The sequence below is a fragment of the Vulpes vulpes genome, unplaced genomic scaffold, assembly GCF_048418805.1.
Source record: "Vulpes vulpes isolate BD-2025 unplaced genomic scaffold, VulVul3 u000000762, whole genome shotgun sequence".
In the NCBI taxonomy this organism is placed as follows: domain Eukaryota; kingdom Metazoa; phylum Chordata; class Mammalia; order Carnivora; family Canidae; genus Vulpes; species Vulpes vulpes.
Window position 1 is genome coordinate 1 of NW_027325806.1, and position 72089 is coordinate 72089.

General features: G+C 35.3%; 2 long non-coding RNA genes and 1 pseudogene across 2 annotated transcripts; 2 read left to right on the forward strand and 1 right to left on the reverse strand.

Moving 5' to 3' along the window:
* Positions 1-622: 622 nt before the first annotated feature.
* On the forward strand, positions 623-24014 carry LOC140597491 (uncharacterized). Its single transcript, XR_011999310.1, has 3 exons — positions 623-3261; positions 6666-6866; positions 23972-24014. It is a non-coding gene; the product is annotated as an uncharacterized lncRNA (long non-coding RNA).
* Positions 24015-24207: 193 nt separating this feature from the next.
* Positions 24208-26093, forward strand: LOC140597492 (uncharacterized). Its single transcript, XR_011999311.1, has 2 exons — positions 24208-24487; positions 25323-26093. It is a non-coding gene; the product is annotated as an uncharacterized lncRNA (long non-coding RNA).
* Positions 26094-48990: 22897 nt separating this feature from the next.
* LOC140597493 (procathepsin L pseudogene) lies at positions 48991-50503 on the reverse strand (annotated as a pseudogene).
* Positions 50504-72089: the final 21586 nt, after the last annotated feature.

A 72089-nucleotide genomic window follows, 5' to 3' on the forward strand; every position in this document is an offset into this window, starting at 1 on the left:
CCAAAACAGAGATCCCAGAAATAGATCTCCATAAATACAGTCAACTGATCTTTGACAAAGGAGAAAAGGTAATACAATAAAGATAGTCTCTGCAAAAAATGATGCTGAAAAATTGGGCAATCATCTGCAAAAACATGGGCCTAGACACAAATCTTGTACCCTTTACAAAAAATAACTCACCTACATGTGAAAAAGAACAGTATAAAACTCCATGAAGAGAGTATATGAGAAAACCTAGATTACCTTGGCTATCATAAGGTCTTTTTACCACACCACCAAAGGCAAGATCCATGAAAAAAAAAAAGATAAGCTGAATTTCATTAAATTTAAAAGCTTTTGCTCAATGAAAATCAATATCCAGAGAATTAGAAGATAAGCCACAGAATGGGTAATATTTTTTTCCAAAAAATGCACCTGATAAAAAACCATTATCCAAAATATACAAAGAACTCTTTTTTATTTACAAGATTTATTTATTTATTTTAGAAAGAAAGAGAGTGAAAGAAGATGCATGGGAAGCATGAGTGGGGGTAGGAGCAAAGGAAGAGAATCCTCAAGAAGACTCCTTGCTGAGCTCAGACCCTGAGGTGGGGCTCAGTGTGGGGAAGGAATGCCAGGCTCCCATTCTACCTCACTACCTATGTGATTATGACTTGAGCCAAACCAAGAATTGGTCACTTAATCGACTGAGCATTCAGGGGCCCCTTAAATATGCCAAGAAGTCTTAAAACTCAATAATAGGAAAACAAACAGCTCGATTTTAAAATAAGCCAAAGATAGGTTAGGGGCACTTGGGTGACTCAGTTGGTTAAGCATCTGACTCTTGATTTTGGCGTGGGTCATAATCTGGGGTCCTGGAATCAAGCCTCCCATTTGGCTCCATGCACAGTGGGGAATCTGCTTAAGGATTCTCACTCTCCCTCTTTCTTTGTCCCTCCCCCTGCTTGCACATTCTCTTTATGTAAAATAAAAATAAATAAATCTTTAAAAATAATGATAATAATAAATAAAAATAAGCCAAAGACCTTAACTGATACTTTACCAAAGATAATACACAAATGGCAGATACACGTATTAAAAAATGCTTCACAATATATGTTATCAGGTAAGTGAAAATGAAAATAACAGGGAGATACCTGCACACACTTACTAGAATGGCCAAAATCCAGAACACTGACAACACCAGGTCCTAGTAAGGATAGGAAGCAAGAGGAAATTTCACACACTATTGGTGAGGATCAAAAGTGGAACAGGCACTTGGAAGACAATTTCAAAGTTTCTCGCAAAACTAAACATACTCTTAATATATAATCTAGCCACATTCTCCTTGGTATTTACTCAAATAAATAGAAAATCGTGCCCACACAAAAACTGGCACATGTATGTTTATAGCAGCTTCAGTTTAATTTGCCAAAAGTTGGAAAAAACCAACATGGCCTTGAGTAGAAGAGTGAATGAGTGAATGGATGAATGAATGAATGAATAAATATTTATCTAGCACTAAAAATAAATGAGCTATCAAGCCACAAAAAGACAATGAAGAACTTTCAGTACTAGTATATTAGCATATATATTAACATTTTAGTAAGAAATAGAAACAAATAGAGAAGGCTACATGATTCCAAATATGTGACATTCTGGAAAAGATAAAACTCTGGAGACAATAAAAGTATCTGTAGTCAGCTGGGGTCGGGGTGGTTGGAAAAATGAATAGGTAGAGCACAGAGGATTTTTAGAACAGCGAAAATACTCTGTATGATATAATAATGATGTATGTATGTCATTATATATTCATTCAAACCCATAGGATGAATAACACCAAGAGTGAACCCTAAGGTGAACTATAGACTTTAGGTGATTATGATGTGTCAAAGTAGCTTACCGTTTTGGTAGAAAAAAAAAAAGTAGGCTGATTGTTGATAATGGGATAATGTGTGTGGGATATAGGGGGAGAGATGGGATCTCTCCCTCCCTCTCAGTCTTGTTGGCAACCTAAGCTACTCTAAAATAGTAAAACCTTAAAAAAAAATCCAGTACCCTTTAGCTTTCACCACCTTATGATCCCAGCTACCTTCCAAGCCATAAGCAATCAGTCATTTATTTTATGTTTCTATACCTTTGCCTATTCTGGATTTGTAGTGAATCTTCAAGATTGCTAATACTGTGGCTGCACTGGCTCATATGATTTTTATTTTGGTTATAGGACACATTTCGGCAAGAAATCATCAAGGAACTTCGAAGAACAAGATTTATAACTCACACGTCCTGGAGGGAATATGGCATGCCAAAGGCACAGAGTAAAGGCAAGGTAGAGAGAAGGGGGTGAGAGACATAGAAGATGGAGAGAGAAAGGGACGGACAGAGAGACAGACAACCCTGAACTTGGGGTTCTGCCTTTATTAGGGTTCAAGTGTGGAGTGTTTATAGAGTTTCATGCGTTCACTTTTCACCAGCTAATTTAAAGCATAAGAGCAGGAATTAGGGTTGGGGATGTAAAAGCAGGGTCCCTCAAGCTGTCAAGTATCTCAGTTAACTAAGGCTTTTTTGCGAAAGGAAACTTCATGGCGGGGGTGGCCTAATTCCATGCCTGGTTGTTTTGCTAGTAGTTGGGTCACAGAACTAATAATATATTTATTCAAGATGACTGTCTTTTAATAAAAATTTCCTGGCCATAAAAAAAACCTAATGTCAACCGCTCATACAACACCACCATCAACAACAAAAAGCTTCATGTCAGGCACTTATATTACACAGAGAATCTACATTATCACATTTGCTTGTTTTATGTATCTCCTCGCACTCTTGCTAGAGACAAAGGAGAACTCCCCAGGATAGAACAGCTTCACTCTGTCTTCCCAGCAGGAATTCCAAAATTTCTGTGGACAAGTGCTTGATATATTTGCCTGTTAGTGAATGTAGTAATCCTGCCTTTGATCTACCATGCATTTTCTGCATGAATTTATGGAGAGATGAAAGCTGATGCCCTGTCATTTTAGACCATTGAGCTCCGGACTCAAAGGAACCACATTTGAACATATGAAGAAACTATGTGACATTACCTGAGGGTTTGTGATGAACTGGATATTCCCTATTTGCTCATCCCAGACTTACCTTCCCCCCATCCCAATCCTGCTGTGTCGCAGAGGCTGACCTCCATGGACTTCATCAATCTGGTTGTCTTGCCTCTGCTGCTAGTTGTGATCAGCCCATGGAATGCACACATCGGACGCTAGAGGAAGATGAAAGAGAGATACATATCAGGTTTCTTATTTCTCTGTGTTTCTCTCTGCTCGTTTGAGGGTTTGTGTGTTTTTTATTGTTGGTGGTGGTGTTTTTGTATTGTTTTGTTTTTAAACATGTGTATTTCTCTACTACTGTCCACAGCTTCTGGTCATGCATTACACAACTGTACTTCTAAGAGCGTTCTGATAGCCGTTCCCTTCTTTATCCCTTCACGTCTAAGGGGTAAAAGACGCATTGATTGCTTGCTGCTGCTTCATGTTCAGGGCAGGCGCTTCACCGTTCTTTACATTTCCCTTAATCATCCCAACTCCTGTATAAATACCACCTTGTGTAACTCTCTCTCATTAGACTTTTTCCAGTTACCTCTTGAGTGTGCCTGTTTTATGCTAGTAGTTTGAAAAATACATGAGATTCTCATTGGGTACAATTACTGGATAGAGATTTGCTTCTGTTTGGCAGAATGTGTGGGAAGAAATAAGCAAAGGACTATTTGGTTCTATTTGGTTTAACCATTGTACAGAAAGTAATTTTGCATTTTCCATGTACTTTGAAATGTTTCTCAACCTACTTCTTTAGTGTTGGGTTGGTGGGCATGTTCTTGATTCCAGCCAACAGATTATAATAAGAGGTGCCATGTATCATTTGTAAGCAGAGGCAGTTCAGAACTGTAGTAAATTCTCCATGCTTTATTTTCCTCTAACTTAGCCGCAGCTAAGGCCAGATTTTCTCAGGATAAAGAAGACTTGCCCTCCCAATACCAGCTCTCCAAATTTTCTGACGTAAAACCATGAATACGTTAGACTAAGTAATGAAAATTTTGACATATGAGTACTACCTTGCATGTTTTATAGTAAAGATACATCTGCACAATAATAAAGTCCATTTGTAAAGTGTTTCTCTGTTACATCATTTGTAACAGCAGAAGACTAGAAACTATTAAAGCTTCCACAAATAAAAACAAGTTAAATAAACTGCGGTTTAAACACACAGATACAGAAAAATTGCAGGCTATAATGCTACGTTACCTGAAGAACACTCTCTATGGATTGTCAACTTTTTGTAAGAGGAAGAAATATAAGTACATATTCCTGTTTGCTTTATTTGTGTGAAGAAAAAGTAATATAATAACAAAAACATAGTAATGTAGTGGTCTCAAGATGAGTGAGGATTGGGTGGAAGTAACAATTCTAAATGTACAGCTTCTCAATTAGTTTGAAACATTTTTGAACCATTGAATGTAATGATTTATTTAACAAATGACAATTGAATATTTTTATCTCTAACATCAGAAAAATAAAAATGAGTAAGAGCAATGCACTATACATTCTCAAAAAAATGAATCAATGGAACACCAAAGAAGGCCTCAGAAGAAATGCAAGTGAAGCAAATATTCAGCTGTTGACACCTGTAGGTAGAGGATCAATTTGTTTCAATAATGATGCTGGAGAGATTAAATTCCTACTGCAAAATGTAGATAATGTATGTGTCTCAAAATATATTTTAAAATAAGATATTACTCAAAGATATATTTTGAAGAATTATAATATGCACAAATTATTTTTGAAGGGTGTGAATATATATGTGTATATATATCCATATATAAAGATTAGCTTAAATAAATATAAGATTTCTGCATGTCAAAAATCATAAAATTTCAAAACAAAAGACTTAGGCAAAAAAAATGTGAGAGAATATAATTTTCCAAAAAATAGTGAAATAAAAATCTGATATCCTTAAACAAAAAAGAGATAAAATGGTCATTTGAAAAAATAGTAATAGAGAAACTGAAAAAAGCTGTTATGCCTAGAAACTTTCAAAGGAGGAAATACAAGTAATCAATAATTGCATTTATGTAGTCCAATGTTAATTGTGATCAACTGATAACCAGATATCGTTCACTAGGCTGTCATAACTGAAAATGATTTTTTAATGCACAATAATTTACAGTTGTTCCGGGAATATATGTGGTAAGGTGCTTGTAGACATATCAATAGGTGAATAGGCAACTTAGCAACACACGTCAAAAGCCCTAAGAATATGAGAAAATATAGATGTTTCCCCAATTGGGGCTATTGCAAGTAATAATTCGTTGAGCAAAATGTCAGCTATTTTCTCTAATTTTAGGTTACATACTACTCAATATAGAGTTATTTTTTTAGTATGTGTATAAACAATGACTATAACTTTTCCATATATTTATGGCTGCATGTTTTATTCTATGAAATGCTTTCTTGTGTTGATCTCATGACTGGAAGTGTTTTCATTTGATGAAAATAATTATTAGGAGCAAACAGTTTTTAACCTGATAGTTTCTTTTCCATTAGCTTTGCGAACAAGAATTAATACAAGAACACTTCTCCAAAAATGATCTCTCATTCAACAACTATCAATGAGCATCTACCATATATCAGATCAGGTATGGTGTTAGGTGCTAGGAATAAGGCAGCAAACTGTAAAAACAAGACAAACAAGTAAAAAAATAATCCTGCCTGTATACAGTAACTAATATTCTAGTGCATTTTGAAGCACTGAAAAGATGATAGTTTCTGTAACCAGATATGTGAAAATAATCAAAATAAAAAGATACCTTCACATGTTCCTACCACTTGCTCTTTTTTAAATAATCACATACAGCTAATTGCCTTCCCTGTCCCTTTCCAACACAGTTCTTTTTCTTTATGATAATAATAAAATATTCATTAAATAATTAATTCGGAGAGACAATATTAAGGTAAAAGATTTTCAAGTTCTCAAACTCATCATTGATACATATCCTCCAATATTCATTTATATTTTGTCTATAGTTCTACATTAAAATATTTCACTTGCCTGGGGAAACATTTAACAATATTTATAACAAAGAAAACCTACCCTTGGAGAGTGGAAGCAATGCTGAATTGTTTCCTACTATTCATTAAAGCTCAATTATAAAAAAAAAAATATTTATGGAATTAATCTGTTTTCTTTCTCCTCTTCTTCCCCATTTTTCTCCTCTCCCTTTCCTCCTTCTTCCCCCTTTTTTCCTCCTCCTCCTTTCCCTCCTTCTTTCCCGTGACTCTAAAGTGATGTGCTATATCAGATTTTGTATATATTTGTGCTTATGTTTGAGTATAAATATATATCTTCTGATATATTATACATATATAATCTACATATATAGCTACATTATACATATATATTATGACTACTCTAATATTTAGTAAGTTTTTAAGTGATTATTTTTATAATGAGACTTTTGAATAAAATATTTAGGCTCCCCTTTGTATTCATTATGAGAAAAAAATCTTGCATTCTCTTCCTCCCTCATACCTTCCTCTGCTCCGTCACTTAATATTATCTTCCTTTTGTGTTTATCTTTGTATGAAATCTATGCTTTTGTCCCTGAATTTATCATTTTATTTTTTAAATTTATTTATTCATAGGGACACAGAGAGAGAGAGAGAGGCACAGACACAGGCAGAGGAAGAAGCAGGCTCCACGCAGGGAGCCAGACGTGGGACTCGATTCCAGGTCTCCAGGATCACACTCCGAGCTGCAGGCTGCACTAAACCGCTGTGCCATCGGGGCTGCCCGAATTTGTCATTTTAAAAGATGTCCTTTGGCTGCAAGCTATTGTGCATAAGGTAATAAGGAGAATTATTTTAATATCCAAATTATTTTGTTTTCCTTTATTCATTTGATATTATCAGAATATCCAATATTTATATTCTATCCTATTATTCCTATTCCTGCCTTGGTTTTTATGGTTTCAATTTTTAGTTGAATATATTAAATTCATTCCACTGGAGGATCCCTGGGTGACTCAGCGGTTTAGCGCCTGCCTTCCGCCCAGGGCACTATCCTGCAGTTCCTTATCAGGCTCCCTGCACGGAGCCTGCTTCTCCCTCTGTCTCTCTCTCTGTGTCTCTCATGAATAAATAAATAAATAAAATCTCTAAAAATAAGTAAATAAATAAATTCTCCCTAATAGTCTTTTGCCAGGATCTTTCCATTCACTTCTTACCTAACTATAGCCTTTCTTCCAGAAAGGCTTGTATGAAAAATGTATCCTGCTATTTTACGGTAAAAACTGTTTTGTCTATATACTTTATACTTGGAAGATGACTTTGCTGGATATAAGATCCTTGTATCATATTTTCTTTCCTTGAGTCTCTTTGCAAGTGTTGATCTTCTATCAATGAATATTGCAGCCAAAGTGATTACCTGGACCTTCATTTTCAATTTATCTGTCTTGTTTCCTTTCCTTTATAAGTGACATACTCTTTTTCACCAAGAAGCCAAATGGATCTTTCCTAATAAACTCAACGGAACATTTGTTTATTTCATTTTCTCCTTCACATATTCAGTTTTGCACATGTTATATATTTGGTTCCTGTCTTTTCTTTACTACTTGTTCACTACTTATTTGAATTTAGTTTCCTTTTGTTAATTTTTCTCATTTCACTTTTCTATGTATCCTACTGTTCTGTTTCTTTTCTTCCTATTTATCTTCCTCTTTACTGGCCATTCTTTCCTGTGTGCTTAGTGTTTTTTTTTTTTTTTTGTAAAAGTTGTGATTACATATTTAATATTTTTGTGTTAATGTTGGGAGTGTTGGATTCAAATTTTATCTGCTTTAATGTCTCGGTTTTCTTCCATGTTTTTTCTCTGTTGGGAAGTTTTCCTATTACCCCTTTTCTTTTTTTTTTTTTATTACCCCTTTTCTTAAAGTAACATTATATGGATGCTTTATCTATTCCCCTTTGTTGGTTTTGTTGTTGTTTCTTTCTGTGAGGTTTTTTTTTTTTTTTTTTTTTTTTTTGGTTTGCTTTTTGGCCTATTTTTGTTGAGTTGGATTTTCAGAGAAGAAATTAGCAGGGGATAGCAATGACCGCATTCTTAAGTACTGGTTCTTAACAACTTTTGTCTAATTTCTCTGTAGATGTTTGCCTTTTATTTATTGATATTATTTGATTACTGATATTAAGAGCCCTTTATTTACTAGAAATTATTTTGTTACATGCATAGTGTTATTTAAATGAGCATAGAAGTCCATGTAGTATTATTTTATAAATCTTTATAAATCCTCATTCACTTTATGTATAACCTTTTGTCATTGATGGTTCTATTAGGATAACATAAACCTCTTTAAATATTGCAAGCAATTTAGAGTTTAGCACAGCAAATTAAGTGCTTACAAATCTGTTGAAAGGACTGAGAAGTAAAAGGTCAGGGCATACCACCAATAGATCTCAGGTTTGTTGATAGCTTTGGGGGAATTATGAAGTTCCTATTTCCAACCCTGCTCAAAAGGTACGGGAAGTCACTGCTGTTGGTTGCTGCAGGGCAGGCTGTAACACTGAAGAGAATGATTCTTAATGGCCAGCAGACACTAAAAATTCTCACATTCACCATATCCATGCTTTTGCTTTCTGCTGCAAAAGGAAGAATAGAACTGTTTCACTTCTGCCTTCCAGATCTAACAGTCACTCATATTATTATAATCTAAACCAAAGCCCTGCCACAAAGCACCCTGGGAAATTTGTGTTCTAGACATGCTTCTAAGCTATAGGAGAGAGCACGGAAGGTGGTGAGAATGGTTCTGAGTACCAACAATCCTTTTCCTCAGTGCCAGTACACAGCCTTCTATTCAAGCTTATCTCCCAAACAATGGCAACAAGATCATGTGACTGACAAAGATGATGTGCAAGTGACAATGTGTTTGCTCTTTTCCTGAAATCCTCATCATATGTTATACTATATATAGCATTAGATAGTCTTTATTTCTTTTCTAGTGTAATCACAAACCCCCTTCTATAACCTGTAAAGACTGATTAATAAGTCATTCCCTCAACCCTTTATAAAAATTGTGCAGAAAAAAAGAAAGTCTTCACTTTTTAAATTCATATTATTTACTTGTTTATTTATTTATTGTATACTCCATACCCAGTATGGAGCTTGAACTCACAATCCTGAGATCAAGAATCGCAAGTTCTACTGACCAATGTAGTCATGGCGTGCTGAGAAAAGAAAAGCTTTAAAAAAGGCAACTGATAAGATACAGAACAATGAAGACAATATGATTATTTGTCTAGTCTTTGTTTAACAACTGGTATTTAGTTGCTATTTAAAACTTGTTTCTTTCACTTTCCACGCTATGTTCCATTTATACTCAGTCAGTGCCTCAAAAGTTTGTGATACTCTGCTTAGTAAGGTGATTCAAACTTTGACTCCTTAAATATCATGCTATGTTTGATATTTGATTGCTGTGGCCTTGAGAACCCATGAGTTGGACAAACATAATCCTCTCTGCTTCTACTGTGTAGCAGAAATTATATTGCACCTTACTATTAAGATTGTAACTACAAACAGTTGGCCTTTACCTATTAATTTGGTTGCATTAGAAACTCAGTAAGAGTAAGGTTTTTTTTCTTTGTTTTGTTTTTAATTTCGAGTTCATTGAAACCATCACTGTGCCCTTGTAAAACAATTCCGCCTTTGGAAACGAACACCTGTAAACCATCAAAGCAGTAAATTATAGGGAGGGGAGACAAAATCATTTTTGAGGGTGTTCTGAGGGATTATAATGAAAGGAGTCATTCTCACTTTCAACCATTGAGTTTCCAATCTGTTTTCTAAGACAGAAAAAAACATTTGTGGTCATAAATAAAAAAAAATTTAGAACATTTCTTCAATTCTACCAGGTATTTTCTATAAGCCATTCCACTATATAACTGGACCAACTGCTTCTGGGTAATGAGGCACCCAACAAGGTGAGTGATTCCCTTGGGTATGAGTCCTTTGCTTTACTCTTTTGTTGTAAAGTGAATGCCTTGGTCAGAAGCAACATTGTATGGGATGATAATTGTAGCAAATAATGTATTCTATAAATCAGTGGGTAAGACTGAGGGCAGGAAAATTAGAGACACAGAATGGAAATGCTTATCTATAGTAAGTGATAATATCAATGGGGGGAAGGATTACTACTCTTTGATTCAAAAGGGTAAACATTCATTAAACTGCCACCAGAGCTTACTTCCACCCTTCCCTCTGGGGCTAGTGTTTGAGGTTTTTCTGACTCCAAGATACTTGGCAATAAAATCAAAGTGTAAGCCAATCTTCAATATGAGATCAAATGATGCTAACTTACATACACACATTTATAGTTGTATTACCAAAAAGATCCCTGGAAAAATGATAGGAGCTGATAGATTTTTTTAATATATATATATATATATATATATATATATATATATATATATACACACACACATATATACATATACATATACATACACACACACAAGGGAAAATAGAGGTTCTATAATGCAATGTGAAAGATGTTAGTTTTTCTGATCCTGCTATGGTAATAGCTGAAATTAATCTCTCAACAGCTGAGAAATTTGGCAGAGGTATTTGGAGGCTGAGAATGTCCCTATGAGAAGAAGAAATTTTTAAAAATATAAGAGGAATAATCAAGAATAGAGAATTCCTGTTCACCTTTCCAGCTGTCACAAAGTGGTGGCTCATATTTTTAAAAATGATATAAAGAAAATTCCCCAGGGAAGGAATCAAGCCAACAGCTTTAAAGAGTAAAATAGCTGCAGAAATCTTTAAAGGAGTACATAGACTGAGAAAGTCAGGGTGAGGACATGGAAGCAGTAATCCAAATGGAAATAACAGGTCTGTAAAGATAGGATGGTGAGAGAAGAGAAAAACAGACAAGAACAAAGACACTTCCTACAGACATCTGAGGTTGTGCAGAGATAGAGTATGGAGAGTAAAAGGAAAAAAAAAGTTGCAGTTTAAGTTGGCACTAAAGAAAAACAATGGTGATACTTGTGCTCCCTAAATGATGGTAGCAATATTTATAAAGGAACTTCAGAAATAGGAAAGAAGGAGTCTGAGCTGATGCAAGGTGGCAACAAAATAATAAGCACTTGCTTATTTATTGGAAATGATCAGCTCAAGAACTAAGTTCAAGGAAGTAAGTACTCTAAAGAAATGTTTTACATATTTAAGCACATCTTACATATGATTTACTACACTATTTAAAAATAGTAATTGCAAACAGAATCTCGCCTTGGTAATTTTTGAAAATTGAAAGACTAAAAGTTGTAGACAATGAAACTGGACCTTGATTTCAAGAATTTTCTAAGCATAGCATAAAACATATGATAGGCACAACGGTAGCAAGGAGAAAAGCTATTGGGTTGAGGAATTTGAAGAGATACCATGCTTTAAGAGGAAAGTGGGAAGAATATTAATTTTATTTCTATGAAGCAAATGTTTGATTAGGAAAACAACAACACAAACAGTTTCTGTTTAAGACCATCTGTCTGAACACTGATGAAATATGTGAAGACATTTCCCAGCAACCCCATCAGCAGCCCATACGCAGTGGTGGGGGATTGTGTGTGAAGGGTGTATAGTGCAAGGTGCCAGAGAAATGAGACAAGCCTGCTTTTATAGCTTCTGTCTGTATATATGGCCTGGAGACTTTTTTACAAGGAGATTCTCAGGTACTTCCAGGAAAGTAAAATACACAAGTGAAACTGGGACTCTAATATACACTCAAAAATGAATTTTATTTAATGCAGCTGACATTGCTTTTTACAGGAGGAGCACAGGTTGTAGACAGATACGAAGAGAGTTCTCTAGAGAACAGTAGGAAGTACAATTAAACAGATCAAAGTAGCAAAACCATAAATGTGCTACCAGATGCAAAAGTGGCACTGTGGAATGTGACCATGCAGAGAGACTGACTCAAGGAGAACTACTGGCTTGCACTCTTTAGAGAGGACTGTGGTGCAAAACAAAACGTGGAGAAGAAAAGCAAATGAAATGAAGGCAAAATCCACTATTAGAAAGTAGAGCAAGGCTGAACAAAGAGCTTCCAGGGATCATTTTTGTGTGTGTGTCTTAGTTCTATGTGGTCTCCTCACAAGCAGGTTACTCACGCTACTTCAAGTTCCATTGCACACACAGGAGCAGCTTAACGGAGGGTTACGTACCTGTTTACAGGAGAACAATTACAGTTTATTGTTGTATTTTCCTGTGTCAAAGTGAACTGGAACATTACTTTGGGGAACAAATTTCACATTTCACTAACTCATGTGAAAGCATGAGCAGATAGGAATGCTTTCCGGAAGATAAATTTTTGAAGGAAGAAAAAGGGAAATCTTGAAAAGGATATGGTGAAGTACAGTATATGACAGCATAGGAGTATAAAAAGCCACTTAAAAAAGCAAAACCAAGAAAGTATCCTACTTAGAAATAACAAAGGAAATCTCTCTGTATAAAACAGAAATTGATGAGCTTGAGGATGAAGATATTAAAAACAGTTTTCAAACATCTAAGGGAAGTAGTAGAACAGAGTCAAAATAAAGTGGTCTTTTTGGAAAGAAAAGAAACTTCTGGTTAAAATATATATAATGTTCTGCCTGAGGGAACCAGGAGTGGAGGAGACCAGGGAACACACTATGAAGTGCTTGAGAATCAGACGGCTCAAGTAATGAAAATAAATAATCGTAATGATGTCACATACACAAACATGCATACATGATAACCTGCTTACATGATATTTTACGTGAGTTGTTTGATGTTTTTAATAATCCTTCAGTCTAGTTATCTTAATTCCCATGTTGCAGGTGAAAACACTGAGTTTCAAAGAGATCTATCAAGATTTCCATGAAAAAATAGTTATTAATCTCCCTTATCATCACTTTTGCCTATGGACTCCTTATTTATGGAAGTGGATTCCTATATTTAGAATGAAATATAAAAGCTTGGGTTTTTATTTGGCATGTCTTTTTTTAACATTTCTTTCTAAAAATTCTTATTGTATTTTATGTAATTATTGGTCTGCATTTGAAGATAAATCAGGAAATAAAACTTTCTTTACCACCACTAGGTAGAAAAATACTGTGCTAGAAGACAAAATCATTCACTAGAAGGGCTGACCAGAGAAATTATAACATAAAAATAAAAAATAATAATTAGAAGAGTATTAAGGGAAAAGTGGTAAAAACTGCAGTGAATTCAATTTATGATAATAGATGTTACTTTTTAACATGTTTGTTGGTGTAAAACACATAGGTATCATATACACAGAACTTCTTAACATAGAGGGAATCCCACCTTATAAATAGGCTTCGATTTTCCACCTTACACCATTCTGGCATTGTGTTAAACACTATGAGAGACATGGAGTGATAGAAGAATTTTGTATTCAGGAGTGAATAAAGGGAGAGGGTGGTATGCACAGATCAGGCAATATAACTATAATTAACCCTGAACATTTACTTTTCATTAAATTATTCCATTAGTTTTGTATTCATTCATTCACTCAACAAAGAATTTATATATTTATCTATATAATTATCTATAGCCACTAAGGAAACCAGTATGGACTTTCCATAATAAGTTAAAAATAGAACTATCATATGATCCTGCAATCCTACTTTGGGGTACATATCCAAAGGAAATGAAAATAGCATTATTTACAACAGGCAAGATATGGAAATAATATGTGTCACTTAATGGACAAATGGATTAAAAAAAGATGTGATATATATATAAACACATGATGAAATATTATTCTGCCATGGGAAAGAAGGAAATTCTGGCATTGAAGACAATATGGATCTTGAGGGCTTATGCTAACTGAAATAAGCCAGACAGAAAAAAACAAATACTGCATGATATTATGTATGTGTGAAATCTAAAAAGAAAAACAAACAAAAAATCCAAAACACAGAAACACAAAACTCATAGAAACAGATAGTAGAAAAGCAGTTGCCAGAGATGGATCCATCTCTGGTAAGAGGGAAAAGAGGGAGAACTTAGTTAAAGGGTACAAACTTTCAGCTACAAGATAAAAGAAGTCTGAGGATCTAATGTGAAACATGGTAACTATAGACAACAACACTGTTACATAATTGAAAATTGCTAAGACATTAGAATTTAAATATTCTCACCAAAAACAAAACAAAACAAAACTATCATACCTCAGGGATAAATTATTAACATTTTTGTGGGCTTCATTCCAGGTTTAATTTTGTATATATACATATATGCATATGCACACATGTGTATATCTTGTTATATATATATATAATTTAAGGACCCTTTGTCATCTTATAGATCATGAACAGTTTCTTAATCATTTAGTAGTCTTCTATAATGCCATTTTAATAGCTATATATTTTTCCAGTACATGTGTGTATATGTGTACATGTGTACTATTAATTTAATAATTTCTCTGTGTTGGGTATTTACATCACTGTCAACATTTCACTACTATAAAAATGTTGTATTAAGCATACTTGAGGTGAACGTGAACATATCTGTAAATTCTTCTTGTGAGGAGTCCCTAGAAGTCTAATTGTTACATATGATATTTTGCACAGTTTTCTGATTTCTAATATACATTGGTATTTATATTCCTAAATCACACTACAGAAAAATTTGAACTTTTTTTCAAACCAGCTGTTAAACATGAGTGTCAATTTCTTCACGCTCTTGTGAACAATGGGCACAATTAAAACTGTTTTAAACAACAACAAAACAAAATTTAAAAACTAAGGGAGAGTTTGCCCATTTACACTTTTCTTTTCTTTTTTTTTTCTTCCATTTACACTTTTCAAACAAATTCCTACTGGCACATATATCTTTTTCTTTATATATAGTACATAAATCTCTATAGTATATCTCTATTCTCTCTCTCTCTCTTTTAAATATTTTATTTATGTATTTATGAGACACACACACAGAGAGAGAGAGGCAGAGACACAGGCAGAGGGAGAAGCAGGCTCCAGGCAGGGAGCCTGACATCGACTCCCTCCCGGGTCTCCAGGATCACACCCTGGGCTGAAGGAGGCACTAAACCGCTGAGCCACCCAGGCTGCCCTCTATTTTTATCTTTGTCTCTGTATATTTAATATGTATTCTTATATAACTATTCCTCATTGATGAACCACCTAAGCTCCTTACTCTGAAGTCCTAGGCATATATATAGGTTCCTGTGTTCCACATATTGGTTTCTGGGCTTTCAGTGACTCCGGGTCAGCAAAATTTTCTACAATTGTCTGGTGAATTAAGTGGAAGGTATTTCATGAAAGAAAGGTGTGGGATGAAGATGAGAGTGGAAAGGAAGGCTGGTGGAAAAATCTTAGAAGGTGCAAAATTTGGAAGCCACAGGGTTTGTGGCTGCTAGGGAGACTTTAAGTGGAAAAAAAGGTTTATTTGGAGAATAAACCTCTGCAGAGAAGTGGTTCTGATGGAAGCAAAATTGCTAATTCACTCCTGAGCAGAACTCCCCAGACTCAGAGTTAACTAAAGAAAGAAAGAAAAAAAGTTCTACATCTGCTTGCATAAAATTATTTATAACTCAAAGTAGTGTTTGGAATTTCACCAAGAAAAAAATTATTATGGTTAGCGTGTACCCAATTTTCCAATACAAATAAACAGAAAGGGTTTGAGGTTATTAATCAATCATGTGTTGATACAGGTAAGTTTATGCTTATTGTTTTTTCCCCCTCACAAACATAAACTAAGTTACTCTGCAAAAAGAAAAATTGTGATTTGCTCTGAGTTTGCTTCTTGGAATGTGGATTACAGAGATATGTATTCTAATTATTCCCAGTGTAGGGATCTGAGGAAATTTACTGGACACTGGGAAGGAAAGCACCAGCATTGTAAGAAAATTGGAGAGTGATATTGTCGTTTCCAGAATTAACATGTCTTATTTCAAAACTGCCCTTAAATTTGTTGGTATGGGGAAAAAAAAAGAGAGAGAGAGAAAACAGCATCTTCTCTGAGGTTCTAGATACCTGGTCCTGTCACTCAAAATACAGGTAATTATAATTATAATTTGAGAAAGTTAAATGACCTGGACTTCCTGGTAAGGCCTGTTTATCATTTGTAATAAGCATTCTATGGAAAGACGTCGTCCAATATTATATCAATGGATTTTTTTGTCTATTCCTGCTATTTCAAACAGCAGTTCTAATTCTTAATGGTGTTACAGAGAAAACAAAAGTCCCTTCCCATAAACAAGAAATTTTCAACCTGATTTTTAAGCGGACTGCTAATTGGAATATAAAGCATATTAAAATATGATGGGGACTCCAAGTGCCAGGAAAGACCAAAAGGGGGGCAAACTATGGGTTTATACATCAAATCTCAGGACACATCTTCAGCAAAAATCAAGGTCTCTGTGTATTTATGTGTGGTTTGAACAAGAAGACATCATACTAATTCAGAGCATAACTTTTTACTGGACGAAGACAAGTAATTTCTTTTTCAGTCATTAACCAAATAATAAATTATTTAAATAGGAGGTATTTAGATCCTGTTCACAGGTATGTATGTAGAGACTACCTATTTGAAAACAAGCCCTTTTTTGTGGGTTGAAAATCCTTTCAACCCACAAAAATAAGCCAATCTCAATATTCTAACTACTCTTTTGTCTTTTATGCTAGCTGTTTTGAGATATATTTCATTAAGGGGAGGATTTTTCTCAAATGGGTAAAATGAGTGAATAATGTTGGAAAGCAAGGGCAAAAGTAGCAATTATTTGAAAAAATGGCCTGTAGGGTGAATTAAATAGTTATATATATATAATAAAATGATCAATGATTTTTTGGAAAGAAAATTTTTCATTTTCTGATGTATGATTCTCTGTAATCTCTATTCCTAAAAGACTACACCTATAAATGGGGCTTCTGTGCCAGCAGCCAAACACTTTAGATTTCTTTTTTTTTTTTTTTTAAACTACAGGTCACAATCCAGAGTGTAAGTGTGAATGTGTGTGTGTGTGTGTGTGTGTGTGAGAGAGAGAGAGAGAGAGAGAGAGAGAGATGACAGAGACAGAAACAGAGATAGAGAAAGAGAGAGAGAGAGAGAGAGAGAGAGAGAGAGAGTGAGGTGAGAAGGGGTGGAAGGAGAAAGAGAAAATATTTTGTTGCATTCCCCTATACAATGCAGTGCATCTTTGTTCTTTATTTGATTGCTATTTTATTTTCCTCCTCTCCAGTACCACATCGCTTTTTGTTTCTTTTTTTCCTCTGGGTATCTATATGTCGGCATATCTAACAACACTTCTTCACATTTGAAAGATGAGAAAATTACTAAATCCGCAAGTCCTTATATCTCATATAGCATCTGGCTTATATGGTATCTAGCAAATGAACCTAAACACCTTTAAGAGCTTAATAGTCTCTTTTTCTCCTAAATTTTAAAATTATTTCACAGTAAAACATTTTGGTATTTGGGAATGCATTTTAAGCTTCCCGTTGAAAATCACTGAATGTATATCCATCACCTCTGTATAACAAACTAAGCCAGAATGTTTTATAATTACTATTAAAATGGAAATCCCTAAGAACTAAAAATTTGAGATTTCCTTCTGTAAAACTGATTAATTAAAATTTTGATCCTGAGTTTTCCTGATTTAATTTTTTCATAAATAGACAAATAGATATTTATATGGTCTGCCAACTTCAGCTTCAGTATCTAGGGGGAAAAAGTTGTCAGACAGGCATGTAATAATCATATTGGTCAATCTAGCTTGATTGCTTTCTTCCAGCAATGGGCAGTTGTAATTTCCTATCACATTTATAGTCAGTATATTTGAGAAAGGGCAAAATAGGTTAATGAAATCATTATAATTTCATTCAAATGATATATATTTTAAAAGCTCAATTAAAGAAACAGATACCAGGGCACCACATTTTATTTTGCCTTATGGAGACCACTTTGCTGTAGTACCTTTAAAAGATACTGAAAAAAAACACATTTACCAGTGCTGAAATGAATGTGAAGTCATTATCATTACTAAACATATCCATAAAGTAAATTTATTGTGAAAAGAGATGATGTGGTTTTTTTTTGAAATTCATTTGTTCTTTCATCTATCCAATGCATGTTTTATCAAATTCTTCTCCTTTTAAGATGGCATAACTGGTTTTAAAAGAGTACTCAGAAGTTAGACTAAGCCGGAATTTAACATCATTGCTTATTATTTGTTTGTTTTTAAGCAAGGTAATAAGTTTCTTTAATGATAAGTTTCTTTGTAAGATGGACATATTGATGTTACTATCCTCATTGTAATAAGGGAAAGAAATAAATATAAAATTACAGCGACTGATATACAAGATGTTAATAAATTTTATTATCATTTTTATTGTTATTATTATGTTGCAGCCTTTAGAGCTGTGGAACAGGTAGAGTTGAATAGTATATTCCCTTCCCCTCAGCTTACTGGTGTCCAGGTAAGAAAGCAGAGAGATAATATTAATATGGTAATATTGTGTCAAGATATGACCTAAACACACTTTATCTAAATTAACTCACTTATATTGTCAATGATTGTATGAGGTGAAATTTGTGGGTGTCCCCATTGTACAGACAAAGAAATAGTATCTCCAAGTTATACAGCTAGTTAAAGCTGAGTTGGGGGGCAACTGAGTGGCTAGGGGTGCCTGAGTGGCTCAGTTGGTTAAGCGTCTGCCTTCAGCCCAGGTCATGATCTCAGGGTTGGGATGGAACCCTGCATTAGTCTCCTTGTCCAGCAGGGAGTCTGCTTCTCCCTCTCTCTCTCCTTCTGCCTCTGCCTACCACTCCTCCTGCTTGTGCTCTCTCTCTCTCTCTCTCTCTCTGTCAAATAATTAAATAAATAAATAAATAAAGTCTTTAAAAAATGCTGAGTTGGTATATGAATCTAGGCAGTCTGGATTCAGAGTCATTGTCTTTGTGTTTGTTTAATCCTTAACATTATAACTGTATGCTTCCTAATTCATACTACCTATGAACCCTTGATTCTTTGGATTAGAACAATACCTAGAAAAATCTGAGATACTTCAGAATCTTTCTATCAGTACTCTATTCATGGCTATGAAATCTCAGGTAATAACCATAATTTCTTCCCATAAAAGAAAGAGAAATGGCTGTCCCCAACCACATTCAGTGTTTTTCTTCTAGTTATAACTCAGCCATCAGGATATCGGTCTCTGCACACAAAATAACCCAAATTTCCAGAGTGAAAAGGAATTTCTCCATATTTTACAATTATTCTAACATCCCTTGCCCAAGATAAGCAAAATCCATAAGGGCATTCGGCCATGACCTTTCCCCCAAACACTACTGCTCCTTCTGGCACAAATAATCCATGTTCTTCACCCAAGTCATTTATTGCACATTTGCTCTGGACCCAGCAGCAGGAAGATAATGAGAGAAATTCAACGCTACTATCCCCACCTTCTGGAAGCTTACAACCTTTTTAAACAAATATGCAACCATAATGTATGACCTCATTATGGCATCATGAAAAAAGAATAATATCTATGTCCAAAACAAACTTGCATATATGTAAAATGGCACTTGGTTATAAATACAGTGCGTTCTGCTTATTTTAGAATTATTTTCTGCCCTCACTCAATGATAAAGAATCCAGACATTTTTCATTTCCATAGTGTGGCAGGGGAGGCATAATTCCTATTTCATCCTTATGGAGACAATGTATTTTCTGGGGAATTCCAGGTTTATGGGAGTATATTTTGACTTTAAAAGAAAATTGTTTCTCTCTTGGCAACACTTTAGACACCAAATATGTAGATTTTCTACACCAAGAAATTCTCCAATTTTCTGCAGATACCAATTACATGTCCTACAATTTATTTTAATTCCGTTACTAACTACCCAGGATCAGTATGCAGACCCCAATGATTAAAGCTTCAGACTGTCCCACCTCAAACACCAATCACAAGTAGTGGGTCCCCAGGTTACCCACATTTTTGCTGGAATTGGCTACAAATCAGAGATTCTTTTTTAAAAATAATTTATTTATTTATTTGTTTGTTTGTTTGTTTTAGAGAGAGCACACATACGCACAGGTGCCAAGGAACACTGTATATACTTTTTTTTCTTCCAAAAATATGTAGCTAAGTGCAAGAATAACATACATTTTACAAGTTTTAACTAGTCAAGCTAACAGTTTTCACAACATATCTTCTTCTAATATAATTACAAGGAAACATTTCATGTAGTGTGATTGTCACTAGAAAGATTCCAATTTAACTATAATAGCATTAGTGAGTAACAGGGCATGGAAATGAGCTGTACAAACTAGCACCATAAGGAAAAGATTTTATATCCACACTATTTAGAATGGGATCACTACTATCTTTGTGTCTCTGTGATTCCTAAGTTTCTCAGGTAAAAATAAACTTAACATAGTTAAACAAATAACATTTAAAATGAAAAATTCAAGTTTCTATTGAGTCAGAATTTGAGGCAAAGATACAATTAATGTTTCCTTTACCTACACTCTCCCCCATACACACATAACTAAAATCAATTAAGACCTATCGTCTCAATTGATAGTAAATTTCATATAGACTAAAATATGCTCATCCATTTTAAGCTATTCTTTTGTCTCAGATTTCCAGCACACTTGGTTACATACAGGTATAGATATAGATTAAGACTACATAAGGTATCTGCAATATAGGGACTTATGCAGATATGAACAAAGTGATGGAAGTAAATATTAATTGATTAATATTAATATTAATAATTAATTCTAATAACTTTTTGACGTATGACAAGGAGGTAATTCCCAAACTGGGAAACATTTTCATTATCTTTCCAACCCATGCATTCTGAGAGGTAGTTTTAATAACATATACCACTAATATAATACATTTGACTGTTTATTGATTGATTGATTTTTGTTTTATTTTATTTCTTTTTAAGTAGGCTCCACACCCAGCATGGAGCCCAACACAGGGCTGGAACTCACAACCCTGAGATCAAAACCTAAACTGAGATCAAAAGTAGGTCGCTTAACTGACTGAGCCACCCAGGTGCCCATAAGTTTGACTATAAAAAAAAAAATTAAGTATTGTTTCTCTAAATCAAACCATAATAATTGAAGGGTACTAAATTTCAGTCTGTAGTGAGCTATTAATTAAAGATGAACATATCTGTGTATTTCAACAGAGCAGAAGGTGTTGAATTTCAGGAAATTTGCAGGCCTAGGAGATATTTGCATTTTTAAAAGGAATCACAAGAAACACTATTGTATGAATTTTACACCCACGGATCTCCTAAATTTTAAAATGAAACCAATAATGTGTCTTGTTCCAAAAGTATGATTGACTTAATGTGTTGAAGTTTTTTGTTTTTAATATATATAGTTTTTCCATGACCAATTAGTTGATATACAATGGCCTGTGTCTTCTCCTACAGTATGTGATACATTTTTGGTGAACATGCACTATATTTGCTGCTTCCATAATAAATCTTCAAGTTATCTAACAGAAAGATGTTTATACAATGGGTACAGATGGTATAGACTGACAAATTTTTAGACATTACTTCTTAACACAGTGTCTTTTAACACAGCTTCTCTGGAATGTTGCATATAGGAATTCTAGTTAGAGAAAACATATGTAAACTATGTCTTATAATAAAAGGTAATTTTTTAATCTTTATATTTGTTGTTTAAAATGGGATTGCTAATGTCTCTGTTTCAGCCTTTATGCTAGTTTTATTTTTTGAGATGTAATTAACTACAATAAAGTCTAATTTATAGTTAGAATTTGGTAAGTTGTGACAATATATAAACCTGTGAAACAATTAATACAATCAGGATATTGAACCCATCTCCATAACCTACAAAAATTTGTGTCTTCCCTTGGTAATCACAGTTCCCAACCAAGCTACCTCCAATCTTTCCTAGGCAATAACTGATTTTATTTCTGACATCTTTTATTGGTTTGAATTTTCTAAAATTTTCTTTAGTTAGATCCTATAGTATATGCTTTTTTGTGTGTGTCTTATTTTTTTTAAGATTTTATTTATTCATGAGAGACACACACAGAGAGAGAGAGGCAGAGACATGAGCAGAGGGAGAAGCAGATTCCCTGGGGGGACCCTGATGTGGGACTTGATCCCAAGAACCCAGGATCATGACCTCACCCAAAGACAGATGCTCAACCGCTGAGCTACCCAAGTGCCCCTCAGTTTTAAGATATTATGAATAATAATATTATGAATATTATGAATAAAACTACAAACAATTTGCATATAAATCTTTGTATAGGTATTGCTTTTTTTTTCCTCTCAGGTATATGTCTCAGATAACACAGTAGTGTTATGTTTAACCATTCAAGGTTTAAATCTTACTATTTTTGTTTCCATTTTTCCATGTGTTCTTTGTTGCCTTTTTCTTCTCTTTAATTTATACTAATTGGATATTTTTATGAATTCACATATCACTTTTGTTCACCAATTAACTATAAATACTTATTTTAGTGATTGCAGGTTGATGGTATATATGTTTAACGTTTCAACACTTCAAGTAATATTAAACCATTTCATGTAAAGTGTGAGAACCTTATAATAGTATACTTCCATTTCTATCCTCATGGCCATTTGTTATTGTTGTCACACATTTATTTCCCCATATGTTATAAACTCCACACCACATTGTTATTATTTTTGCTTTAACGGTAAATAATCATTTTTTCCAGTTTAAAATTGTGGTAAAATATACATGATATATTAAAATTGACCATCTTGAGGGGATCCCTGGGTGTCTCAGTGGTTTAGTACCTGCCTTCGGTCCAGGGCAAGATCTCGGAGTCCTGGGATCAAGTCCTGCATCGGGCTTCCTGCAAGGAGCCTGCGTCTCCCTCTGCCTGTGTCTCTGCCTCTCTCTCTCTCACTCTCTCTCTCTGTGTGTCTGTCATGAATAAATAAATAAAATCTTAAAACACACACACATACACACCTCCCTGTTTATCTACAATGGCTGTGCAAATTTGCATTCTGATCAACAGTGCACAAGGGTTCCAATTTCCTGGAAAATATCCCATGTACAGTTGAAAAGAATGATTGTTGTTGGGTAGAGAACTCTATATATATGTTTGTTAGATGTAACTGGTTTAGTTGTGTGGTTCAAGTCCTCTATTTCCTTCTTCCCTCTCCAGAGAAATCTCTTCTGATTTTTCTAATCATTATTGAGAGTGAAGTATTAAAGCATCAAACTATTATTGCAAAACTATTTCTTTAAGGCTTCTTCCAAGAAGAAAGATTAGATTACCAAGGGAAGACAACCTTGCTTTATATATTTTGATTGTTATTAGGTATATAAATGTTTATAATTTTGTATCATGCCGTATGAACATTAATATATAATGTCCCTTAACTTTTATTACCTTTTTTTCATTTAAAGTTTATTTTTTCTAGTGTTACTATAGCCACCCTCTCCTCTTTTGGTTACTATTTGCAAGGGTTTTTTCCATCTTTTCACTTTCCACACGTTCGTGTCTTGGATCTAAAGTGAGTCTCTTATAGACAGCAGATAGTTTAACCATGTTTTAACCCATTCAGCCATTCTCTATGTTTGGATTGGAGAATTTAATCAATTTATATTTAATGTAATTACTGATAAAGACTTCTGTCATTTTGCTATTTGATTTACATCAAATATGTCTTATAGCTTTTTTGTCCCTAATTTCTTGCATTACCATATTCTTTCATGTTTAGTTGATTCTTTTAGTGAAACATTTAAAGTCCTGTCTAACCCCCTCTTGTGTGTATTCTAAAGCTATTTTCTTTGTGAATACTATGAGGATTATATTTAAAATTATACCTGAAACTATAATAATATGCTAATTTGAATTTGTCAATACTATATGAAAGCTCTGCTCCTTTATAGCTCTATCCCTATTCCTTTCAGGTGCTGATGTCACAAAATTACATCTTTATATGCTGTATATCCAAAACCATAAGTTGATATTTTTTTAATTCACCAGTTTTTTTAAATTATGTAGAAAACAAAATGTGGAATTACAAACCAAACTTCCAATGATACTTTTAGACTAATAATAGTATTTTAAAAAGTTTTCATTTCTTATTCCTACAAAAAACAGAAAGTAAAGTTACCAACTATTGTTACAGTAATAATAGCTTTTGTAATTGCTTATATATTTATATTTCCTGAAATCCTTGTTTCTTCATACATCTTTCAGTTACCATCTATTATATTTTCCTTTTGACATTCAAGACTCTAGTATTTCTTGCAGAGCATGTGTAGTGGTAACAAATTCCCTCAGATTTTTATAAGACAAAAATCTTAATTTATGATATTTTTGAAGTACAATTTTGCTGGATATATTATTCTTGGTTTATACTTTTTCTTCTTTTAGAACTTGGAATATATCAGCTCACTTTCTTATGGCCTCCAAAATTTCTGGTGAGAAATCTGCTTATAATTTTAGTGAAGATCCCTTATATATGATAAGTCATTTTTCTTTTGTTACCTACAAGATTCTCTGGTTTTGGCTTTTGGCAGTTTGATTAAAATGGGTCTTGATGTGGGTCTTTGAGTTTATCCTGAATAGATTTGGTTGAGCCTCCTATACTGGCTTGAATAGTAATCTCCCAAAATATATATCCACTCAGAACCCATGCAGGTGACTTTATTTGAAAGTGGTGTCTTTGTAGATACAATCAAGTTAAGATGAAAACATAGTGGATTAAGGTGGAGCTTAAATCCAATATGACTGGTGTTCTCATAAGAAGAAAGAGATTCATAAACAAATCCAAAAGGAGAGCACCATGTAAAGACAAAGGCAGAGAGTGGAGTGATATATCTACAAGTCAAGTAATTTCAAGAATGGCCAGCAACCACCAGGAACAAGGAGAGAACCTCCGGTCACCACCAATCTTGTCAACACTTTAATTTGAACTTCCAATCTTCTGAATTAGGAGAAAATAAATTTTTGTTGTTTTAAGCTACCCAATTTTTAGTAGTTTGTTACAGTGGCCCTAAGAAACTAATAAAACTCCCCTTAGTCTTTAGATGCATAAGGTTGCAGCTGAATTTGGAACTTCAGTTGTAGACCTGTTGGAATGAATAAGTTTCTTTCACAAATTAGAATAGCAAATTAATGGAATCCTTATTTCCTAGTGATGAAGTTTAGGTAATGTGAGATTATATAGTGTCATGGTGTTTGAAAAATGTATGAAGAGTTTTAGGTTTATGTGGATGTAAACTCGGGGTCCTTGCTTTCTGTTGTCCTTTTAAGATACGTCAAGGGTTACTGTACAAAAAGAAGGACTTTCGAGAGACTGGAGACAAGGATAAAGAAGAAAAGATCTGAGAGCTATTTCTAAGGAGGAAAAAATGGCCTACCCCAATACTGATTCCCTCCCTTATGTTTTCCAGAAATATTTCAGGATTTCTATGAGCCATTGTCTGCTATAAGCTTATCACTCTTACTCTTCCCTAAAATACTTACTTATTATGACTATCTGATATAAATTCACCATAATATTTTAGTTTAAGGAAATAAGTTCATTTTTTATTGTATTATTATTGTCACTGTTACTATTTTCAATAACAAGCTGTCAATTTAATCGGGAGCAGATATGACTTAACACACTTGAGTAGAAAAGGTAACTCTAAGTTTCTACCAGCTATCTTGCTTTGTCTTTTTGCCAACAGAGATGTCCCAAGCAGAGATTGTTCCTTTAATCACAGTCCGTAATGGAAAGGCATATAAAGCATACAAACATATAGCTCCTGATTAAAAGTAAATGTGCTTAAAATTACTAAAAGTAATGTTTTATGCCACTGAAGTTTGGGGGCTATTTGTTACCAAAGCAAATCTATCTAAAAACAGTCTTTAAAAATAAAAATGTAACAACTTTTACAAGACTAAGTTTAATGGTTGGCAGATGATTAATGGGTAAAATGAAATTTTGTAAATTTCTTCATCTTTCACAGCTTAGATGGAATATATATTGTTGTAATTGAAATATCACAAAAAATAAAAACTAGAACTATTACCATTTAATATTTCTTTCTTAATTCTCTCTCCTATTAGTAGCCTTAAGTAACATTTATTAGATTTAGCAAATGTGTATGCATTGTAATAGGACTTTATGGAAACTCATATCATGGTTTGGAATCACTTTCCACATTTATGATTTGGAATCATTTTCCACATTCATGATTTTTCACATCCTTGTGATGCGCTCTGCGCAATAAAATATAAGGGAAATCACAGTGGATCAGTTATGCATTTAGGCCTCAAGTGTTATTGAATACTTCTGCCTATTTTCTGGAACTCCTTCTATGACTATGAGAGAAAGCCAAAGATAGCTTATTGGAAGATGAGAGACAGGGGGGATGCTAGAGCCAGCTCTTATTGACTTGGAGGAGCCAATCATGTGTATCTTTTACGAACTTCACATTCAGCTAAATCACATCGTCGTTGCTAGACCAAAATTACCAAGGCTGAACACTGATCTGCCTTTCTGAGTCAAAATGTTTTCTCAGTGTTATCTCTTTGTATTGGGGTCTTAATTCGGTAAATTTTTTCAACATTTGAAATCACTGAGTTTCTGAAATCTCTATTTTATTTTTTATTCCTACTTGCAAACTGGCCACTTTTTTTCAGTTTGCCTCTTTTTTTCAAAATACGTTTCTTAAAGAAATCACCCCAAACTGAAACATACTACCAATGCCAATCTTTAGATCTAAACATTTCTTAGTTATCCAGTCTTCCTTGTAAATTACTTCAAAAAACAATTTTATCAAATATTTCACCAATGCAGTCTTTAACTTCTGATTAACGTTGTCTTTTACAATCTGGAGAATTTATAAGCCAATGCCACATACTTTATTTTTTAAGGCACCACTTTACTTTTGATACTATCAACTGGGAGGTTTGTCTCAACATTATACTCCATCAAGAATATAATTTGGTGACGATTCTACTGTCTGCAGTGAGATGTAGATTGCTGTGGTAGTGAAAGGGGACATTGCAAATTATGTCCTACTTCTTAGAGGTTTCTACTCTAAGAAGCACATGACTTCATATAATGTGTGGAGTGGCAAAGAATAATACTATCATTTTCCCAAAAAGGGGGAAAGCAAAAATCTACAATAACATTAATGATTACTACAGTAGCTATTAAAAGAAGAAATAATAGAATATCACATATACCAGATCTAAAGAATGACATGATTTGAGGAAGAAAGACATGTGGCTATTTGTTTTGGTGTACAATGATATAATCACATGCAGAGTGCAGAGTGCAATATTGGATGTGAAAAGAGAGCCAGCATCTGGATGCTGCACAGAAACAGTATCAATGACCAGTTAGTCTTAACAAGAGCAGCAGGGTGAAGAAAAGAAAACTACAGCAATATTCATATGAGTAACTACATGTCCTATTCCATTTTGGCACGGAAGGCGGCTCAGAATATCAAGATAACAAAAAGTAAAAGATGTATGCCTCAGTTTCATTCTTGGGATAGCTATCTGGCTAGTTTTGTGGGAAAGAAGGAGGCAAGCATTAAAACGAATATGAAACTGAAGCTTTAAAGTTGGCCAAATTTTTGTTTATAATTGAAATGACCATAAAATTGGAAATGTGCACAAGACAGGCACTACTGTGGAATTAGAAGGGAGATTTTAAAATATTGCTGAAGGCAGTGTTTGTACACAAACAAAATAGGCACAGCCATTTCTTATTATTGGTGGGTAGTTATATTCTATAAAGTGACCACACATGCCAAAATAGCAAATACAGAACCACTTTTCCTAAGGATAATGCAGGGATATATTCCTGAGAACTGATCACAACATCTTTATCAACTGATCAATATATAACTTTGTTTTATGTTTCTCTTTAAAAATACTTTCTTTAATATATATTGTTGATTGATTAACTTTGAATTAATGGCAAATAGCACTATAACTCTTGTCTGAATGCAGCTTACCACATGTATTTTCTTTGTAAGACACATTGTACACTTTTGCACATAGGAACACTAGACAGCACTTCAGCATGATATTGGAGACCAAAAGAAGCTAAATCAACGATAAAAAGCTTAAATATGTAAAAACAAAACAAAGAATAAAAACCAAAGTATGACACCAAATAGACTAAGGGATATGGCAGGAGGAAGGATTATTAAGTTGAGACTATTTCACTTACAGGTGAGAAATGTCGACCGTACCTTGATTCTAAGTTTTCGTAAAAATGCAAAAGTCTAAGACTCTAAGAAGTGTTGTGAGAACAGAGCAAATAAGATATTTCTGTGGTTGGAGTAGTGAGTTCTAGTTTGGAGTTCGAGAAGAACTTTTCAAAGTTCTTTTCAAGAATAATTTTGAATAAATAATAAATGTATACATATATATTTGTATGCAAATGTATTTATAATTGTAAGAAATCATGAAACGTCAGGAATATAAAAAATGAGCTATCTCTCTTACTCAAGTCCTCCTACTATTCAGAACTCCTTATTGGATGACACATAGTGTTACAAAGAGGGAAGGAATCTAGAAGGACATGGCATTTGAACAGGGCTTTAATAGGTCTTCTGGATTTGGAGAAATGAAGATGCATTATCAGTGCATTTATAGAGACAGTATGAGAAAATCTCGATTGAGGGGATCCCTGGGTGGCTCATTGGTTTAGGACCTGCCTTTGGCCCAGGGCGTGATCCTGGAGTCCCGGGATCGAGTCCCACCTTGGGCTCCCTGCAGGGAGCCTGCTTCTCCCTCTGCCTGTGTCTCTGCCTCTCTCTCTCTCTCTCTCTCTGTGTCTCTCATGAATAAATAAATAAAATATTAAAAAAAAGAAAATTGCCAATTATAGATTTAGTGAGAAGTTCCAAGTTACATGATCATATTACAATTCTCTTTTGAATCATGAGTTAAATATGCCAAGGAGTAGAAGTTATATCAGTGGATCTCAGAAGTGTATTCTTAATTTCCCTTCACTGTTAAAATTGTTCCTTAATATCCCACGAAAATCTTTACCTATTAATTTCATCCTAGTGACTTATTTTAGTACAAAAAGGATTATATAAGACTACAAGAAAGCCAAATCAAACAGTAAAAAGAAATTAATGAAATACAACCTTGTTTGAATTTAACTGTTATTTCTGATAGTTTCAAAAACCTTTGGGGTTTTAAACAAACTCAACTGAAATAGTTCTACAGTCCCATGAAGTAGGTGCAGGCATTATAATCTCTATATTACAGCTGGGAACCTTGAGGCACAAAGCCATTTAAGCGATATGTCTGAGGTCACTGAGCAAGTAAGTCACTGGTGAGGCCAATAATAGAATCCCAATTGTTCAGCTAGTTCTTTGTTCAGAAGACCATATTGGTTTTTTTATTACGCCAAGGATAAAATTTAGCTTTATATCAGAGGATATTTCTTCTTACATGCCAACCAAAAAATCAACATTTAAAAAAATCATTAAATGGGGATCCCTGGGTGGCGCAGTGGTTTGGTGCCTGCCTTTGGCCCAGGGCGCAATCCTGGAGACCCGGGATCGAATCCCACATCAGGCTCCCAGTGCATGGAGCCTGCTTCTCCCTCTGCCTGTGTCTCTGCCTCTCTCTCTCTCTCTCTGTGACTATCATAAATAAATAAAAATTAAAAAAATTAAAAATAAAATAAAATAAAATAAAAAAATAAAATATAAAAAAATCATTAAATGGATATTAAATCAAATCATATTTCATGCTTGAGATTTTCAAGTTACTCTCAGAAAAGTGTTTTCTTGTTGTTTAAGAGGAAAATACCCATACATAGTTTTTTGTTGTCATCATCTCAATTCATAAAACTTTTCTCCCTCCCCTAAATATTTAATGACTCTATTTAACTATGAGTATGTTCTGGTTTCTGCACAAGAAAATGCAAGCCATAGTAATTGGCTTTGCCTTCAGACAGCTGAGTCAGCAAGAAATCAGAGAGCCTATAGAAACCTTTTTATTTCCTATCAGTTTTTCAGAGTTTTAAGCCATTGAAATATATTGAAAAAAATCTGGGAGGGAACTAAACCATGCAAATTAACCTTACATCTGCTTTATACAACTCTTGAACCTCCAGATTTGTAATTCCTTATCTGTGGCTGCTCAAACAATTTTCTGGTTCATAACGCTGTCTGTGCCATGGTAGGAAAGGAAAGTGGATTATAGTCTGAAGCACATGTTTGTCTCAAAGTGCTTCTATTCTTCCAGTCATGAAGAGAATCTTTTTCCCCTCTTGTGGGAATCCTCGAGAGCTAGAAATTCTATGTTTTAAGTTTCATATCTACGCATATGGATTTTGTGGAAATGATTTTATAAAGTTCAAAATTGTTAAATATATTAAAAGAAATATATGCTCCTACACTCTAAAAAAGGACTATAGATATATTTATCTCTCTTTATACACTATATGCCTATCACATATAAACTCATATAGACATACATTTACACAAATGTAACATAGGCCATTTTAGAATTACAAGCAATTATAATATTAGATAGCATTTACTAAGAAATCACCTTTTACCAGACACTCTGTGAAAGTTTTTGTATATAATATCTTATTTGTCCTCATTACATTACAGAGTGACTATTATTATTACTTTGACTTACTTAACAAGGAAACTGAGACACTGAGAGCATATGTCAATTGTCCAAAGTTACACAGCTTTTACGTGGGACAACAGTGTTGGAAACACAGGTGGTTTATTTTTCCTACACTGCGTGTGAATAGAAATTATTTGTGGACATGTGAGTAAAATAAAAATGTAAAGTCTAGAGGTTTAGTCAAAATTGACTAGATTCATAAACTAAGATCTAGAAAAGAGAAATGTCTTCCATAGGTTGTACAGTCAGTCACCCAGGTCCCAAATCTGGAAAATGGCTCCGACAGCATTGCATTATTGCTCTCACAGTTGTCATAATGAAATGATGTCATAAATTGCAAAACAGGTAGGAACTATCTTTTATATAGATAGCCATTTTTTTACATTTTTCCGGCTGAGATAATTTTTAAAATTAGGTAGATGAAATATTTTCCACTTGTTTAGTTTTCTGTTAATGTTTATAAGACAATTGCAAAGGATATATATATATATATATATATATATATATATATATATATAGGGATTTCCACTTTCCTATGGCTAGTGTTCAACAACTTTTCTCTACAGCCATTTATTATTCAAACTCCTCCATAAATGTCACAGAAATAGCTTAAGACACTCGGATATCTGAAATGCTACCATCAGTGCAACATCTTAGTATTTATCTTAGGGTAATCTTTTTTGGTAGGTTTTACACTCTTTACTCTTCCCTTTCTCCTCTGAGTTTGTCTCCATGTTATTCTGGTCACACCTACGACTTTTAAATGTGCTTCCTCTCACTTCTGTGTGAACAGTTCTTTAACAAATATTGATGTTCTTAATTTTTATTCTATAGCCTACTATTCTTAGTATAAACCACCCCATGGTGGAGGGTGATCATATTTCCCATAATAAACATATTTGGATAATTCTGTATGTGAATGACATGCACACACATACACAACAGAGGACAGTGACCTTCAAATTCCACTTGTTTACTGTACTTTCTCAACCATCCACAGTGAAGGGTACAAAACACATACCAATGATGGTCAGAGGTAGCCCCACAGGGATAGAACACCTATACTGAGGTCGAAAGCTCCAGAATGATTCAGTTATGTGACTGTATCTGGAATAATTTCTTGAAGTTCTATATTTTAGTAACTATCTTCATGTGGTACTATGTTGATAAAATTTCCTGCTAAAGGTTCATTAAAACAAAACAAAACAAAATGAGAAACCAGATTCAAAAGCTTCTCTGATCTCCCTTGGTTTCTGGAAGGACCTCACTTTCCCATTTAAGGCTGACTTGCTACAATTTAAAACTTTACTCTCAAACTCAACAGTACCATTTCCTCTCTCACCTTCCCAACTGTGTAGCACAGATTAGTCTTACCTTGAGCTAATGAAAGATGGAGTTAAGCAGAGAAAATTATGGTCTGTCTTTCCCAAACTTCCCTTCCCTCCTTTTGTGTACTGAGGCATGAGTTAAGAAAGGGAACTCCAATATTTTCTTACTCACTAGCGTGGGATTGTAGTCTTTTCTTTGCTTGATATAATTATTATATTCATGTCTATGAGCTCCAACAAACCATGACAAAGTATTTGTGTGCAGCTCCCCTCGGCATTTTTACATTTGTGGGTTTGGCCCCATCTCTCAGCTGACCCTTAGCTGATGAATTCCTTTAATGTTTAATGTCCCTTTTGCCCCTTCACTCCTCAAATCTGTAGGTGTCATGGCAAGGCTATATCCCCCAATTGTATTTGCCCTTCGAGGTCCCGTGGGACCCTGCAGAATGCTTCCCCTGTATACTTGGAGAAGGTGTTTCTGCTCCTTCTCATGTCGGCAGCTTACCCATACGCACAGATACACACATTCCCTCCCCCCTCTCTTTCTTTTCTCTTTCCAATTCTCCTTCCTTCTGTTCATTTAGCACAGGAGAATTTCAGCAATCCTTGTTCCAAGCACATGTATAAACAAAGAATGAAAACTGTTTCCTCTTCTTGAAGCCTTTACCAAACTTTCAAAATAAAATTCATAGAGCCCCCTTCCATGTCCCCAAAGTGGGAAGGCTTTCCATGAACAGCAATCTCTGCAACATGTCAACCATAGTATTATTTTCCAATGTTCATTCTATAGTAATTGGTAGGGATGAATGAGCAGGGTTAACGTGTGTCCTTTCTCTAACCGGCACCTCTCAACAATTCCAATTTCCGGTGGGTCTCTGAATTTAGAATGTTAAGTACTTAAAACAAGGTGCCGTCAGCTTACACCATAAGTCCAGAATACAAGAAACCACCCACATTTTGTTACACTGGATCAAAGATGATTCATGGGAGAGAAAGCAGTGGTTGCAAAGGCCCTTAAGGGCCATTGTCTTCTGGCATCTTAACAAACTCTGACTTCATCTTTGACATTTAACTGCTGAAAGTTTTCAAGCCCTGTGTCATCTGCCCCACAACTGGCTAAGCTGATAAGAAAGGCTGGGTGCTCCCTCCTTTGGCACGAGTAGGAAGTTCCAACCATGCAAATCCCAGGCCCATTCATGGGAACATTCACTCAAGCAGATCCCCTAATTTCAAGAAAAGCCTAACTGGTCTCTTTTATCTGTTATCTCCAGGCTCTGCTTTTGGACCTGCTCGTGAGATAACCGTTTTTTTGTTTTGTTTTGTTTTGTTTTTTTTTTAAGAAGGCTTCATTATGTGAGTAATAAACCTTACTGTATCCTCTCTCTCTGTTTTGTGGGGGTTTTTTTGTTTGTTTGTAAAAAATCACTTTTTGTTTAGGTATCCATGACATGTAACGTCATGTTGCTTTCAGGTGCACACATAATGATTCAATATTTGTATATATCATGAAATGATCATGATGCAGACTCCTGACCACACTCCTGCCAAGGAAGAGAACCTGCCCCTGAAGCAAGCCCGGGAATCATCCTTATGATGATCCTTTGAGAACGTACCTTGCAGAAACGTAGTAGGCCTGGAGGGAGCTGACTAGTTCCCGGTGAAGACGGCCGCCTTGGAGCACTCCCATCCCCAGCTGAGGAAGCTCGACGGGGCGTCAGTTGTCCAACGTGTCGTGGAGGCCAAGCATCTGGGCAGGCAGCCCCAACTGGTCGAGGGTCTGACTAGGGGCCCAGTCACCCCACAGTGCAGCACATCCCTGGACAATGGAGGGAGCCGGTCCTGTCACGGCAGGGAGGTGCCCCTGGAGATCTGGCTGGAAGCCCTGGAGGAGGCTCCCCACATCCAGGACCCGCCCCGTCATCCTGTGCCATGGAGCCGGCCGGCAGGTGCATGTGCTCTGCCTGCCCAGGCCTCCCCACGCAAGCAGCGCGGCCTCCCTGAGGAGAACACACACGCCGCGAGGACCCGCCAGATCTGGCGTCTTCGGCCCACGGCCCAGACCCGGGCGCTCTCCCCCGGACCGCCAGGAGCGTCTCGTGTGTCGACGAGACCCAGGACAGGCGGCGGCTCACGTCTAGGACACCGCCGAGGAGGGGCGCTGCGTGCGGCCAGCGTGCGTGACGTGCGTGCGTGACGTGCGCCTGACGTCCGGTACGCCGTGCGCAATGAGGTCACGCGGATGCCCCCCGCGGAGCGCTGAGGGTGCGGCCGGGGTGTCGCCCCTGTGTCCTCTGCGGAGGGCTGAGAACCCAGCCGAGTGGTGGGGGCGTCTGTGGGCCCCAGCTGGAGCGGGGCCGCGTCGCGGACGAGGCCCAGGAGCGCGTCCCCGTGTGTGTGACGGAAGCCGACCCGCTCTTCAGCGAGGCCCAGGCCTCCGTCCAGGCGGCGAGGCCTCTGCCGCGAGCACGTGGGAGCCCTGCAGGCCCTGCCCGGAGACCCCGTGGACAGGCCTCGCCGCAGCCGGGGACAAAGGCTGCAGGACGGCGTCCAGCTCTGGGGAACGTCCTGGACCAGCTGCAGGCGGCCTCGGGAAGGGGAAGTCGGCCCGGGCGGAGCTGCGGTGGCCCCGGGGCCTGGCGCACGGCGGCCGCGGACCCTCCACGCCCTCAACCACGTGGCGCTGCCCCTGTCGGGTGTGGGCCGGGTCCGTGCCAGCCGCTGTGCAGCGCTCAAGCTCGACGTCCTGCCCTGGATCCTGATTCCAGGACGTCAGAGGCCACAAACGCCTTCACAGCAGGTACTGATTGGGCCCGTGGGGGAGGGGACGGCGCACCACACCCTGCTGCTTCTTTTTCTTTTTTTCTTTTTCGTTTCTTCAGAGGGAAACTCAAACACCCTTTCTTTTCTTTCCTTTTCTTTTCTTATCTTTTCTTTTCTTTTTTTTCTTTTTTCTACCTTTTTTTTTTTTAATGCACCAAGATGTTCAATTGTGTGAATAGTTCAAATGGATTTTCTCATATGGGAAGAGGATGAAGCAGGTGCACATGTTCTTTGAACAGAGGTTAGAAGGTAGGAACTCCTGTGTGGGGTCCCATAAGCACCCCCAGCTACAGTAGTACCATGGGAATAATAAGTTGGATGTGGTGAAGACTGTGAGGAAAATAAAAAAATAAAAAACCACTTGAATTGAATGTGGCATAATCGGGCTTAATATCCTACCCAAAGTTGAGGTGGCACCAGTGTGGGGGTACATCCCACTCCCACGGGGTGAGTGAAACTGGCTCTGCACGGAGGCTGGCGAGGGACCACTACCACAGGCTCTGGCGGCGGCCGGTTCCTTCTTCTAATGCCTTTTTTGGTAACTTGGTTCTGCTGCCTACTGGCAGGCTTTCACGTGAGCTGCTGAAGGACGGTTTGTGCTTTGAACTGTGTCGCAGGGATCCCTGGGTGGCGCAGCCGTTTGGCGCCTGCCTTTGGCCCAGGGCGCAATCCTGGAGACCCGGGATGGAATCCCACATCAGGCTCCCGGTGCATGGAGCCTGCTTCTCCCTCCGCCTGTGTCCCTGCCTCTCTCTCTCTCTCTGTGACTATCATAAATAAATAAAAAATTTTAAAAAAATTAAAAAAAAAATAAATAAAGGTGATAATACTTTTGATTTGCATGATATCTTTTTTAACATGTCAAATGATTTAAAGGCTATTAAATCATTTATTTGTTCATATATGGAATCAGTTGCAGTCAAAAACATGAGATGAGTTACCATGGGAAAAAGAAAAAAATTAGGCTCTACTTCAGAGTATCAGCTGTTAGGGTTTGGGTGAGAGATGAGGATGCTGACTAAAAAGTTAATAAAGTGAAAAGCAGCTTTTCACATAGGGGATATGAAAATCCTTGAATCCTTTCATTTCAATTGAAATTGTCAATTGAATTTGTACAATTGTCTCCTGTTTGCAATGTATTAAAAATAATTTTAACCTGAGGAGAATATTTATAAGCTATAGAAAGGAACCATTTACATCATTTTGTTGTTGTTTTGCTTTGCTTTTGCTTTTTCTTTTACTTTAATTCTAGTTCCTCCTTTCTATCATGACTAATCTCTTATCACTTAGCTTCACTCACCTGTATTATAGACAAAGAAAATGGATGATAGCAGTTGGGTATCATTGCAGATGAGTATACTACAGGTGAATTTCATGAAATATATATATTATAGACCAGTTTTGGTACTTTCAGTAATAGAACCCATATTGCACCGTATTTGTAGCAACTGAGGCTTATATTTAAATCATCAGTCTCTATTTTTTTCTAAATTGCTTCTGTTTATTGATTAGGCAAATGTACCTTTTATTATTCATTGATTAATCCCAGAAATAAGAAGAAATGCTTTTTTCATAATATTATATATCTTGGAATTCATTGATACACATTAAAGTTTAATTTGCTCTGGGATGGTTCTTCTATGGCTTGAGAAAATTGAGTTATTATCTAAAACATTTAAAAATTATTTTTAAAAAGATTTTATTTCTTTCAGAAAGAGAGAGATTGAGAATGAGAGAGAGAGAGGCAAAGAAACTCAAGTAGATTTGTGCTGAGCATGGAGCCCAATCATTGGTATTATGACCTGAACAGAAACCAAGAGTTGGACACTTAACTAGTCATCCAAGTAACCTAAAATTACTGACTTTTATATGGTCCCAATGAGATGAAAGTCAGATACAAACTTAGGAATTTTTCTAATTTTCCTTAGGTATTTATTCATAAGTCGAAGGTTTTCCTAGACATTTATCCATGTACCTTTTGTGTGTGTAAGAAAACTAGGAAGGAAGACTATTTTCTCCCTTTATGAGAATTTGGACTCTATAAGGCATCTGGTAAATATAAAAATGATACTTTCAAAAGCTTTAAGAATATGACGATTCCCAGTTGCCAAGAATTTTACTTCATTAGAGCACATAGCACCAGATAAAGTAAGGAGAGCCTTTATCCTGCTTAAAGCCTGGGACATTTATATTTATATATATATATATATATATATATATATATATATATATATACACACACACACACACACACATACATACATATACATATATATATTACTTATAATACATATGTATAAAATATTATATGTACAATATAAAATATAAATATAAAAATAAAATAAACAAAATATAAAATATTATATGTATAATATTATATGTATAAAATACATATAATACATATGTATATGTATTTTATTGGAGTTCAATATGACAACATATAGCATAACACCCAGTGCTCATCCCATCAAGTGCCCCCCTCCGTGCCCATCACCCAGTCATCCCATCCCCCCGCCCACCTCCCCGTCCACTACCCCTTGTTTGATTCAAAGACTTAGGAGTCTCTCATGTTCTGTCACCTTCACTGATATTTCTCACTCGTTTTCTTTCCTTTCCCTTTTCACTATTTTTTATATTCCCCAAATGAATGAGACCATATAATGTTTGTCCTTCTCTGATTGACTGACTTAACTCAGCATAATACCCTCCAATTCCATCCATGTTGAAGCAAATGGTGGGTATTTGTCATTTCTAATGGCTGAGTCATATTCCATTGTATGCATATACCACATCTTCTTTTATCATTAATCTTTCAATGGACAACGAAGCTCCTTCCACAGTTTGACTATTGTGCACATTGCCACTATAAACGTTGGGGTGCAGGTGTCTCGGCTTTTCACTGCATCTGTATCTTTGGGGTAACTCCCCAGAAGGGAAATTGCTGGGATCTAGGGTAGCTCTATTTTTAACTCTTTGAGGAACCTCCACTCTGTTTTCCAAAGTGGCTGTGCCAGCTCACACTTTCAGAACAGTGCAAGAGGGTTCCCCTTTCTCCACATCGTCTCCAACATTTCTTGTATCCTGTATTGTTAATTTTCACCATTCTCACTGGTATGAGGTGGTATCTCATTGTGGTTTTGATTTGTATTTCCCTGATGGCAAGTGATGCAGAGCATTTTCCCATGTGCTTGTTGGCCATGTGTAGGTCTTCTTTGGTGAAATGTCTGTTCATGTCTTTTGCCCATTTCATGATTGGATTCTTTGTTTCTTTGGTGTTGAATTTAATAACTTCTTTATAGATCTTGGATAGTAGCCCTTTATCTGATAGGTCACTTGCAAATATCTTCTCCCATTCTGTAGGTTGTCTATTATTTTGTTGAATATTTCTTTTGCTGTGCAGAAGCTTTTTATCTTGATTAAAATTGTTCATTTTTGCTTTTGTTTCCCTTGCCTTCATAGATTTATCTTGCACGAACTTGCTGCGGCCAAGTTAAAAAAGGTATTGCCTGTGTTATCCTCTAGGATTTTGAGGAATTCTCGCCTCACATTTAGATCTTTCATCCATTTTAAGTTTATCTTTGTGTATGGTGTAAAAGCATTGTCTAGTTTCATTCTTTTGCACGTGGCTGTCCAATTTTCCCAGCACCATTTATTGAAGAGTCTGTCCTTTTTCCTGTGGATATTCTTTCTGGTTTTGTCGAATATTGACCATAGAGTTGAGGGCCCATTTCTAGGTTCTCTCTTCTGTTCCATTGACCTATGTGTCTGTTTTTGTGCCAATACTACACTATCTTGAGGATCACAGCTTTGTAGTACAGCTTGAAACCCGGCATTGGGATGCCCCCAGCTCTGGTTTTCTTTTTCAATATTCCCCCGGCTGTCTTTTCTGATTCCATACAAATCTTAAGATGATTTTTTCCAACTCTCTGAAGAAAGTCCGTGGTATTTTGATAGGGATTGCATTGAATGTGTAAATTTCCCTGGGTAGCATTGACATTTTCACAGTATTAATTCTGCCAATCCATGAGCATGGAATATTTTGCCATCTCTTTGTGTCTTCCTCAAATTCTTTCAGAAGTATTCTGTAGTTTTTAGGGCATAGATCCCTTACCACTTTGGTTAGGTTTATTCCTAGGTATCTTATGCTATTGAGTGCAAGTGTAAATGGGATTGACTCCTTAATTTCTCTTTCTTCAGTATCATTGATAGTGTAGAGAAATGCCACTGATTGCTATGCATTGATGTTTGTCTCCTGCCACATTACTGAATTGCTGTATGAGTTCTAGCAATCTTGGGGTGGATCTTCTGGGTTTTCTGTGTACAGTAAGTATCATGTCGTCTGCAAAGAGGGAGAGTTTGACTTCTTTACCAATTTGAATGCCTTTGATTTCTTTTTGTTGTCTGATTGCTGAGGCTAGGACTTCTAGTACTATGTGTTGAATAGCCGTGGTGACAGTGGACATCCCTGTTGTGTTCCTGATCTTGTGGAAAGGCTCCCAGTGTTTTTCCATTGAATGATATTTGCTGTGGGCTTTTCATAGATGGCGTTTAAGATGCTGAGGAATGTGCCCTCTATCCCTACACTCTGCAGAGTTTTGATCAGGAATAGATGCTGTATTTTGTCAAATGCTTTCTCTGCATCTATTGAGGATCATATGGTTCTTGTTTTTTCTCTTGTTGATATGATCAATCACATTGATAGCTTTATGAGTGTTGAACCAGCAGATAAATCCCACTTGGTCATGATGAACAATCCTTTTAATGTACTGTTGGATTATATTGGCTAGTATCTTGTTGAGAAATTTTGCATCTGAGTTCATCAGATATTGTTCTATAATTGTGCTTTTTGGTGGAGTCTTTGTCTGGTTTTGAAATTAAGGTGATGATGGTCTCATAGAATGAGTTTGGAAGTATTCCACCCCTTTCTATCATTCAGAACAGCTTTAGTAGAATAGGTATTGTTCCTTCTTTAAATGTTTGATAGAATTCCCCTGGGAAGCCATCTGGCCCTGGACTTTTCTGTCTTGGGAGGTTTTCGATGACTGCTTCAATTTCCTCCCTGGTTATTGTCTTATGCAGGTTTTCTATTTCTTCCCATTCTAGTTTTGGTAATTTGTGGTTTTCCAGAAACGCTTCCATTTCTTCTAGATTGCCTAAAATATTGGCATATGGCTGCTCATAATATGTTTTAAAAATCGTTTGTATTTCCGGTATGGTTGTAATCTCTCCTTTTTCATTCATGATTTTATTAATTAGAGCCTTTTTTCTTTTGTTTTTAATAAGGCTAGCTAAGGGTTTATCTATCTTATTAATTCTTTCAAAGAACCAACTCCTGGTTTTGTTGATCTGTTCTACAATTCTTCAGGTCTCTGTTTCATTGAGTTCTGCTCGAATCTTTATTAACTCTCTTCTTCTGCTTGGTGTAGATTTTATTTGCTGTTTTTTCTCCAGTTCCTATAGGTGTAAAGTTAGCTTGTGTATTTGAATTCTTCCCAATTTTTTGAGGGATGCTTGTATTGCAATGTATTTCCCTCTCAGGACTGCTTTTGCTGTATCTCAAAGTTTTGAATAGTTGTATCTTCATTCTCATTAGTTTCCATGAATCTTTTTTATTCTTTAATTTCCTGGTTGACCCATTCATCTATTAGCAGGATGCTCTTTAACCTCCACATGTTTGAATTTCTTCCAAATTTCTCCTTGTGATTGAGTTCAAGTTTCAAAGCATTATGATCTGAAAATATGCAGGGGGCAATCCCAGTCTTTTGGTATCCCTTGAGACCTGATTTGTGACCCAGTAGATGGTCTATTCTGGAGATACTTCCATGTGCACTTAGAAGAATGTGTATTCAGTTGCGTTTGGATGTAAAGTTTTGTAAATATCTGTGAAATCCATCTAGTCCAGTGTATCATTTAAAGTTCTTGTTTCTTTGAAGATGTTGAGCTTAGAAAATTTGTCATTTGCAGAAAGTGCCATGTTGAAGTCTCCCAGTATTAGTGTATTATTATCTAACTATGTCTTGACTTTGGTTATTAGTTGATTGGTATACTTGGCAGCTCCCACATTACGGGCATAAATATTCATGATTGTTAGGTCCTCTTGTTCAATAGATCCTTTAAGTATAATATAGTGTCCCTCTTCATCTCTTACTACAGTCTTTGGGATAAACTCTAATTTATCTGATATGAGGATTGCTACCCTGCTTTCTTTTGAGGACCATTTGAATGGTAAATGGTTCCCCAACCTTTCATTTTCAGGCTGTACGTGTCCTTAGGTCTAAAATGAGTCTCCAGTAGACAGCAAATAGATGGGTCTTGCTTTTCTATCCAGTCTGAAACCCTGAGTCTTTTGATGGGATCATTAAGCCCATTCATGTTCAGAGTTACTATTGAAAGATATGAATTTAGTATCATCATAATACCTATTTTATTCAGGCCCTGTTTTGTGGGTTATATCTTTCGGTATCCTCTTTCTTTTACAGAGTCCCTCTTAATATTTCTTGCAGAGCTGGTTTGGTGGTCACATATTCTTTCAGTTCCTGCCTGTCTTGTAAGCTCTTTATCTCTCCTTCTATTCTGAATGAGAGCCTTGCTGGATAAAGTATTCTTGGTTGCATGTTCTTCTCACTTAGGACCCTGAATATATCCTGTCAGCCCTTTCTGGCCTGCCAGGTCTCTGTGGAGGGGTCTGCTGTTAATTTAATATTTCTCCCCATATAATTAGTCTCTTGCTGCTTTAAGGATTTTCTCTTTATCTTTGGAATTTGCAAGTTTCACTATTAAATGTTGAGGTGTTGAATGTTTTTTATTGATTTTGGGGGGGAACCTCTCTATGTCCTGGATCTGAATGCCTGTTTCCTTCCCCAACTTAGGGAAGTTCTCAACTATAATTTCTTCAAATACACTTTCTGTTCCTCTGTCCCTTTTGGCGCCCTCTGGAACCCCAATTATATGTAGATTTTTCCTTCTAAGGCTGTCATTTATTTCCCTTAACCTTTCCCCATGGTCTTTTAATTGTTTTTCTCTTTTTTTCCTCAGCTTCCTTCCTTGCCATCAACTTGTCTTCTATGTCACTCACTCTTCCTTCTACCTCATTAACCTTCATCGTTAGGACCTCCGGTTTGGATTGCATCTCATTTAATTGATTTTTAATTTTGGCCTGATTAGATCTAAATTCTGCAGTCATGTAGTCTCTTGATTCCTTTATGCTTTTTTCCAGAGCCACCAGTAGCTTTATAATTGTGCTTCTGAATTGGCTTTCTGACATCAAATTGTAATCAAATTGTGGCAGAGAGTACTGTTTCTGATTCTTTTGTGGTGAGTTCTTCTTTCTAGTCATTTTGCTCAGTGCAGAGTGGCTAAAAATGAATTGTACCGGAAAAAAGGGAAGAAAAAAAAGAAAAAACAAAAACAAAAGACAAGGAGGGGTATCCTCTGGTTCTATATACCATAAGTCCCTCAACTTCCCTGGGGCTTTCCAGTGCTGCTAGGCCAAAAACTTGCTCTTCCCCTGTCCTTCCAGCTGGTCTTGTGGGGGAGGGGCTGCTGTGCTGACTCTCAGGTGTGTGCATGGCTCAGTGGGAGCTGTTTACCCCCTGAGGCCCCAGTTCCCTGGTGGCCCCACTCTGTCCCAGGCACAGGGTGACACCAGGAGGAACAACCACACTGGTGCGGCCACCCTTCTAGCTCTGGAGTCAGCTCTCCCAGTAACTCCCACGGCTACTGGTCTGCACTCGCCTGGATGCTCCCAGGAGCAGGGGGTGCTGATCTGCACAGCCTGGGGGTGCCTGGCAGCAGGAGGGTCCTTGCTATCCTCTGCCCTCCCTGCCTCTGCCTGTCCCAGAAGGAGCACAGGATCCTGGGCTGTGTCTGCTTTGTCCCCTGGGACCCCGGGCCTGTTCTGCTGGAATTGCACTCCTGGGGCCCGGGCTCCCGAAGGTAGCAGGGTGCAGCCTCCTGCAGCCAGAGACGCTGCCTGAGCTTCTCCCGAGGTCCCGCCGGGTGCGTGCTCCAGCCCTTCACAGAGCTCAACCCGTGGTCTTTGGTGCACTCTCTCCCAGGTGCCCTCCTCTCCTAGTGACCCCGGGGAGTTGGAGGTGCCATTGCCCCTCCTGTGGTTCTGCCCGGTTTCCCTGTTGAGCGCCTTCCCCTCTGGAAAGAATTCGGTTCAGATTTTTAAACTTCCTGCTTCTCCAGGCTGGGCTTTCCTGTCCTGGAGGCTTTTGCTGCCTGGCCTTAGCCCGGCTCCTTGTGGGGCCCCTCCGCCACTGGAATCTTTTTTATTTTTTCTTCCCTCGGCTTCCTACCTTGTTAGAAGTGCAAACTCTTCTCTCTGTAGCATTCCAGCTATTCTCTCTTTAAATCTTAGGTAGAATTCATAGGGTTTCAGGATGATTTGAAAGTTATCTAGGTAAGTCGGGTGAGCGCAGGTGACTTGGGGACCCTACTCCCATTTTTCCCCACCCCCCCCTTATCCATGTACTTAAACTTATTCAACAGGTGTTCCCCAAATCTGAAAACTCAAAAATGAAGTAGGAAAACAAAACAAAACGTCTCAATGAGAATTTCTTAAACTTCAGTAATTGGTAGAGAAATTCCTATGTCATTACTTTGGGATGGTGAAACTTAAAGTCTTGGGTAATTCAGCTTATATGCATCTTATTAAGAAGCATTTACCTGTAATTTATTTTTAAATTATTTTTACATAGAAAATCTGAACACTAGGGAGGAATATATATCGCTGCCTATAAATACATGTGCACATATATATCTACATTTTAGTGGACTATATTTTTAAAACATATATTTGGATTATTTTTGGAAAACTTTCTTAACAGTTTTTATAGGCTTAAAGAACAGACTCAACTTAGGTTTTTAACTAGAAATCTCTAGTTGTATAAAAACCTGTATATGCGGTTTGGCATAGTTTTCAGCTGCAAGTTTTGAGCAGTTTGTTGCTGGGTCAGAAAGAAATCTTTCTTGCTTGGTTTGCAGACTGTGTGTTCACCCCTCTGAGACCAAGGCCAGGAGGTTGTGACCCCTCAGAGATGGAGCACAGGTTAGAGGTCACCACTCAGAGGCGGAGCCTGGCCTGGAGTTTACACCAGCAAAGTACCATCACTGAAGAACTACTGAAAGTGACTGTCTCCCTAGAAATGTTTAAAATGAAAGAGTGAATGAATATGTGTGTGTGTGTGTGTGTGTGTGTGTGTATATATACATATATATATATATATGTATGTATATATATATATATATAGGCAGGGGCAGACAAAATATCACCTAGAGTTCCATCTTGTAGAGGGAGCTGTTAAACTCTCATAAGATTTCATTTTTTCTTATCTGTCTTAAACATGTATTATCAAATACGTGATCATTTTATATGTGAAATTTTAGTTATTTAATTAACTTTAAATTATAATTGTTTCCCAAGTCATTATCTACCCAAAAATCGTTTCCAGGAACAGAGTCCTAATAATTATTAAGGACTCTGTGTTCATTAACATACTTACAGAATGTGTATAGGTACGCAGCATTGTTATCAGTTCTGAGCATGTTGTATTGGAAAAATTCTGGACAGGGAGGTTATCAGGAGACTCAAGTTCTGATATTGACTGTCAATAAACTAATAGGTTCTATATGCTTACATCTAAGGGCTGATGAAAAGGGCTACTATGAAAAATCATGGCTACTTAGGGTAAGCTAAGATAGTACAGGAATTATCTGGAGTAGATTCTACTAATATGTACCAAAGTCCAGTGTTTTCCTGCATAGCCATCTCTGTTACTTAGAAATTCTGTATTATGTAGTTATATTTGGTTAACACCTATTCTCTTCTTTTTTCTTCTTCCTTTAACCATTAATCCATTTTCCCAAACAACCGTGGACTCATCTAATCGTTCTTTTAGACATTAAAAACAAAAATTGTCTATTGTCTTATAAATTCCAGGCATGTGTATTAGGTTCTAGGAATAAAGGGGTGACCAAATGAGAAAGGTTCTCGCCTTTTTGAATTTTACACTCCATGATGAGGGAGAAGCCACAGATAATTATTCTATGGAAGATGTACTGAATTGGATTAAAAGTGCATGAAAACACACCAGTTAGAAGTTTGTTCAGAACGACGTTGCTCGCTCATGTATGCCTGTTCTCTGGCATAATTATAAGCAGTGCCCTTTCACTCTAAAAAATGCTTCATTTTAGGTAATAGATGATAAAGCCTCTGTATGTATCAAAATTTACAAGGTAGCAGCTGCCCACCCCAACCTTTATTTTACAAATAAAGAAAATGAAATTCTGATTGGTGTGGTAACTTTACTATGATGACATAGCTAATTAATGATAGAAATACACAGCTTCATAGGACAGAAAAAATGATACAAGCCATCCATGAGTGACAGTTCACCATAGATCTGTGATCTTAGAAATTAACCTAATGCTCTAAGCCACACAGTCATGAATATGTGAATTCTGATATCGTCCTGTGCTGTGGCAGTTAAAAGAGAGCATATTCTTGAAAGTCCTAGAACAATAGATTGAAAAATATCCTCAATGTTAGCCCCTCTGCCAGCAGAGAAAATACTCTTACCCCACTAGAGCATTTATAGAATAAGAGATCTCTCACAGGTACTTTTTTAATATTTATTTTTTATTGAAGTTTCTTTTGCCAACATATACTATAATACCCAGTGCTGATCCCATCAAGTGCCTTCCTCAATGCTTGACACCCAGTGACCCCAACCCCCTACTCATCTCCGCTTCTGCATTACTTTGTTCATTTCCCAGAGTTAGGATTCTCTCAAGGTTTGTCTCCCTCTCTATTTTTTCCTACTCAGTTTCCCTCCTTTCCCTTATAATCCCTTTCACTATTTCTTATATTCCCCATATGAGTGAAACCATATAATGATTGTCCTTCTCCAATTGACTTACTTCACTCAGCATAATACCCTCTCATCCACGTCGAAGCAAATGGTAGGTATTTGTCCATTCTAATGGCTGAGTAATATTCCATTATTCCACACACATTATATATATATCACATATTATATATCTATCTATCTATCACATATTAGATATATATATATCACATCTTCTCTATCCATTTATATGTCAGTGGACATCATGGCTCATGCCAGTTTAGCTGTTGTGGACATCGATGCTATAAACATTGGGGAGCAGGTGTCTCAGCTTTTCACTGCATCTGTATCTTTGGGGTAACTCCCCAGCAGGGCAATTGCGGAGTCGTAGGGTAGCTCTATTTTTAACTCTTTGAGGAACCTCCACACTGTTTTTCAGAGTAGCTGAACCAGTTCACATTCCCACCAAGTTCCCAACAGTTCCCCTGTCTCCACATCCTCTCCAACATTTGCTGTTTTCTATCTTCTTAATCTTCTTAATCTTAATCTTCTTAATCTTCTTAATCTTCTCACTGGTGTGAGGTGGTATCTCACTGTGGTTTTGATTTGTATTTCCCTGATGGCCAGTGATGCAGAGCATTTTCCCATGTGCTTATTGGCCATGTGTAGGTCTTCTTTGGTGAAATGTCTATTTATGTCTTTTGCCCATTTCATAATTGGATTGTTTGTTTCTTTGCTGTTGAGTTTAATAAGTTTTTTTTATAGATCTCGGATAGTAGCCCTTTATCTGATAGGTCACTTGCAAATATCTTCTCCCATTCTGTAGGTTGTCTTTTATTTTGTTGACTGTTTCTTTTGCTGTGCAGAAGCTTTTTATCTTGATTAAGTCTCAATAGTTCATTTTTGCTTTTGTTTCCTTTGCCTTCATAGATTTATCTTGCAAGAAGTTGCTGTGGCCAAGTTAAAAAAGGGTGTTGCCTGTGTTATCCTCTAGGATTTTGAGGAATTCTCACCTCACATTTAGATCTTTCATCCATTTTAAGTTTATCTTTGTGTATGGTGTAAAAGCATTGTCTAGTTTCATTCTTCTGCACATGGCTGTCCAATTTTCCCAGCACCATTTATTGAAGAGTCTGTCCTTTTTCCTGTGGATATTCTTTCTGGTTTTGTCGAATATTGACCATAGAGTTGAGGGCCCATTTCTAGGTTCTCTCTTCTGTTCCATTGACCTATGTGTCTGTTTTTGTGCCAATGCTACACTGTCTTGAGGATCACAGATTTGTAGTACAGCTTGAAATCCAGCATTGTGATGCCCCTGGCTCTGGTTTTCTTTTTCAATATTCCCTTTGCTGATTCCATACAAATCTTAAGATGATTTTTTCCAACTCTCTGAAGAAAGTCCATAGTATTTTGATAGGGATTGCATTGAATGTGTAAATTTCCCTGGGTAGCATAGACATTTTCACAGTATTAATTCTTCCAATCCGTGAGCATGGAATATTTTTCCATCCCTTTGTGTCTTCCTCAAAATCTTTCAGAAGTGTTCTGTAGTTTTTAGGGCATAAATCCCTTACCACTTTGGTTAGGTTTATTCCTAGGTATCTTATGGTTTTGGGTGCCATTGTAAATGGGATTGACTCCTTGATGTCTCTTTTTTCAGTCTCATTTTAGTTTATAGGAATTCCACTGATTACTATGCATTGATTTTGACTCCTGCCGCATGGCTGAATTGCTGTATGAGTCCTAGCAATCTTGGGGTGGTGTCTTTTGGGTTTTCTACACACAGTAACGTGTCATGTGCAAAGAGGGAGAGTTTGCCTTCCTCTGCCAGTTTAAATGCCTTTTATTTCTTTTTGTTGTCTGATTCCTGAGGCTAGGACTTCTAGTACTATGTTGAATAGCAATGGCGAGAGTGGACATCCCTGTCATGTTCCTGATCTTAGGGGAAAGGCTCTCAGTTTTTCTCCATGGAGAATGATATTTGCTGTGGGCTTTTCATAGATGGCTTTTGAGATGCTGAGGAATGTTCCTTCTATCCCTACACTGTGAAGAGTTTTGATCAGGAATGGATGCTGTATTTTGTCAAATGCTTTCTCTGCATCTATTGAGAGGATCCTATGGTTCTTGTTTTTTTCTCTTGTTGATGTGATCTATCACATTGATTGTTTTATGAGTGTTAAGCCAACCTTGCATCTCAGGGATAAATCCCACTTGGTCATGGTGAATAATCCTCTTAATGTACTGTTGGATCCTATTGGCTAGTATCTTGTTGAGAAATTTTGCATCCATGTTCATCAGGGATATTGTTCTATAATTGTCCTTTTTGGTGGGGTCTTTGGTTTTGGAATCAAGGTGATGCTGGCCTGTTAGAACAAATTTTGAAGTATTCCATCCCTTTTTATCCTTCAGAACAGCTTTAGTAGAATATTATTTCCTCTTTAAACATTTGATAGAATTCCCCTCAGAAGCCATCTGGCCCTGGAATTTTGCGTCGTGGCAGGTTTTTGATAACTGCTTCAATTTCCTTGTTGGTTATTGGCCTTTCAGGTTTTCTATTTCGTTTTGTTCTAGTTTTGGTCATTTGTGATTTTTCCAGAAATGCATCCATTTCTTCTAGATTGCCTAATTTATTGGCTTATAGCTGCTCATAAAATGTTTTTTAAAATCATTTGTATTTCCTTGGTATGGTTCTGATCCCTCCTCTTTCATTTGTGATTTTATTACCTTGAGGGTTTTTTTTTTCTCTTTAATAAGGCTGGCTAAGGGTTTATCTATCTTATTAATTCTTTCAAAGAACCAACTCCTGTTCTTCTTTTTTTATCTGTTCTGCAGTTCTTCTGGTCTCTGTTTCATTGAGTTCTGCTTGAATCTTTATTATCTCCCCTCTTCTGCTTGGTGTAGGCTTTATGTGCTGTTCTTTCTCCAGTTCATTTAGGTGCAAGTTTAGCTTGTGTATTTGAGTTATTTCCAGTTTTTTGAAGGAGACTTGTATTGAGATGTATTTCCTTCTTGGGACCTCTTTGCTGTATCCCAGATTTTTTGAATGGTTGTATCTGCATTTTCATTAGTTTCCCTGAATCCATAGATTCTTCTCTAATTTCCTGGTTGACCCATTCATCTTTTAGTAGGATGCTCTTTAACCTCCATGTGTTTGAATTTCTTCCAAATTTCTTCTTATGACTGAGTTCTAGTTTCAAAGCATTGTGGTCTGAAAATATGCAGGGGGGCAATCCTATCTTTTGGTATCGGTTGAGACCTCATTTGTGACCTAGTGTGTGGTCTATTCTGGAGAAAGTTCCATGTGCACTTGGGAGGAATGTGTATTCAGTTGTGTTCAGTTAGAAAGCTCTGTAAACATCTGTGAAATCCATCTGGTCCAGTGTATAATTTAAGGCCCTTGTTTCTTTGGTGATGTCATGCTTAGAAGATCTGATATTTACTGACAAGGACTGTGTTGAAGTCTCCTACTATTAGTGTATTATTTTATTTTTTTCTTCCTCTACTTATTGAATTAAAATTTATTTCAAAAGGTAAAGTTTATATATCCTTTGAATAAATAAGAAGTCAAAAATTTTAGAATTAAGTAATAAGTCTTCAACATTATAAAGCCATATATAGCAGTAATTAAAGTAGTGGTAATGTCACAGAAAATGATAAAAATGTCACAGAATTCAAATCACAACTTGGATTCTCAATGATTCAAGTGTCTTATCTTACACAATAAGAGTTTGGTCAATTTTAAGATAAACTTCCTCCAGATATGCTGTCCTCAAGTCCTCTAATCTTGTGGTCCATCAGCTCACACAATGGGATAGTTGGTTGCTGTGGCAATTCTACAATGGTTGTTCTGGTCTTAGGCCATTTTTATATAGCCATTCCAGCCCCATTCTGGACCCCAACTGTTCTTGATAATCCAAAATTTATTATTTGAGTCTGTTCCTACAAAGCCATAGCCAGCCACCCGAACACCATGATCTAGATCTTTGCAGCTGCAGTCTGGATCAAATTAAATGCCTGCTTTGTAGAACTGGAAATGCCTGCATCAGTAGCAACAGAGATGGGCCCTAGAGTTGCCACTGCCTTCATTAGGGTCTTTTCCCATTGAGGGAGGTCCATGAAGCCAGTGTCATTGGCAGCAGAACACTCAGTCTTGTAGTTACAGGTCTCTATGTCCTTTCCAAGATATGGATAAGATTCCTCTGAATCCAGGCCTCCATTGTCTTTAACATGATGAAAGGTGTTATCCATCAGGCCACCACTGCAGCCCTCATTGCCTTGAGCCTTAGAGCAGTCCACCAGGTTCTGCTCACTCAGTGGCACAAGTTTGCCTGTTTTCCGGAACATCTGTCTTTTGAGGGCACCAGTTGCACTAAAAGTCCAACAAGAACCACACTGACTCTGATTCTGCACAGGAGTTACGTAGCCTTTCTCTCTCCAGTCCACAGATTTGGGGATCTCAGCAAAGATAGGTTCTTGGAACACTTTCCCTTTCTTGTGCTTCTGGTTTTGAAAGTCATTCATCACCTGCCTGAATTCTTCATTGGTCATGTCACCAAAGGTATTCATCGCCATTGTGAAGCCATGTTTCCCTTGGCTATATTCTCAATTATGCAGTTCAATCATTTTCATATTCTCCCACACTGCTCTCCTCTATCCTTCTTCATTCATGCCATATAATCTGTGCATTGCCTTCCACTGGTACCATTATGCATTTAAGCTTTCATCGAGTTTTGGAGCTGCTGAGGCTATTCACAAGCAAAGGGCAGTCAAGAAGAGTGAACAATTCATGTTTCAAAAACCTGCGGCATCCACAGCTGCGCAGGTGCACCCCACGGATCGCCAAGGCCCATGAGTCTAGTGTATTATTTTCTAAGTATCTCTTTACTTTGGTTATTAATTGATATACTTGGCATTATTAATTGATATACTTGGCATCTCCCACATTAAGAGCATACATATTCATGATTGGTAGGTCTTCTTGCTGGATTGATCCTTTAAGTATGATATAGTGTCTGTCTTCATCTCTTACTACAGTCTTTGGGATAAACTTTAATTGATCTGATTTGAGGATTGCTACCCCAGCTTTCCTTTGAGGAGCATCTGAATGGTAGATGGTTTCCACTCCTTCATTTACAGGCTGGAAGTGTCCTTAGGTCTAAAATGAGTCTTTTGTAAGACAGAAAATAGATGGGACTTTCTTTTTTATCCAGTCTGATACCCTGTGTCTTTTGATGGGATCATTTAGCCCATTCACATTCAGAGTAACTATTGAAAGATATGAATTTATAGTGTTATCGTAATACCTATTCTGTCCCTGTTTTTGTGGATTATTTCCTTGAGCTCCCTCTTTCTTTTACAGGGTCCCCTTTAATATTTATTGTAGAGATGGTTTGGTGGTCACATAGTCTTTCAGTTTCTGCCTATTCTGGAAGCTCTTTTTCTCTCCAATTCTGAATGAAAGTCTTCTTATTTAGGACCCTGAATATATCCTGCCAGCCCTTTCTGGCCTGACCGGTCTCTGTGGAGAGGTCTGCTGTTAATCTGGTATTTCTCCCCATATAAATTAAGAATCTCTTGTCTCATGCTGCATTAAGAACTTTCTCTTAAATGTTTGGGAAAAATCAGAAAGGGAGACAGGACATAAGAACTCCTAACTCTAAAATAAATTTATTATCAAAAAAAGAATTTTCTCTTAATCTTTGAAATTTGCAAGCTTCACTATTAAATGTGAGGTGTTGAATGGTTTGTATTGATTGGGGTGGGGGGAATCTCTAACTCTTGGATCTGAATGCTTGTTTCCCTCCCCAAATTAGGGAAGTTCTCAACTATGGTTTGTTCAAATATACTTTGTGGTCCTGGGATCCCTGGGTGGCGCAGTGGTTTGGCGCTTGCCTTTGGCCCAGGGCGCGATACTGGAGACCCGGGATCAAATCCCACATCAGGCTCCCGGTGCATGGAGCCTGCTTCTCCCTCTGCCTATGTCTCTGCCTCTCTCTCTCTCTGTGTGACTATCATAAATAAATAAAAATTAAAAAAAAATTTTATACTTTGTGGTCCTATCTATCTCTCAGTCTCTTCTGGAGTCAAATTATATGTAAATTCTTCCTTATCAAGCTATCATTTATTTCCCTAACCCTTTCTTCATTGGCTCTTAATTGTTTTTCTCTTTTTTCCTCAGCTTTCTTCCTTACCATCAACTTGTCTTCTATGTCACCCATTCTCTCTTCCACCTCATTAACCCTAGCAGTTAGGAAATCCAGTTTGGATTGCATCTCATTTAATCTCTTTTTAATTTAGGCCTGATTAGATCTCACTTCTGCAATAACAAAGTCTCTAGAGTCCTTTAGGCTTTTTTCCAGAGCCATCTGTAGCTTTGTATTTGTACTTCTGAATTGACTTTTTGACATTGGATTTAAATCCAAATTCTGTAACTCTGTTATTGGTTCTTTCTTTTTTGGTGAATTCTTCCTTCTAGTTACTTTATCCAGTGCAGAGTGGCTGTATGAGTGGGTTGAAACAAAAATATCAACCACACCCTAAGTAAAATATACCCTAGATGATTCCGAAGAGGTCAGAGACCATAAATAAATAAATAAATAAATAAAACAGAACAACATAAAACAAAAGGATCACTAAAGTGAAAAACAAATTTTAAAACAAATTAGTAAAAATAAAGGGCCAAAAACCACAGAGAATAAGAAAAAGAAAGTAAAAAAGAGAAAAAAGGGGGGGGGGGCGGGGGATGGTGGTGGTGAATAAATGATAGTGGAGATAATGTAGTCTACCTGAGGGGTCCTAGAGGGTATTCCTCTTGGTTTTGAGTGTATTTTGTTCTGTATGTTAGAGGATGCTCTATCCTAAATTTATATATACCATCAATACTTATTTAAAGCCCCAACTTTGAACACCAAAACAAGATAAAAGAGGGGGGCGCAGAATGGGAAGGAAGAGAGAATATAATCTCACAGAATGAATCAGCACATTATTCCACTTGTTTCTGGGTGTATGTTGACGTGTGTTAAAAGGTATTAACTTACACCATTGTAAAACAAAACGAGGCAGAATAAACAAGAAACAAAAACCCATAACTCATATATCTCCCAAAATTAAATTATGTTGAAGGGAATCCAGAAGTGAAAAATACATCTAAGACATATAATTGTAGAAATATGAAAGTCAAAAAGGAAAAAACTTAAAAATGAAGAGGTGGTAAAATATTATAGTTAAGGTGGGAAAAGAGAAAAAATACTGGAAATTTTTAGTCTAATATGAAAATGAGTCATAATGGAAAAGGGGGGGAAAAGGGGCCCTCTAGTTCTAGATTCTATTTTCCCTTGATTTTCCCTCAGTCATGGAGATTTCAGTGCTGCTTGGTCAATAAACTTGCTCTTCCCCAGTTCTTCCAGCTGGTCTCCTGGGGGAGGGGCCTGCTGTGCTGATTCTCAGGTGTCTGTGCCTGGGGGAGATGCCCCATCCCCTGCCAGGTGCCGGGCTCAGTGAGAGCTGTGCTCCTCGGAGTGCCCCTCCCCACTTTATTCTTATTTATTTATTTAGCCTTTCTATCTTTTAGAAAGCCAAAACTTTTCTCTCTGTAGCATACCAGCTATTCTCTCTTTGAATCTCAGGTCGAATAAGTAGGTGTTCAGGATGTTTTGAAATTTATCTAGGTAAGTTTGTCAGGCCAGGTGAGTTGAGGGCCCCAACTCTTCCACCATCTTGCTCTTCCCTCCTCTCTCACAGGTACTTAAACATGGATTAAATTGAAGAATTTTTGGAATTTTCAGAGTGGCAGTGCAAAGACTATTTGGATTAATTAGAAGATAGTTAATCAAAAAATAGCATAGACAAGTTCCTTTTCAAATGAGGAAAGAAAGCTAATGTGAACCTAGAGGACTAACATGGTTATCCTTCACAGCATAATAATAATAAGCCCAGTCCACCTAGAAGAGGTGTAAGGACTTACCCTGTCTTTATTGCAACTTTTAATAGCTTCAAGTTCAATGTAGGAGTTAAGACATATTATACTACAGTAAATCTTGTCAAATATCTCAAAATTGGGAAAAAAAAGAAAAGAAGTTTTGTGGATATGGAAAGAAATGTTAAGTTCTCCTACCATTTTGGTATTTTTTAAAACATATGTGTCCAAAGCAATAGCTTTATGTGACATATTGGATACCTTTAATGAAACATAATATGTATAGAATCATTTATTTGAGGAACTTTCTGAGTTTTTTCAGGATGATAATTTAGCACAATGTGGAACAAACTTGCTCAGAAACTTTACACAAGTAGATCTTTTGCAAAAGCATACGGTAAACTTTAGTGGTTTATTTGACAATTATTGAGTAGTATCCCATGTGATTTTCATAAATCTTCTTAACAATAACAGTTTTTTTTAAATTTCGCTACAAAGATATTTTAAATAGTTTGCTTAACGTGAGGTGTTTGGGTATTTATCCCATAGATCATTAACCCAGGAACTTTGCCAAGTGTGTATTTATAATTTTTCCTGAGTACTCAACCTGGCACTAAATATTTCCTTATGGCATATCATAATGGAAAACAATGACATGTAACATTAAATAAGTTAGGGATATGTTTCAGATAGCATTTCTGATAGCCAAATATAACTATCTCTTTAAAAAAGTGAAATTATGACTGAAAATATGATGAAAACATATATCTGGATGATTTTTGGAAGAGTTCCTTAACAGCTTTTGTTATTGTTAAAAACTTAAATAAGAGACTTAAACTTAGGTTTTTAATTGGTAACCTCTAGTTTTCTGAGAAGCAAATTGTAATGAATATGTCATTTGTCATATTGTAACTTGCTTTTTTAATTATAAAGCTGACTTTGACATTTTAATTCTATTTCACACCTTTTAAATATTTACTGATTTCATACAACTGACTGTACCCCATTTCTCTGTATCTCTTTTAACAAGTATATAAATCAGAAATATACTGTAACAAAGGCTTGACTCATGGAATATGTGAAAAAGACCAGTGTCTTGCACTTGTATAGACACTTCTCACAAATTATTGCAGATTTTTCTAAATGTTCTGCTTATACAGTTTCCTTATTCAATATCTGTCATGTTTATTGAATTTGATGTCTTGAAAGTGCATCAGAATAAGCTTTTGGAGGGTAAGAAGGGGTTGGAAGTGTTCACTTCATTTTGGTCTCATCTTGTGAGGAAATCATTTGACTCTTGAAGGAAGAAAGTTGCAATGGTGATCGAAGGAAATATCTATTATTTCTATGCTACTTCTAATTTTAAAAATACCTGACAAAATTCAGGGATGCCTAAATAATGAGGCAAGATATCTGACCTTTATGATTTTAGTCCTGCAAGGTTATGTTTCTATTATGGGTTGAATTTTGTTTCCCCAAAAGGTGTTGAATTCCCAATCCCCAGTTCTTAACCCCAGGTTTTTATGAATGTAACCTCATTTGGCCTTTGTAGATGATGAAGTTCAAAATAGTGATGAACTGATCATATTTTATTAGCATACTATATTACTTCATACATGTGAAGTGTAACACTCACCCAGGGAATTTTGCCAAATCGAGGAATAGGTTCTAAGACTCTCATAAGCCATATATGATACCAGACTACTAAGGAGGAGGATATAGAATGAAAAATATAGTTTCCAATGCTTGACGGAAACATCAAGCATTCATTTTCTGCACATTTCAGTGGCCTATACTACTTACTTGCAAGAAGAGGATGTGTGTGTCCGGTGGGTGCAGGATCTGACATGAGGTAAAAGTATCATGCTCCATAGGAGCCAATATATTTTGTTACAGTTTCTTAGACATAGCTTCTAGAGGCCTCTCAAGACATAATGCATAGAATCATCATACTCATAAGAAGCTATGGCTTCTTATCTAGTAGTTTTTAGATCTCTGAGTCCAGATTAAATTTGCCAACAGAGGTTATTTTCAATCATAATCTTTGTTGCTTAGAAACATAGAGGACATACCACCTTATTAAGTTGCCAGGGGAACAGAGTTAGAAAATTAACCTAAAGTCAAATTCTCATGAAGAAGGATAAAAGGTTTCATTAATCTATTACCCATAATACTTAGTAACATAATATTAGTGGAATTAAGCCACTCTCTAGTAGTATTTTGCACTTGGAGGATGTTGGATACAGTAAACCATTGAGTATTTTCACTATGTTCAGCTCAGTATTCGAGGTGTAGTATACTCTAAGAGATCTATGGGGCTGTAGTACACCTCCATGGGGTAAATGTAAACCCTTGTACATTTATGAAGAAACCATGATCCACATTAAGTAACTACTTCCTTTGTCAAAATAACCATTATCTTCCGTGTTTCTTTTCTCAGTCATTACTCCTGTGTTTCTAGGACTTTTTGCTCTAGCATACCCTCTAGTCCTTTTATTCCACTACACCTTCAAATATTCTTGCTGACTTAATCATAACTCTTTTGTGCTACAATCAACTTTATCAAGAACTTTCTTCTCTAGGAAACTTACAAAAATAATAATATTTTTGCTCATCGTCTTGGGGCATATATTGCTTAATTAATAAGCTGTTTCCATATTTTAGTAATATGTTTGAATTTCACCAGGAATCCTTAAATCATCAGCTTCAGGGAATTTTTATCAAGGGATATTCAGGCAACATATCCAGTATTTAAAAGATATTACTTTGGGCATGTGTTCTGTTTACAGCCCTAATATCCTTTAATCATGTTCTATTGTTGTCATGTGTGAAGTTGATTCTATTAAATGTTTTATTTTTCTTTTGACTTGTCATTGGATTATAATGTTAAATCATTTTCTATTTTCTTGTCCTTATACTTGTGAATAATATATGTTTACTTTTTGTGTTTGAAGCTGACTTTCATGTTTTCTCTTTTCCCTTTTTTGTAATTGAACTTCTTTACACTGCTCCAGAACCAGAAGTTCAAACAAAATGTAACCACATAAACACACATACACAAAGACCCTTATCAAAAAGCAAAAAAAAAAAAAAAAAAAAAAAACAGAAAACAAATTTAACTTTGATCTTGATCTTGTGCAGCTATGGTTTCCTTAGATCTATACTAAGAAAAATTTCACAAATCTTGTTCTTAATTTTTGAAGAGCACCTAAACACTCACACACAGCCTGCAGAGTACAACACATCGGTTAATTGAATAGACTTATAGAGTCACCATAAAGCATATTAATGCAAATCTTTTAATAAGGGCAAAAGATACTATAAAGCAGAAAAAAAAAGAGACTTCAGGCAAGATTTAGGGGCCCCAAAACTTCCAGAAGCACCTGCCTTAAGCCTTGCTATGAACACAAGGATGTATTTTGTTTCTAGATTGAATTACCAAAATTTGTAAAACAAATACTAATTTGGGGAGAGCAACTCGAAAGTTTCCAGTGAGGTCTTTCATGACCCTGTTTACATAATTAATTCAGGCTAACTGGTTACACAAGGTGTAAGCTATCAATAAACCAACTGGGCCTAAGAGCCACAAGGGAGTTTCAGGTATTAAATAGCACATGATAAATCATTAGTAAATGCCTAAAGGTAAATGCCTTTATCTTGGCTGAAAGACAGTGCCGGATTTCCAGGCATCCACACAATAAGCACAGAGCTGTGTGACTAGAGCTGAAAATAACTCTATACTAAATGATAATTGCATGTTCATTATTATAGGGTCTTTATAAAAATAATAAAAATATCAAAATTCAAACAAATTGCCTTTTTAGAAATATTAAGTATGCTTGTATAATAAGATAGCTTTGGCTATATGAAAAATCATCCCAAAGATTCAATGGTTTAAAACAACAATCTTTTATTTAGCTCCTGATTCTGCTATTTAGCAATTTGGGCTGGGCTCAGCTAGGCTCATCTTCTAGTTTAAAATGCGTCTGTTTATGTGTGTACAGTGAGCTGCTGGGTTGATTGGTTTCTTGTTGCTTTGGAAGACCTCTGATATGGTTCATTGCTGTTTTATTGGCCTCTCATGACATGTTGATAGGATGCCTTGGTAGGGTTCCCAGAGTGAAAGTCTGCAAGATTTTTTGAAGTCTAGTCTCAGAGCTGGTACAGTGGCCACATTTTATTGGCTAGAACAAGCATCATAGAAGCAGATACCGTGATGGTAGTTGGGGTGTAAGTTATTTATTATGAACTAACATCTATAAAAGAAAAAGAGAGGAAATAGGATTGGGTGGAGGAAGAAGTTGATCTGCATGTAGATCCAACAGTCTCAGCCAATGTGGAAAGCTTCAGAGTAAGGCTTATCTGTCAGAGTATCCTGCATTAGACCACAAAGACTAGATTCTTATTCTCCTGTCTTGCTCAGGCACTGAAATTAGGAAAAAGAATGACTTTAGGTAATAATGGTTCTTTCTAACTGAGGCAGAATGATCACAGTAAGCTCTCTAATGACTATATCTCATAGCTAGTCAGTAAGTATTCCCTTGAAGGGGAATCTGGGCAACCCAGATTCAAGGAGAGAGAAAATAGATTTGGCAACCTAAGGCCAACTGACACAGGTGATGCCAACTGTGACCATGTTTACCTACTTTCATGACATTCAAGGGTACCTTGAACACAATTTGTACTTAATACAAATTTATCTAATTGAATGAACTGCCAAAAAGCAAATAAGTACATGGAAGGTTATCAAGTAGGTACATTGCATGGTAAGTAGGTATAGTAAGCACATCTACTTTCTTGTTTCTAGATGAAATTATATGATCTCTGCTCTTAGGGATGACTATTGTCAACTATACATTCAGCATCCTAAATACAATTCTTGAGTTGCTAAGTGGTTTCACTTTATAATTAATGGTCTTATCCTTTTCCCATTCTAGACAGGCTAGGCACTTTCATATCATTTCACTATCTGAAATATGATTTGATTTTTCACTCATCTACTAAAATTTGATAGCCTGGTCTGCCAAAAAGAAAAACTTAGACAAGAGTCCAAGAGGGCTGAGATGTAACCCAACATATTCACCTAAATTTTGTATTAATTCTGGGCAGAACATTCTCATTTGTGGCCTTATCAGTAGTAAAATAGAAATTCCTAAGTACTTTGCCCTCTTTATCTTTTACCATTTTTTTTAGCACAGGTTTTGTGACTTATCTTTTCAAACTATTTTTCATTTGGAACTTATTCCATCTAGTAAATGCTTCCTGTTAAGTCCTTAATTACAGACTTCATTTATCCACTTTTATTTTATTTCACATTGATTTTTCTCAGGGTGTCTTTCATGAATCTGCATCTTGGTATCAGCTCCCTTCTCATTTTGCAGAGGTGAGCTATCAGATGGCAGCTGGTTCATAGATCGGTCGACTTGTCATATGCTTTTCAAGTTAGCAAAACTAATTGTGGATGAGTAAAGGAAAGCCTGGCATTCTTTTTGAAGCAACAACAAGACACTTGAAGGATTTGTTCTTTACGTTGGGTAATTATTGGTAACTGGTGGCTTAATGTAGAAGAACTGTAACTATGTAGCCTTCAGGGAGATGTTCTCTATTCCTAGCAATGGGTCTCAGCTGTCAGTGTGAGAGTCACTTTTCAGAAAATCCCCAAATTTTGCAGTCTGAATCTAAGCACTGTGTCACCAACATCATGACTATGCCCTGGACATGACAAATAGTAATAAGAGAAAAATATTTTACAGCTATCCAGACAAATTCATTGCTGTAATACCAACATATAATGTAATAATAGCATAAGATTTCTGTATGTGTGATAGCACCGTTGCCAACATGTTCTGTAGGGAAAAATGTGTCTCACTGGATTGGAAAGAAAAACACAAAATTATGGGACACCTGGTGACTCAACAGTTGAGTGTCTGCCTTTGGCTTAAGGCATGATCCCCAAATCCCGGTATTGATTACCACGTTGGGCTTCCTGCATCTCCATCTGCTTATGTCTCTGCCTCTCTCTCTGTCTCTCATGAATGAATAAATAATAAAAATTTTAAAAAACACACAAAATTCTGACTAAACACTCCATCAGTAAAGAATGTGCTAGCATAATTAAGAACTATTTGGATATGATATTATTTATTAATATTATTATATTGGAAAACAGCAAGCAAAAACTAACAGAGAAGTGTGAGGTGAATAATAGAAACAAAACTCAGATGGAGTAAATGTGGGCCATTCTTTGAGTTGACACTCTATTCATGATTATAAATGAAACCTATTGTTAGTGTTATAAATGAGACTTATATTTAATATTTCCAGGTAGGTCCAAATGTTTTCTAAAACAGCAATTAAAAAACAGTGTCTGTACTTGGCTGAATTTTAAGTAATTCACCTAAAGGGAAATGCTTTCAAGCAATATATATATATATATATATTGTCCTAGAGTGGTTTCGTTTTTGTTTCTTTGCTTCAGAAGGCAAGAAAGGTTGTTAAAAATAGGCAGGGTTAGAATATACCATATTGGCAAACAATTTACTCAGGAAATTTACTATGGGGAATTTACTATGGGGGATTACTCCCCCAATTTACTATGGGAAATGTGAAAAGTTGTTAAAAAAAATGACAAGAGATTATTACCTCGCTTTTTTCATTGAACAATTAAATTCTAGTTGAATTTCTATAACATTGATTAATTTAGAACACCAAGATGCAGAAACATCAACTCATGGTTGTGTAGGGATCCCCTGATTCAGTTGAAGTAAATGTATCACTCGATACATTTCCTTTTGTCAAAAGTTTTGTATTACATGACTTAAATTATTCTGTATATAACATTTTGAAATTTAGCATTTAGAGGAAACTTCATATATAAGTGCTAGGTAACTCAAGCTACCAAATTTCGAAGCTATTTTTGTCCCCAATTGAGTTAATTCTCTATTTTCCATAATCTCTTAAACACTTCACTTGGAAATAGAAGACATGTTTCACCAACAACCTGTTTAAATTTAAAATTCCACAGCTATAGGATCAAGTAGGCAGTAACTTGGCAAGTGTATTTTTTCTAGGGTTTAAGGTAAAGAAGCTAAAATGAAACATGAAATAGTTAAGATCATTATTTGCATATATATAGAATCTTGCATTTTATCTGGGTTGTAAATCTTTCGTTCAGTTAAGTCAGCTGAATTCAAATTTCCTTTTTATTTATGGTCTTTTCTTAGATTCTTGAAATGGATAAAGCAAAATCAAGAGAAGATATTCATCAACACACATTGTTGTGACTTATTAAGGTCATGTTACTCCTTATCAGAACTAAGCCAGAGTTGACTACTCACTCCCCCTGACATTGAGTCACTGCCATATTCTCCATCCAGCTCCAAAATAAAGTAGCAGATTTTTAAGGGTGGAATAAGAAAAGCACAGGTGGTACCACCTACTGTAAATGCTTTAGTTCTTCTTAGATCAGTAACAGCTGTTGGTCTTCTCAGTGTTAAAAAGCAAAACAAGGCGTAGAATGTGGGCTATTGACGTTGTGCAGCAATACCATTTGTTTGCGCAGATCATGATAACCAACAGCAACTTGAGAAGTGTTTCCTTTTTGGGCTTTTGGTAAAAAATCTTCAGGCCTGACTGCCTACCTTGCAAATAGTGCTGTTGATCTATTGATTAATTCTGGACACATTATAAACTATATAACTACCATGTGTTTTAATCTCACTAATCTGAGAGTGTACATTATATAGTTTAAAGGGATTTTAAGAATTAATGAGCATCTGTTTCATCCTGTCTAGGCATATGGGGGAGAGAGGTGAAAAGAAAAGGGGACAAACTGTTTTGAGGTTTGTGATAATGTTACCTTAAATGCCCCCTCTCACTGAGGCTAGGACTACCCTCTCTCATCTTTTACAAGAAGCCAGGCTTTCCACTCATTGAGGGTACAGCAAGAAGTAAAATTGCATATTTGTGATTAGGACTGGGCCACCGAAGAAGAGTCTTAGGTATAGGGCTGGTCATTTGTTGGAAGAAAAGGAGTCTTAATTAGAATAATTAAAGGGAGGTAGCACATGTGGGCATGATTTAGGCTATCTTCAAGATGCTGTGTGGTTCACCTTGATGGATAAAGTGTGTAATAGGATATTCTAGATCACAGCATCAGTCAGGCAAGAGTGTGTTTCCATTTGGTCTATTTTGAAACAGGATCCTAAGTAAGGCATAAATAGGAGAAAGCAGTCAGAAAATAGCTCCTAGGGAGCAAGGTTTATAACAAGATTAACATCAGCCTGCCCAGAACGATGACGTCTGAGGATATCCTGATATCCTGAAGATGTATTCAGAAATAAATCAGCAGCTCGGTACGGCTGAGGCTGGGTATTAGTAATGATTAGGCCAAGAGTTGACAGAAGTTGGAAAACACAAAGGTAAATAAAAGAATTTATAGCAGTAGCTTAGTAACACTAAGCATTTAAAAGAATAAAGTTCAGTGTATCATACAGAAAATAATGGCAAGTCTTCCTGTAGTTCTAGAATCAATTCCAGGAATTTGCCTTTTAAAACCCCAAATGATTTCAATATGGAAGATCCTTCCCCCCAAATTACAATTTATAAGCAGTGCTTACTGTCTATCAAGGAAATAAATGAATGTCTAAACAAACATAATAAATGGTAAAAAGTGGTACATTGCAATAAGAGAGGTATGGGCATCAGGGACAGCATTAGGATTGTTTTGAATTCACTTCGACTTTTAAGAGTATTCATCAGGGATAATGTAAAGAGGGGGATAATCTCGGGGAGTTGTAAACTGCTTAGCAGATGTATGCAGGTGGGTTGTCTCATGTTACACTCACTCTAAATATCCAGAGGAAGATAATATCGTGCAAGGTGCCTGGGTGGCTCAGATAGTTAAGCATCTGCCTTCTGCCCAGGTCATGATCCTGGAGTCCTAGAATGGAGCCCCACAGCAGATTCACTCCTCAGAGGGGAGTTTGCTTCTCCCTCTCCTGTAGCTCTGCCTTGCTCATGTGGTCTCTCTCTTTATTAAATAAAGAAAATCTTTTTTAAAAAGATAACACTGCAATAGTAAAACTGAAAGGGATATTAGAAACCACCTCATCCAAATTAATGAGAAAACAAGCCTAGAAAGCTATCTCATTCTATCTCTAGACAACCTTAACTATTCTGTAATGTCAAAAAAGTGTAGCCCCTTAATTTTTAAACACTAATCTGAAAACTATAGTCATGAATCATGAATAATTGATCTATTTTCTCTCCTAATAAAGTATTTAAATATTGGAGGACACTTTAAAAAATGTTTTTATTCCTTTTTAAAAAATTTACTCCTAGTTCTTTCATTTCTAATTCACATGACTTCTTTCTTTTCTCCTTTCTTTCTTCTTTGTTCTTTTTTTTCTCTTCTTTCCTTCTTTCTTTCTTTCTTTCTTTCTTTCTTTCTTTCTTTCTTTTTTTTCTTTCGTTCTTTCTTTCTTTCTTTCTTTCTTTTCCTTCTTTCTTTTTTCATTCTGTTTTTAGAATTATGCCAAACTTTATCCCATAGGTACTTTTCAGTAATTTTCCAGGTTCTGTTTATTTTGAACATAAAAAAAATAAATCTGCAAGATTATAAATGCCATGAGTAACTTTCCTCAATGTCTTCTCTTTGAACATGCCTTTCTTAGACTTTGTCCTTCCTAAAATGTGAAGGAAGTTAAACTATAGGGAGTTAAAAGGAAACATAGTAGTTACCCTGAAACTGTGTTCTGAATTTCCTCACTAGCTTGGAAATATCTGGAGAAGACAATATAAATCATGAAAAATTATAGAAGTAATGGAGTGATGATATCAGTTAACCACACAACCTACTCTTAAGTACATCCTTACATGATTCTACTTAGCCACAGAATTCTTCCCTTGAAGCTCAGTTTTATACTGTTTTGACTTTAAAACTCTTTATTGAGTGAAAGAACAAAATAATAATTTCTATTTGCCATAAATTTGTCTATGGAAGTGTAAAACATTTTCAAAAAAATAATCTCAAGTAAGTTGAACAACAATAATGAATTATAGAGAAACAAATATAGAAGAAATGGATGCATGTTCATCTGACAAAATATTTTATTCCATGAGCTTTTCTCCTTATTTTTAAAATAAATCTGTACTATTTTTACAAGGATGTTGAGATGATTAAATAAGAAAAAATATAAAGCAGTATAGAATCTGTTATTAATATTAAAACATTGAAGTATAAAGATAAAATGTATTTTAGTATAATAGTATTAAATTTGTGCTATTTTTCCTTGTGGCTATTGCTAGATATTCAGTATGAGATATTTAAATATATTTTAATATTTTTATAAGTCCAAAATGAGGTTAAAAAATAGATTTTAATATTGACATAGGGAATCATTAGTTTTAGTGAGAATGGTTTTCAGTGAGGACTCAAGTAACATTTAATTGTTTTATGGTATCTTTTACAGAAAGAAAGATTCTGTTGCAACCATTTTGGTCTCAAAGGTCCCTTTAGAGAGAGCTAAATACTGTTAGAATCTTTTAATAAGTGAAACTACCAAGAAGTTCATAAAGATAGAACAGATAAAGGTAGAACAGAGGTTACATATAGGATGTCACACAGATTCTCATATAAAGTAATTCCATTACCATATAATGAGGAAGAACTGTATTATATACTAAAATTTCTTTCTATTGTCCTTCTTTTATTATATTTATTTATTTTTTTTTTAATTTTTTATTTATTTATTTATGATAGTGACAGAGAGAGAGACGCAGAGACACAGGCAGAGGGAGAAGCAGGCTCCATGCACTCGGAGCCTGACGTGGGACTCGATCCCGGGTCTCCAGGATCGCGCCCTGGGCCAAAGGCAGGCGCCAAACCGCTGCGCCACCCAGGGATCCCTCTTTTATTATATTTAAAGGTAAAAGATCTTCACAGTTGAGATGTACTTTATAGTACATATTTATATCATTTTAATAATTCAGATATTTGGCATTTTGGGGGGATCCTCTTAACATAAATTGACATCTTAATTTCTAAATATTTGATTGAGCTAACCCCAATAAAGTTCATCTTTACTAGACCTAATACTTTTAGCCTAATATTTACATTTATGCAATATTGATGGTATTAAGATCTTCAATATATTTATAGTACATTCACTTTGGGTTTGTATTCTGTGTTACTTGTTTTTTTTCTTCTTTTTACCTACTGCCTTTCTCTTGTTAAATTTTTTCTTATTATTTTATTTTATTTATGTTTTTTTTTATCATAGTCACACAGAGAAAGAGAGAGAGAGAGAGAGAGAGAGGCAGAGACATAGGCAGAGGGAGAAGCAGGCTCCATGCACTCGGAGCCTGACGTGGGATTCGATCCCGAGTCTCCAGGATCGCGCCCTGGGCCAAAAGCAGGTGCTAAACCACTGCGCCACCCAGGGATCCCCTTTCTCTTGTTAAATCACATTTTTTTCTCTTTAGCTCTCCTTCTATTTGTAATATTTACACGTCAACATCTGTGTAATATTTATATGTTGAATACATAGAATCCTGCATGTCAAGGAGCCAAAAGGTCACTTGATTCATGTTTAATTAAAACTATGAGCACATCAAGAACACCTTCTTTCATTTTTTTTAAAGATTTTTTATTTATGTGAGGTGCCGGAAGAGGTTGTGTGAAAAGCATGTGGAAGCGACAGGACTCTACTTCGTGTATCTGAGTTCAATGCAGAGATCGCAAATGTCCTTCTTCAATGAGAGTGTAGCTCGGTCCTAGCTCCCATCAGTAAGTAAGTGTCCAGCACACGTCGGCCTGCACAGCTCACACACGTCTGAGAGTTGAGCTCATGGCCTGTCCCTCCCGCATCCTGACTGCCTGTACGGTTCGCTTCCACAGCATTTCGTTTGGTTATTTTCATGTCGATTTGATCATTTTGGTTTTGATTCGATTATTTTCATTTGGATTGATTATTTTCTATTCGATTTGATCATTTTCTATTCGATTCGATTATTTTAGTTTCTATTTGATTACTTTCGATTCGATTCCATGATTTTCATGTTGATGTGATTATTTTGGTTTCGTTTCGATTATTTTGGTTTCGATTGATTATTTTCGATTCGATTTGATTATTTTCGATTCGATTTGATTATTATTGATTCAATTTGATTATTTTTGTTTCGATTTGATTATTTTTGATTCGATTTGATTTTTTTCATGTCGATTTGATTATTTTGTTTTCGATTTGATTTTCATTTCGATTGATTATTTTCGTTTCGATTTCATCATTTTCTATTCTATTCGATTATTTTAGTTACTATTTGATTACTTTCGATTCGATTCCATTATTTTCATGTCGATTTGATTATTTTGGTTTCGTTTCTATTATTTTCGTTTCGATTGATTATTTTCGATTCGATTTGATTATTTTTGATTCAATTTGATTATTTTTGTTTCGATTTGATTATTTTTGATTCGATTTGATTTTTTTCATGTCAATTTGATTTTAGTTTCGATTTGATTATTTTCAATTCGATTTGATTTTTTTCATGTCGATATGATTTTAGTTTCGATTTGATTATTTTCGATTCGATTTGATTTTTTTCATGTGGATTTGATTATTTTGGCTTCGATTTGATTTTCATTTCGATTGATTATTTTCGTTTCGATTATGTTTTTATTCGATTCGATTATCTTCGTTTTGATTCGATTATTTTCGTTTCGATTCAATTCCATTCCATTCGATATTTATCGATTCGATGCGATTTGATTTTCTTCAATTCGATTCGATTCCATTCCATTTTTTTCATTTCGATTTGATTATTTTTCTTTTGACTGTATTCTTTTTATTCCATTCGATTATTTTCGTTTTGATTCGATTTTCATTTCGATTGGATTATTTTTGTTTCAACTCAATTATTTTCGTTTCAACTCGATTGTTTTTGATTCGATTCGATTATTTTCGTTTCAATTCGAATTTTTAAATCGATTCGTTTATTTTCACTTCGATTTGATTATTTACATTTCGATTCAATTATTTTCGATTCGATTCGATTATTTTCATTTCGATTCGATTATTTTCGATTCGACTCGATTATTGTTGATTTGATTCGATTATTTTGGTTTCAATTTGATTACTTTTGATTCTATCTGATTATTTTCGTTTCGATGTGATTATTTTCGATTCAATTCGATTATTTTCATGTTGTGTGATTATTTTGGTTTCGATTATTTTCGTTTTGATGCGATTTTTTGTTTCGATTCGATTATTTTCGTTTCGATTATGTTTTTATTCAACTCGATTATCTTCATTTCGATTCGATTATTTTCATTTCGATTCGATTTTTTTCGATTCGATTCGATTCCATTCCATTCGGTTTCTATTGATTCGATGAGATTTGATTTTCTTAGATTCGATTCGATTCCTTTTTTTTATTTCGCTTTGATTATTTTTGTTTAGATTCTATTCTTTTTATTCCATCCGATTATTTTCGTTTCGATTCGATTATTTTCATGTCGATTCGATTATTTTGGTTGCGACTCGATTATTTTCGTTTCTATTTTATTATTTCGATTCGATTATTTTCATGTCGATTTAATTATTTTGGTTTCAACTCGATTATTTTCGCTTCTACTTGATTTTTTTCATTTCGATTCGATTATTTCCTATTCAATTTGATTATTTTCGATTCGATTTGATTATTTTAGTTTCGATTTGATTATTTTTGATTCGATTCGATTATTTTCATGTGGATTTGATTATTTTGGTTTCAATTCGATTATTTTTGTATCGATTGATTATTTTCGTTTTGATTCGATTATTTTCTATTCGATTCGATTATTTTCATGTCGATTCAATTTGTTTCTTTTGTATTCGAATTTTTTCGATTCGATTCGATTATTTTCTTTTCAATTCGATTTTTCTCGTTTCGATTCATTATTTTTGTTTCGATTCGATTATTTTCTATTCGATTTGATTATTTTCATGTCGATTTAATTCGTTTCTTTTCGATTCGAATTTTTACGTTTCGATTCGATTATTTTCTATCCGATTCGATTATTTTCATGTCGATTCAATTCGTTTCTTTTCAATTCGAATTTTTTCGATTCGATCCGTTTATTTTATTTTCGATTCGATTATTTTCGTTTCGATTCGATTATTTTCATTTCGATTTGACTTTTCTCATCTCGATTCGATTATTTTCATTTCTATTTGATTATTTTCGATTTGATTATTTTTGATTTGATTTTTTCGCTTCTACATGATTTTTTCGTTTCGATTCATTTATTTTCGTTTCGATTCAATCATTATTGTTTTGATTCATTTATTTTCGTTTCGATTCGATATTTTCGATTCAATTCGAATCGATTTTTTCGATTCGATGCTATTCGATTGGATTTTTTTCTTTTCGATTCGATTATTTTTGTGTTTCAATTTGATTTTTTTTCGTTTCAATTCGATCATTGTCGTTTTGATTATTTATTTTCGTTTCGATTCAATTATTTTAATTTCGATTCGGTTATTTTCGTTTCGATTTGATTATTTTCTATTCAATTAGATTATATTCGTTTCGATTTGATTATTTTTAATTTGATTCGATTTTCGTTTCGATTGATTATTTTCATTTCGATTCGATTATTTTCTATTCGACTTGATTATTTTCGATTCGATCAATTATTTTCATGTGGATTTGAATATTTTGGTTTCGATTCGATTATTTTCATTTCAATTGATTATTTTCGTTTCGATTTGATTATTTTCTATTCGATTTGATTTTTTTCGATTCGATTCAATTCGTTTCTTTTCTATTCGAATATTTTCGATTCAATTTGATTATTTTCAGTTAGATTTGTTTTAGATTCGATTCAATTATTTTTGATTCGATTTGATTTTTCTCATTTCGATTTGATTATTTTCGATTCGATTTGATTTTTTTCGATTCAATTCAATTCGCTTCTTTTTGATTCAATTATTTTCGTTTCTATTTGATTATTTTCGTTTCGATTTGATTATTTTTATTTCGATTAGATTATTTTCGATTCGATTTAGTTATTTTCGCTTCTACTTGATTTTTTTCATTTCGATTCGATTATTTTGGTTTCGATTTGATTATTTTCGATTCGATTATTTTCATATCGATTTGATTATTTTGGTTTCGATTCCATTATTTCCGATTCGATTTGATTATTTTCGATTCGATTTGATTATTTTCGATTCGATTCGGTTATTTTCATTTCCATTTAATTATTTTGGTTTCGATTAGATTATTTTCGCTTCTACTTGATTTTTTTCATTTCAATTCGATTATTTTCTATTCGATTTGATTTTTTTCGATTCGATTCAATTCGTTTCTTTTCGATTCGAATTTTTTGATTCGATTCGATTATTTTCGTTTTGATGCGATTTTTTTCGTTTCGATTCGCTTATTTTCGTTTCGATTATGTTTTTATTCGATTCGATTATCTTCGTTTTGATACGATTATTTTCGTTTCGATTCAATTCCATTCCATTCGATATTTATCGATTCGATGCGATTTGATTTTCTTCAATTCGATTCGATTCCATTCCATTTTTTTCATTTCGATTTGATTATTTTTCTTTTGACTGTATTCTTTTTATTCCATTCGATTATTTTCGTTTTGATTCGATTTTCATTTCGATTGGATTATTTTTGTTTCAACTCAATTATTTTCGTTTCAACTCGATTGTTTTTGATTCGATTCGATTATTTTCGTTTCAATTCGAATTTTTAAATCGATTCGTTTATTTTCACTTCGATTTGATTATTTACGTTTCGATTCAATTATTTTCGATTCGATTCGATTATCTTCATTTCGATTCGATTATTTTCGTTTCGATTCGATTTTTTTCGATTCGATTTGATTCCATTCCATTCGATTTCTATCGATTCGATGTGATTTGATTTTCTTAGATTCGATTCGATTCGATTCCATTTTTTTCATTTCGATTTGATTATTTTTGTTTAGATTCTATTCTTTTTATTCCATTCGATTATTTTCATTTCGATTCGATTATTTTCATGTCGATTCGATTATTTTGGTTGCGACTCGATAATTTTCATTTCGATTCGGTTATTATCGATTTGATTCGATTATTTTCGTTTCTATTTTATTATTTCGATTCGATTATTTTCATGTCGATTTAATTATTTTGGTTTCAACTCGATTATTTTCGCTTCTACTTGATTTTTTTCATTTCGATTCGATTATTTCCTATTCAATTTGATTATTTTCGATTCGATTCGATTATTTTAGTTTCGATTCGATTATTTTCGATTCGATTCGATTATTTTCATGTGGATTTGATTATTTTGGTTTCGATTCGATTATTTTTGTATCGATTGATTATCTTCGTTTCGATTTGATTATTTTCTATTCGATTCGATTATTTTCATGTCGATTCAATTCGTTTCTTTTCTATTCGAATTTTTTCGATTCGATTTGATTATTTTCAGTTAGATTTGTTTATTTTAGATTCGATTCAATTATTTTTGATTCGATTCGATTTTTCTCATTTCGATTTGATTATTTTCAATTCGATTTGATTTTTGTCGATTCAATTCAATTTGTTTCTTTTCGATTCGATTATTTTCATTTCTATTTGATTATTTTCGTTTCAATTCGATTATTTTCTATTCGATTCGATTATTTTCATGTCGATTCAATTCGTTTCTTTTCAATTCGAATTTTTTCGATTCGATCCGATTTTCTTTTCGATTCGATTTTTCTCGTTTTGATTCATTATTTTTGTTTTGATTCGATTATTTTCTATTCGATTTGATTTTTTTCATGTCGATTTGATTATTTTGTTTTCGATTTGATTTTCATTTCGATTGATTATTTTCGTTTCGATTTCATCATTTTCTATTCTATTCGATTATTTTAGTTACTATTTGATTACTTTCGATTCGATTCCATTATTTTCATGTCGATTTGATTATTTTGGTTTCGTTTCTATTATTTTCGTTTCGATTGATTATTTTCGATTCGATTTGATTATTTTTGATTCAATTTGATTATTTTTGTTTCGATTTGATTATTTTTGATTCGATTTGATTTTTTTCATGTCAATTTGATTTTAGTTTCGATTTGATTATTTTCAATTCGATTTGATTTTTTTCATGTCGATATGATTTTAGTTTCGATTTGATTATTTTCGATTCGATTTGATTTTTTTCATGTGGATTTGATTATTTTGGCTTCGATTTGATTTTCATTTCGATTGATTATTTTCATTTCGATTATGTTTTTATTCGATTCGATTATCTTCGTTTTGATTCGATTATTTTCGTTTCGATTCAATTCCATTCCATTCGATATTTATCAATTCGATGCGATTTGATTTTCTTCAATTCGATTCGATTCCATTCCATTTTTTTTCATTTCGATTTGATTATTTTTCTTTTGACTGTATTCTTTTTATTCCATTCGATTATTTTCGTTTTGATTCGATTTTCATTTCGATTGGATTATTTTTGTTTCAACTCAATTATTTTCGTTTCAACTCGATTGTTTTTGATTCGATTCGATTATTTTCGTTTCAATTCGAATTTTTAAATCGATTCGTTTATTTTCACTTCGATTTGATTATTTACATTTCGATTCAATTATTTTCGATTCGATTCGATTATTTTCATTTCGATTCGATTATTTTCGATTCGACTCGATTATTGTTGATTTGATTCGATTATTTTGGTTTCAATTTGATTACTTTTGATTCTATCTGATTATTTTCGTTTCGATGTGATTATTTTCGATTCAATTCGATTATTTTCATGTTGTGTGATTATTTTGGTTTCGATTATTTTCGTTTTGATGCGATTTTTTGTTTCGATTCGATTATTTTCGTTTCGATTATGTTTTTATTGAACTCGATTATCTTCATTTCGATTCGATTATTTTCATTTCGATTCGATTTTTTTCGATTCCATTCCATTCGGTTTCTATTGATTCGATGAGATTTGATTTTCTTAGATTCGATTCGATTCCTTTTTTTTATTTCGATTTGATTATTTTTGTTTAGATTCTATTCTTTTTATTCCATCCGATTATTTTCGTTTCGATTCGATTATTTTCATGTCGATTCGATTATTTTGGTTGCGACTCGATTATTTTCGTTTCTATTTTATTATTTCGATTCGATTATTTTCATGTCGATTTAATTATTTTGGTTTCAACTCGATTATTTTCGCTTCTACTTGATTTTTTTCATTTCGATTCGATTATTTCCTATTCAATTTGATTATTTTCGATTCGATTTGATTATTTTAGTTTCGATTTGATTATTTTTGATTCGATTCGATTATTTTCATGTGGATTTGATTATTTTGGTTTCAATTCGATTATTTTTGTATCGATTGATTATTTTCGTTTTGATTCGATTATTTTCTATTCGATTCGATTATTTTCATGTCGATTCAATTTGTTTCTTTTGTATTCGAATTTTTTCGATTCGATTCGATTATTTTCTTT